Raw genomic sequence first — 72,089 nt, forward strand, 5'->3', positions numbered from 1 at the left:
CTTAGTGCTTAACTGCAGGAGGAGGTGAGAGAACCACGTGCCTCCTTTAGACTATCTTTATGATCACTTGAGCAGAGTTAAGCAAGGGTTAAAAGGCGAAAAATTCCTTATGCAAAGGAGGCATGTGGTTCTCTCGCCTCCTCCTACAGAGGGCATTTTTTTTAGAGGCTTTTTTTAAACAGTTAAGCAGAGTCATCCATTGGAGGCTCTGGCAGCAGCAGCTTTTGCCTTTTCTTTTTACATTTTTTACATTTTCATCATGGCAGACAAGAGGAGAGTTGAAATCCTCTGTGACACAGCTGGAAAAGGTATGTGGGTCCTGGGTCGGAGGGAGGGGGGGAGGAATTCAAAATTATTGTAATTTGTAAGTAATTGTAATTTATAATTTGTATTATTATAAGTTGTGTGTGTGTGTGTGTGTGTGTGTGTGTGTGTGTGTGTGTGTGTGTGTATTTTACCCGCCTCGCCATAGAGCGGGACACGCTGGCTTCTGGCCATACAGCGGGTCCTGCTGTATGGCCAAGGTGCATACACTTTAAAGTGCCGGCACGCCTTCCGGCCATAAAGCGGGACGTGTTGGGACTTCGGGAGGCAGCTGGTGCTGGCAGGCATAGGGTGGCTTTTGCCCACTTGCCTCACCAGCCGTGAACCTCACCGCACGTCACTGGATTGGCTATTGGTACTAGAGTGACTAGAGGCTCCAGTTCTGCTATTGGCAATGTACAGATTTCTTATGATTAGCTTAGCTATAGTTTGGTCAACCAACTTAGGACAGCATGGATGCAATAATGAACAGCAGGACAATAATTGCAAGAGGGTATTGCCCCACACACCAAATAATATTTCCAGCCCATATAAAGCCATTGAGACCATACGTTGGTTGGGGGGGAGGAAGGAAACCAAAATAACGTACTTCAATAGTTAGTATAACAAACTTCAGTATCTCTAAACTGGTTAGCATTAGTTTTTACCCTAAATTAATTTGGTATTGATTTTTAAAATAATTTTTGATGCGTATTTTCAAACAGTTTAGACGCAATTAATAATGTTAATCTATTGATTTTGAAGAAAGGGAGGGAGGGAGGATAATAAACAATGCCAAAATCCAAAGCATTACTAAAATTAGTATCTGGTTTTCATAAACAGAATATAATTATCTAATTATGAATTTAGTCTATAAGTCTAATAGATTAGGATTCAAGAAAATATCAAATGAAATGGATATAGTTTTTGAGTTTAAACGTTTTAAATTGCGTCCTGTCGCATAGTTTAAGAATATGCTTGGTTTTATCATTTTTGTTGTTTTCTTTCTTATGAAATGGTTAGCTTCAGTCTGTGTCTATCATTTCAGATTACAGTTGATGACTGAATGCTCTGCCATACTGACTATGTGAGGAGAAAAGGAATTATTTATAAAGACTGGCCACAGTTAAGCACTTTTAATTTCAGCCAATGTTTATAGAAATTTAGACTTAGAATATCAATTCTTGAATTTCAGTTCTTGAATGCGTGTCAATGCTTATCTTAAAATATGAGACAAGCATTATGGTTACCAAATTATGCTCAGTCCCAGATTTTAAACAGGGAAGGAAGAGAAAATTAGAAAACCACAGGAAAACTTTTTTACAGCTCAATTGGGATCTCTTACAGAAACCCAAATGTTTTAGTGATTTTTGTGGCGGGTTTCCCCCCTCCCCCATTTTCTGTTTGTCACTACTTTGTCTACAAATCACATGAATCTGTGGTGGGATTCAAAAAAAATTACTACTGATTCTGTGTTCGTGGCTTGGCGGGCATGGCATGGCTTGATGGGAGTGGCTTAGTGGGAGTGGCAGGGAAAGGATATTGTAAAATCTCCATTCCCTCTCGACTCCAAGGTTACTGCAAAATCCCCATTTCCTCTCGATCAGGAACTTGGGATTTGGGAGCCAGAGAATAGATGGGGGCGGGGCCATTCAGAGGTGGCATTTAACAGTTCTCCAAAGCAGGGACGTGCAGTCAGGGGAGGCAGGGGAGGCAGGGCCTCACCAGTGTCATGAGGAAAAGAAAAGAAAAATTAAAAGGAAAAAGGCTAAGGTAGTTGTTGCCAAACTCCAGAGTCACAGAGATGACTCTGAGTCTGCTTAGTGCTAACTGCAGGGGGAGGCGAAAGAACTACGGGCCTCCTTTGCATAAGGAATTTTTCGCCTCAGAGTTAAGCAAGGGTTAAAAGGCAAAAAATTCCTTATGCAAAGGAGGCACATGGTTCTCTGCCTCCTGATTTCGCAGCAGCTAATCTTGCCTAAGTTGCCCTTTTCTTTTTACATTTTTTACATTTTCATCATGGTGGGCGGACAAGAGGAGAGTTGAAATCCACAGCTGGAAAAGGTATGTGGATCGGACAGATTGGAAATTCAAAATTATTGTAATTTAATTTGTAACTTTTTATTGTGAGTAATTTGTGTGTGTGTGAGTGTGTGTGTGTGTGTTTCTTTCTTCACTTCACTCAAACAAACTCTCAATTTGAGAGAGAGTTTGTTTGAGAAGAGACGGGCAGCCCTCTCCCCCCACTGGGAGCCCCATCCTGCTCCCCTCTCCCTTTCCTCCTCCTCCTCTCCCCTTTCTTTGCCAGCTGCCGTCTCGCCTCCCCACCTCCTCCATCCCTGCTGCTGTGTCCGACAGGCATCTCACGTTTATGTCTGCCATAAACGCGAGACGCCTGGCCTGTCGGACACAGCGGTGGAGTCGGAGGAGGCAGGGGTCGAGGCAGCGGAGCACGGCAGCGGCAGGGAGGAGAAATTTCCTGACAGTTAGAACAGCTTGCCTGCAGAAGTTGTAAATGCCTGAACACTGGAAGTCTTTAAGATGTTGGATAGCCATTTGTCTGAAGTGGTGTAAGGTTTCCTGCCTAGGCAGCGGGTTGGACTAGACGCCTCCAAGGTCCCTTCCAACTCTGGTATTGTATTACATTATAGGATCCTAAATGGGCTTTTGGCATTGTACTCTGTAGAAAAATCATTACCTTATATTCTTAACTACTCTTTTTTCCCCACCATGCCATTCTTGAAAAAAAAAATCCCACCTTATTTAGTGCCTTCCAGTCATCATTGACTTCAAATCCCTGCAATTTTCTTGGCAAGATTTCAGAATTTGGTTGCCATTGCCTACTTTCTAGGGCAGAGATGGAGTGACTGACCAGTAGACATACTTTGGAGAAAAAAGAGCATTTTGAACCACTTGCCAATATTTGAACCCACCCAAATATTGCACTTGGATTGATTGTTTTTAAATGAGAGCACAGGTTGACATGGATAATGTGTAAGTAGTAATTAATCAAATAAAACCTCATGCTTATTCTAGTTCTGTTCCTCTTTGTTGTCCTGCTCAATGCTAAATTTGGGCAGGCCACTTCAGACAAATTGGTCATTGCTCTAAAAATGATTAGTCAATTCTTCTTTCTTAAATTTGTCTTTAATATCCTTGTCATGTATGTTTCTTATTTATTTCATTAAATTTACTACATTAGATGTTGGTCTAAAATGATCCTTGAAAAGCAGGTGATGGACATTCTTTTAAAAGGTTAAACAAAATAAGCTTAGTCATATGCTTGCATTAAGTTTGAAGTTGGAAAAGAAATCAGAAAGCCTCAACCCATCCTTTTTTCCATTTCTGTAACTGAATCATCACAGTGACTAAAATGTTTGGTGAACTTTTCAGCTTTCCAACTATTTTCTTTTTTAATTTCCATGCTGCCTCCTCACTTCTGCATTCCAGATGCGTCTATAAGGAGAAGTGAGAAAAGATCGTAATAAATGGTCCTCTTGTGGTATTTTAACAGGAAATTCTGGAAACCTCAACAAAAAAAGTTTTTTCCCACAGGTTTACAATGCTGAGAACATACTGTGATTAAATAATGAAAGGGCTTCATATAACAATACATGCCAATGTACTAAGATTTCAACTAAGAATGTTCCAGAAGATAAGAGATACACACAAGCAGTTAAATTTGTGAAGAAAGATTGTGAAAGATGCTTCCTGTTTATCCTGATTTAAAGCTCTCCCTTAAAACCTATTTTCCCTGCACAACCCTGTAAGGTACATTGAGCTGAAAGTAAGTGACTGGTCCAAAGTCCCTGAGCTGGCTTTAATGGTTAATATGGGACTGAAACTTAGTTTCCTTGTTTCTAGCCTGCTGCCTCAACCACTATACCAAACTGGCTCACCAGTTTGACACATGAAAATGGTTGCATGAAGCACTTGTCTATTCAGATGCATTCAGAAAACAGCAAGGAAATGTTTCTTCTTCTTCTTGTGCCATAGCCGTCATCGGACATTGGCGACCATGTTGGCAATTCTATTTTTGTCAACAGCCGCATGAAAAAGTGCTGCTGAGTTTTCTCCAAACCAGTCCCTTGGGTTTTGAAACCATGATGTTCTTCTTATGCCTAGAAAGAAAATGCTTACATCAATTTAATCTAAAGTTAATGCTAAAATTCATACTTGATTTTTGATTGTTGGATGAGAAATGAGCCTCACCATTCAGTCTGATTTAACTGATAGGAGGAGACAAGGCAAAGACTTTAAATAATTCTAATGCATGGGTTTAAACAGACTTTCCTTGTATAAAAATCTGTTAAAGCAGTTTTCATAACCCAATTATGAGTGCTATAGAAAGTCTTCTCCCTGTGACCCATCAACTCTTATTAAAACCAGCATCACTGCACACAATCTTCCATCACTGCTGACAACAGATCCCACATCTTATGACCACTTTTGGACCATAAGTGACATAACTGTCACTTTCTACTCCTCAGAATGCTGGCCTTTCATCAAAGGCATTCCCCACAAATATGTGTGTATATTTTTAAATCTGGTCCTTCATTTAACATTATATGGTTAATTAGAAAAGGGTTTGAAGATCAACTCCAGATGCACACATGGTTTAACTGAATGTGGTTGTAAGCACTTTTATGAAGCTCCTTGAAGTTTCTAAGTGGCTTGATCAAAGATGCAAACTACCCCATCAAGTAGGTACCTTGGGAGAATATTTTGTAAACTGTGGTATCGGGACCACCAGTGATCTGGTTTTTCATTTCACAACAATTCAAGAGTTCCAGTTTTAATTAACTAGATAACTCTAATCAACTTGGATGACTTTAACAATATCCATCTTCCTTACCTCAATCAACAGTAGGAACCATCATCATACTAGCTTATAAAGAAATCTGACTCTTTAGCAGAGTCCTGGGGCCATACAAACTAGTCCTGCATATAATCAGAACCAGGCAGTGGTTGTCATCCTCTATTTTGAAACTAATACATGTTTTATAAAGATAAAGCCTTTTTTGCATTAAGCCCCAGTGATTTTGTATACTTGCCTATATAGTTTTGTTGGCCATGCCAGGGTTATTTTTTAAAAAAAGAACATTCCTCTAATTTCCTAGTGGTGTTTCATCCCTGCAAAAATTTTGAAGATTAGAAAAACAAAATGGATAACAGAAAAAAGTGACCGTTTCTTTTTTGTAACCATAGGGTAAGAGATGCTTTGTAATCATATTTGCTGCAGAGGAAACCTTCTTTCTATTACTCTCTTTTCTTTCTCACTTCAGGTTTTTTTTGTACTATAAAAATGGTATTCAGAAGGACAATGAAGGATCCATTCCTATAAACTTACATTTATTTTTATTTTTACATTGCTTGGAAAAAGTGGTGTCATTTTTCTTCTCTAACTCCAGTTTGAGTAAATCAAACATTGCCTACTTATCCCAAGAATGTTGTTCTTTTTGTTGTTCTTACTATTATTTTCAAAGTTACCTCAAAATTATGATGAGGATGACTTTAGCAGGGACCCAGTTTTCAACATTTGTCAGATTATCTTTGACACGACTTTCCACCTGAATCTATGGAAAAGATGTTTTCATAATACAATCCATTACCGCAAGAGGAGACAATGAGGGCTGAAGACAGCCCTATGTGTAAAGCCCTACTCTGGAGTTAATTTGTTGGTTATGTGAAAAAATGTCACAGTAACCCAGAAATCAGTTTGAAAAATATGGTAATATTACACAATACCATTTTTCCAGTCTAATTTTTTCCCAAGGAACAAAGAGAACACATAGCAGCACTCCTTATTTACAAAGTCAAGAGCTGCCATATTAGAGTATGTATAAAGAGAACCACATTTCTAGATCAAATAGTACTAACAACTATGCATCTTGACATTTTAGACTTAATTTATTAATGAAATAATATTATTTATTAAATTTTTATGCTGTCCATCTCCCCTATGAAATATAACTGCAGACTAAAACGTATGAAGAACTGTTAAAGGAACTGGGCACGGCTAGTCTAGCGAAGAGAAGGACCAGGGGAGACATGATAGCAGTGTTGCAATATTTGAGTGGCTGCCACAGAGAGGAAGGGGTCAAGCTATTTTCCAAGGCACCCGAAGACCAGATAGGGAATGATGAATGGAAACTGATCAAGGAGAGATTCAACCTAGAAATAAGGAGACTTTTTTTTTTGTCAGTGAGAACAATCACCCATTGGAACAGCTTGCCTCTGGAAGTTGTGGGAGCGTCATCACTGGAGGCTTTCAAGAAGAGATTGGATTGCCATTTGTCACAAATGGTGTAGGGTCTCCTGGGTGGGAGGTTGGACTAGATGACCTACAAGGTCCCTTCCAACTCTGTTAATCTGTTAAATCTGAATCTGGGCTGCTCACATGTTATTAAAGGGTAAATAGAAAAGTAAAGTGTTGTCTGAGTTTGTTGCATAAATTCAAATCTAGAAGCACACACAGATAACTGATTCAGCTGGATTCATTAACTTTTTTATATACATAAGAATAGATGGATACTTGGAAGATGGTTCTTCAAAGTAAACACAAGGCAGGAGTTACAGGCAAATGCAAGTAGTTAGTTTCATATTCATAGACAAGCTCAGACAGACTGCTAAGTTACTTCTCAGAGCAGCAGACTGCTAACATCTTAAGTTTCTATTTCAATTCTCTGCACAGGCTCAGATCTGCTATGCCTATTTATTGGCTAACCTTGTTCCCATGTCTCTGACAGTCATGAATATTTTAACAAGTGTTAAAACTATGTAGATTAAAATATCAAAAGTATACCAAAAAGCGGGACTAAAAACAGACAGCAGAGGATTTTTTTTTTACCGTCAGCCACCTACAGTGGTGAGTTTACCAAGTGATTGGCCAGGAGAGGATTCTTGGATGCAACTGTGTTCCAGGATTTTGGCCACTTTCTGATTTTAGGTTGTGATCAAAGCCACTATAGGGCCATTCAACAATGGGCTGATCTCACTGTTTGACTGTTTTTCTGAAGTACTCCGTGCAGAGGACTACTGTATATACTCAAGTATAAGCCTAGTTTTTCAGCCCACTTTTTGAGCTGAAAAAAGCCGCCTCGGCTTATACTCGAGTCAGTGAAAAATTTGCCCGAAATGGAGGAGAAAAGGGGCGGGGCCATGCCGCTGGGTGACACTCGTGAATGGCCCGGTGCCCCTGTGAGTTTCCTCTCCCTCTGTGTCAGTTTGTCGCGCAGCGTGCACCGCACCATCCCCCCTCCTCACGTTCTAATGTAATGCAGGGCTATCTTACGATTCCCCTTCCTCCCCCTCCTGCCGCTCTGCAACGATGTCCCACCTCCTCCTTGTTATGGCAAGCAGCCACATAGCGATGTCCCACCTCCTCTGGTACAGTGATCCAATGATAGGAATCACTGTGCCGTGTGTCATAGGAGGCGGGACATCATCATCACAGCGGGACATCAGCATCATGAGGTGAGTGAAGTATTTCATTGAATACACCGGTATTGTGTGATAATAATTTGTTATGCAGGGCAAATTTTTACAATGGCTACTGTATATTTAATGGGCACAGGCAGGCTGTATATGTTATTCAATGGGCAATGGCATTATTGGTATCTATTTTTATTTTTGAAATTTATCGGTAGCTGCTGCATTTCCCACCCTAGGCTTATACTCGAGTCAATAACTTTTCCAGTTTTTTGTGGTAAAATTAGGTGCCTCGGCTTATATTCGGGTCGGCCTATACTCGAGTATATACGGTAAATAATTTTCTCTGAAAAATGTTGCTTTATATTTAAAATGGGAAAATGTAAAGTTGGTTCTGTTTCATATATAACTGATGGTATGCAACACATTTAGGCAAATTCCAAGTCGAAACAGGAACTCTAGATCAAAGCATAAACAATATAAATTAGCTTCTTCTAGAATTGGATCTATCTATTTTCATGAAGCTCCAATTCCAGTTTTATACTAGTTCCAAAGCAGCAATCTTTGAAAGGTCCCTTTCTCAAACAACTGGTGGATTAGGATGCTAAGATTAATCATGCAAAGAGGATAGGATTCAGAAGATGACTTGCAAATCCAAATGTGCCTTCTGATCAAGTCCAAGCTATCCTGGAATTGCAGAAAACAGGATATATATCCTGCATGGTGAATCTATGGCATGCGTGCCACAGGAAGCATGCAGAGCCCTCTCTGCGGGCACACGAGTTGTCACTCCAGCTGAGCTCCACCATGCATGCACGTGTGCATGCGCCTCCCACTGGCCAGATGGTTTTCAGGTGTCTTCCTTGCATGCATGGGGAAGGGGCACAACCAGGAGATGCATGTACATGCATGGGGGTGCACATGGGGAGGGTTCACGTGCATGCATGGGGGAGGGCACGTGCATGGGGTCGCTCATGCGTGCGCAGGTGAGCGGGTGGATGCGTGCATGCACAGAAGCATGGCATGCAGGGTGGGTTACATGCGCATTATGAATGCACATGCACACACACGCTTTTGGCACTCGGCAACAAAAAGGTTGGCCATCACTGACATATATATATGTGTGTGTTGTATTTGTGCTGATAAATAAAGGGAGACTAGAATAGATCTATTTCAAGCTATTTAGCTCTCATCAGCTAGCCATACCCTTACTGGGATTGGAACCTGTGCTGTATTGCATCTTAGGCAGTTGTGTTAACCATTAAGCCACAGAGTTCCTCTCCTTATCTTCCTGAGCCAGGAAGAAAGGTATACATTTAAAGTCACAACCCCTGGTATGCCCAAATATGGGAGGAAGTTCACTGCTTCCATTCTCTGTCCATCGGCTCGTCATAAGAGACCATCCAGACAGAAACCCAATATTTTTACTGTTGCCTTTTGCTACATTTGTGTTGATAAATAAATAAAGGGAGACTAGTATAGATCTATTTCAAGCTATTTAGCTCTCATCAGCTAGCCATACCCTTACTGGGATTGGAACCTGTGCTGTATTGCATCTTAGGCAGATGTGTTAACCATTAAGCCACAGAGTTCCTCTCCTTATCAGCTGAGCTGATATACCTTTATATATACCCTCCCATAGCTCTTTATATATACCCCCTCTTAGCTCTCATCAGCTAGCCATACCCTTACTGGGATTCGAACCTGGGCTATATTACATATTAGGCAGATGTCTTAGCCATTAAGCCACAGGCTCTGATCCGTTCGAATCCCAGTAAGGGTATGGCTAGCTGATGAGAGCTAAATAGCTTGAAATCGATCTATACTAATCTCCCTTTATTTATTTATCAGCACAAATAAAACACAAATATAACAAAGGCAACAGTAAAAATATTGGGTTTCTGTCGTGATGGACTCTTGTGATGAGCCAATTGACAGAGAATGGAAGCAGTTAACTTCCTCCCATAATTGGGGCATACCAGGGGTTGTGACTTTAGATAGATAGATAGATAGATAGATAGATAGATAGATAGATAGATAGATAGATAGATAGATGATTGATTGATTGATAGATAGATAGATAGATAGATAGATAGATAGATAGATAGATAGATAGATAGATAGATAGATAAAGATATGATTGCTTTGTACATAAGTATTAATTGCCCTTCTTCTGCAACCCACAAGCTTTTGCTTTCGGTTCAGCCAAGTTTTGTAACTCTGTATCATGTTCTCACTCCCGTTCCTAATTCATTCAAAATATTAATTCTATGTCTTGGATTTATGCTGCTTTCTTGTTCATTTTTTCTCAACTTTTTCTATACTGGGAATGGTAGAATTCATGCATTAATTTTCATAAAGAAATCTTTTGACAATTTCAATCTATTTGTATGTGAATTCAATCTCTAAAAATCATTTCCATCACATTAGGATAGGAACAAACCTCCATGGCGACTATGTTTAGCAAATTAGATATAATAGCAAGTACAATAAATAAAAGTGGATTAAAAAACAAATAAAAATTGTAAGACAAAAATTATATAATTTTTGTGAAAATTTGAGTTTTATCATCTCATAAAAACAGATTTCCATTTCATTTATTTTTACTGCTTTTACTCCTTTTAAAATAATGATAAATAACAAATCACAAATGTAATTATGATAAAAATACATACATTGTCAAAAAAAAAGAAAACACTGATAGTGTTTTTTTAACATGTGAAAAAATACAAGGGAAAAAAGAAAAAAGCATAGTGTAATTTCATTTTAACAGAAAACAGTTACATATCTATGTATATATTTATGTATGTATGTATTTATTTATTTATTCAACTTATTTGCCACTCAACTTGCCACAAGGTATTTCTGGGCAGCTTACAAGGTTAAAAGCAATAAAAGTATATATAAAGAGAGATGATAGACATAGATGGTATAGATAAACCAGTAAATATAGATGATATAGATTAGAGATGATGGAAATGAAGGTTCCCTTCATACATATATGATAGTCATGCCTGACTAGGAGGCGGTGCTCATCTCCGTTTCAAAGCTGAAGAGTCAGCCATTCTGAAGACATCTCCGTGATCATGTGGCCGGTATGATTAAACACTGAAGGTGGACAGAATGCTGTTACCTTTCCACCAATGGCTACTTGCATTTTTACATGCTTTCGAACTGCTAGGTTGGCAGAAGCTGGACAAGTAACAGGAGCTCACTTCATTACGCAGCACTAGGGATTCGAACCATCAAACTGATGATCTTTCTGATTGACAAGCTTAGTGTCTTAGCCACTGAGCCACTGGCTAGGTTACGGTAGTATATAAAAGTTCCGTTGTCCATCTTGTTTATTCACTTTATTGTATTTTATTTACCTATTTTATTTTTACCTCATGTTTGTATGCGCCTGGGTCTCTCTGGGTGCATCTGTGTGTATCTGTTGGAGTTGTTTTTGGAGTCAGGTGGCACCAAAACTGAATTGAATAAATAGATCAATAACTTTATAAATGAATGAATCCTATTATTTCCAGCCACATATTTCCCCTTCAGTGCCATCCGAATGTGTACCCTCAGCCTCTTAACAAGGACCTTCTTCATCATATTGAGATGGGAGAGCTTTCTCAGTATGTCCAGAAATTTGCTCATTTCTGGATCTTCAGCCAAGATTGGAACCAAGAGAAAAGGGTGCTGCTTCTTTTAGAAGTTAGAATTAAAATTTGGGTCAGAAAAATGCTTCCAACCATGATGAACTTCCTCCTAGCTCCATTTCCAGTGACCCAGTAGGGTCAAAATTGCAAAATGTATCAAGCTGTTGTTGTTTTTAACAAAACAAGGGGCTCATATACCTGATTTTTCCAAATTAACATGAGGGTCATGTAAACATCTTAGTATGAAAGAAAAGTATTTTTTCTCAGAAAACCCAACCCTGCATCTGATGCCTGTTCTGCCCTCTGCTTCCACTTGCTAGCCTTGCGTAGTACTCACAAGGTATGAATGAATGAAATGTAGCATTCAAATATGTCATTGGAATTATCTCTGCTTCCGTTTGTGCTTCCTGATCTGGATGATGATCCCAAATAGGCAACCCTGCTCTTGTTTACCATCCCATGGCATTGCCACCTCTGAGGAACAGCCCACTGTAGACAAGGCGTAAACCTTTGTTCAGGAGCTATAAGTCTTATTTATTTTGAGTATTTGTTTCTTTCATTTATATGACCGCTTACATTTGAAAACGGTACTGCAACTTTATATGCAGAAACATAAACAAACAAGCGCTGAGGAGCCAGATCAAGCTAAACAAATTATAACCCTCTGATCCCATTTTTGGGAACACAACAGAGAGAAAATCCTATATGCCTATGTATACATGTGTAAACAAATTGCCTTCTCGTTCATTGTATTACTTTCTTTTATTGACTATTTGCCATTATGTGTGCAATTTCAATTATAAGTAATCTATTAAACCAAGAGAAGACACCCTGTGATTCCATGGTTGCTTGTATCCCCCCTTCCTGTGGCCTCTTTTCTAACCACATTACTGTATTTCATGCTCACAATTGCCAGAATTGAAGGCAATGTGGTTTCCTTTGATTTTGAAATGGGTAATTTAAATGCAAGCTCCAAAATAAGCTTAATCTAGTTTTAAAAAGAAAAATATTACTCTCTTTAAAAGGAACTTTTAGAATATGGAAAATCCCGCCTTACCAATGTGTATGGTGTGATAGAGAACTGTGATGGTACAGTGATTAAACTGCAGTAAATGGCAGTATTGCAGGCTAGCTCACGTTTTCTGTGAACCATTTGTTAAGTGGATTGAATCCCAACACTCAGAGGTGGTATTCAGCTGGTCTTCTCCAGTTCGGCCAAACTGGTAGCGGCAGCTGCAGAAGGCTCCATCCATTTGCCCCAACATAATGTGCAACCTTCTGCGCACGTGTTCACATTTGTGAACCAGTAGGGAAGGTAAGTAAATCCCACCACTGCCACCACTGGGTGTAAACCTTTTAGCCACCAGACACAGCAACTATTAATTTTCCACTATGAGGACTTAGGGACTTTTTCTAAAGGATGACTACTCAAACAGATCATTATCTAACAGGATAATCACTGTGTCATTCTAAAAGTACCAAGGGGTCACTTTATGTTTAGCTAGATGTTAATGTATAGAGTTAGTCCTGAATATTGTCAACACATAAAAACATTGCATTGCAAACAATACACATGGCATTTTGAAGATCCTTTATTTTTTATTTCTCTCTCTCTTAAAAAATGAATTCATTTTATTCCCAAACATTAATTTACTTTATTACATACACTGTCTATCACTTATATTTCTAGTTAACTAATAGCAGCATCCAGTGAAATAATTAGTAACAGTGGAAACAGTGGAAATAAATAAAACAGTTAAGAATGATCATAAAAGTTAAAGCAGTTCAGAAAACATGAAAAGACAACCTACTAATTTATTTCTCCTTAACTTCATTTAAGATACAATTTCCCTCATCTTAGTTCTGTAAAGGTCAGATGCAACAACAGGAAAAATCTGATTTTGAATTGTCAGCAGCAGTTTTAGGTAGAGATTCCTAGATGATCTTACTAATGATCCTTGTTAGCTATCATCATTTTTTTGAAAAAAACCAACCAACAAATTCACTTAAGTGATTGAGGCCAATAAGGACTTAAACATATTCATTATTTTCATTATTTCAAATAATAAATGTAACAAAAACATTTCAGGCTGTAGCACTTGGAGAGGATATTGTCTATTCTGGCAGCATCTCACTGAAATCATTTGTTACTACATAGATGTCACAGAAGGCCAAAATACTTTTATTTACCTACCTTTCACCCCAAAATTGTTTTCACTCTCATACTTGTTCAGTCTTCACTTCCACACCAGTGGTGGGATTCAATTTTTTTTACTACTGGTTCTATGGGCGTGGCATCGCAGACATGGCATGGCATGGTGGGTGTAGCTTGGTGGACATGGCAGGGGAAGGATACTGCAAAATCCCCATTCCCTCTCGATCAGATGGAACTTGGGAGGCAGAAAATAGATGGGAGCAGGGTAGTCAGAGATAGTATTTATTGGTTCTCCGAACGACTCAAAATTTCCACTACCAGTTCTTCAGAACTGGTCAGAACTTGCTGAATGCCACTTCTGTTCCACACCGTGTTCTTATGTGTGCACACATGTTTTTTGTGTGTATGGGTGTCTGTGTTCATGATTTATAAAAATGGATTCCTACTTAATACAGTTTTCTAAGCAGCATTTTAAAATCTTCTTGATTTCAGCTGCATTTCCAAATCATAATTTAAAAAAATTCTCTTGCTGAACACAGTGGAAGCTATGTAAATACTTATGACCTTATTAATGTCGTGACAGCTATCAGTGTAAACATGGGGTAGGGCAGAGTAGTCCTGTTCTAATATTTTCTATTTGGTTTGCAGGCACCATCCCAATTCCTCAAATCCAACTAAGGTGGTATAATTTCTTATGGCCCCCTGACAGTATTCCACTGGCATAAATACCATTTCACCACATAGAACAATCTCTACTTAAAAAGCAATATATTCCCTATTTCCTAAGATTCTTTCAATTGGTAGATTTTTGCTCTAAGATCTATGAAGGAGCTGTATAGTGCAAAACCCAATAAATAAACTTTATTTATTCATTATAAGGCAAATATCAGGAAGCGAAGGCAGAGCTTCACCCTATCTTATTCAACTTTCTGCCATTATGGGAATCCTGATGATACAATAATGAACAGGATGTGAATTTTTTTTTTCAAACCTGAAGTAAATGTGTTTCTTTATTCCATCTTACTTATTTCTGCTTATGTGAAAGATGGGCATTTTTTGTGTAGCTGTTTGGACTTGATGAGCTCAGCCGAAACAGCATTTAGCTGAGTTGAGAATTGGATGCTTTGTGATCGCTGTTGACTGTAAAATCTGCAGCATGATTAAAAATCTTTCCCTGCTTAAAAAACAAGCACATATTCAGATGCTTGAAAAAGCTTTCTTAAGCAGTTTTTGTAAATACAGTAAGGTGCCTGCCAATAGTTGGTGTACAGATGTTAATAAAAATATATCTAAGATTACCAAGACCACCATTTCTTCATTAAGCACTTTTTTCCTCCTTTTCCAATCTCTTGAATAGCAAGACTTGGCATTTCTGGGCTTTTGAAGAGAAGTGCAATGCCAGCATTCTCAGGGATACTGAGACTTAGCAATCTTCCTTCGTTCCAGTTTTCTGGTTACGCAAGCTTATGCTACAACTAGTCCCATAAATCTTTAAAGGAAGCCAGGCAAAACTGAGAGATACTTGGTGCCTCTTGCACATCTCGTCATGCCTAAAGGGAAATCTGTATGATTGCATTTCCCACTATGAGTCAAAGTCACCTTTTCCCATTTTGGATTCATATCTACAGAAAGTGTCAAACTCTAATATGGTTGGCATTTGCCTTACTCATTATGCAAACCCACCCTTGACATACGAGGTACAATTGATAAGTTTGGATAACATGCAAAACTGAAAACAAAGCAGTACATACTATTGCAGCATCCAATCTGGGTCAGTAACTGGGACCAGAGGTTTAGTCTTCTGAGCTTTTGGACTTGTGCTGGAGCCCAGGGAAGGAGGGACCCAATTGCATCACCCCTTCAAAAAAAGAACATTTGCATGACAGTGGTGGGATTCATTTACCTTCCCTACCAGTTTGCAAATGTGAGCGCATGCACCACCTTCTGCGCATATGTACCGCCTTCTGCGCATGCGGAGAAGGTCATACATTACATTAGGGGTGGGTGGGTGGAGCCTCCCACAACCACCGCTACCAGTTCACCCGAACCAGAGAGAACTGGCTGAATATCACCTCTGATGCATGGCCAGTCTAGATGAACTCAGTGCCCACTGATTGATACATCTCACTATTACAATTGTATCAAGCCATCTGGTTGGGGAGGTTTGACCTATTTGCAAATCCAAACTGGAAAAAGAATATTCTCCCAACTGAGATTGAGAATCTTTTCCTCTCTCAACCTGTGCTTCAAATGAACCACTTGTCTGAAACCTGTGGTCTGCAAAAGCTAATTTCCTAGTTCTGGAATGGTGTAGGTTTATGTTTTTTTTAGCCACTCTTTGGTTCTTTTAACCTCCACAGCTGATTATACTAAACTGCCATTTTTTTAGGGATAGTGAAATAGAGACTGAGTTATGATTTATTATTGCTCTGCACTATAGCTTAAGGCTATGTTTCATTTTCCAGCAGAATTTCTTATAAAGCCAATGAAAAATACTTCGTTCAGGTAATTGGTAAAATAGAAGCATAACTCAGCCTCCCCACAAACAACAACAGTCTGTTCTCAGCTAAAATCTTCATGTTAACTGAACAACTTGCACCTACATTCTTGGACTACTTTCAGATCTATTATTCCTGAGTAATTAGACAAGGATGGCAGGGTGGGACCAGGGCATCAATGGGCATGTTGAATGGTTATCTTGTTCCTTTTGTACTGGATAAAGAAAATATACATTCTTGCTTCTCCCTGTTCTGTCATGTTAGGGAATGTTGTAGGGAAAAAAGGAATTTTGGAAAAGACTTAGAGCTTATCTCACTATCCAGTTTCTCTGGAGCCAGAAGAGGCCTGAAGTCTAGTCTGAAAAATAGAATTGCGCAACAGGACTCTCTACTCGCGCTCTTCCCATCACAAATGTGAATTTGGTGCAAATTTTCTTCCTATGTTTTTCTTTTTTGTGCCATCTCAAGCATTCTTGACTATTTTGACTGATGTGCTTTGTTTTATTACAGTCAAAGCCCAGGGGTTCAGCTTTCCTCCCTCCCTCCCTCCCTCCATTCCTTCCTTTCTTCCTTCCTTCTTCCCTACCGCCCTTTGTTCCTTCCTTCCTTCTTCCCTCTTCCCCTCTCCTCCTCCTTTTCATTTTTTGAGTTATTATCCCCCAGGGTTTGAAGAAATAAAGTGATATGCCATTTGATATTTTATTTTGAAAAAGGGTAGGGGAGGAAAGTACATCATTCAGGGAAATATATATAAAAGAAAAAGAATTTCTGCTATTTTTTAAACCAGCAACCTACTATTTGAAAACTGAGTTATATTCAGTGTCCTTTACTGGCCACACTGGCAAAAATTGCTCTTGAAGAATTAGAGCTCAACAAAGCAGTAAAAATATACATATATTTTATTTTAAAAATGGTTATTGTGCTTTCATATATAAACATTTTGATGCTTTAGTTCTCTATGCGTAAGTTTAATATTTGTTTGGATCTAGCTAGCTATTGTTTAATCACTAGTAATACCAGCCCCTGGGAAGGGAAGTGATTCAGCAATGATTTTCTGGAATGCCAAGGTGGAAAATAGCAGGAAAATTATTCACCGGGAGGATATGTTAGCCTGCTGTTTGGATTGAGTATTTTGTAAACTGTTGCTAACTGTCTCAGTTGAACTTCTCAGGTTTTTCATAAGTTGAATAAAGCTGGCATGAGTTTATGGGCAAAATGCAGATATGCCGTTAGTAGCTCCCTCCTTAGTTCTATTAATTTTATATCTGATAATATGAAGGGACAATATTTTGACTTAGAGGGACATGCACATAAATTTATATGCTTGAGCACAAGCTACCTTGTTTTCTATCTATTAACCCAAAGGCAAAAGTCTTCTAGATTTTACTGAAACTACAATTCTCAGCAGCCTCAGTCTCTATGTTTTGCAGTAAGAGAGCTTGTAGTAAAATGCTGAGAATTAGTTCAGCAATAGTTGGGAAATTTTAGGGTCCCCATAGTACCATTAGTGCTTGGCACAGTAATGCATGAAGAAGAAACAAGGAGAAGGGGCATCTCTTTCATCAATAGGTTTCCTGATTCAGTTGATTAGTTTCCTTCTGTACTTACATTCATTTTACGAGCAAACCTGTGTCTTCCATGGTCAACTTTACATCAGATTTCATATATACACTGCCTTATCCTGAATGTGTGTGTGTGTGTGTGTGTGTGTGTGTGTGTGTGTGTTAAAGCCAAGTACCACTCACTCATCACAAAATCTCCCGAACTCTAAAGCCTACAAACTTGAAATTTGGCACGTATGTTCCTCTTGGCTTTAGGTGCTCACTAAGAAAAGATTTTTCAAAATGGCCATCAGATCATTAATAATTCTTATACAGTAATTAACACGTTCTGATGCTAAGGATTTCTACTCCCCCTCCCCACCTGAAAAGAACTCTGTTCCAACTGCCAGTTGCCCCAAATTCCATTACCTCATTACCTCAAACAGGCAGTCATTCCACTCCTTCACTGAGGAACGATCTGGGGCTCCTTACAGTACTAAACGTTGATACCTCACCAAAATGTCTATGCCTATGGAATTGTTTCCAGACTCAAGGCAGTGGGAGTGATATTCTCTTATATGTTTCAATCACCGACCACCACTGAGCCAATGGATTGTGGAGCAAATTTCTCCTGCATAGCCCAATCACATAGTTTTCATCACAAAGCACAGGTATCCAGCTAGTATTGTATATGTTTGAAGCAATATAGTCTCTTCAAATATTCAAACTAAATCCTGGATCCTGCTTTCCATCACATTTGTTACTGTAACAAAGTATACCACAAAAATCATTTCTGCAGCAATAAATTGGAGGTGGGGTGGGGGAAGGGAAGAGAAAGGACCTGAAGAGGGTGGAAAGATTATCCACATTTTCCAGTATCCAGAATGTAGAAAGAACCTGGAAACAGGGCATTACTTCACAGCACAGAGAATAGATAAAGAAGAAGTGAGTGGCAAGATGTGAAATAGGTGAACAAAATCATTAGAAAGAAGCAATTAAAAAAAATTGTTGGCATAAACTCACAAAAGTTTAGGACTAGAGAACCTATCATGGTAGAATAGCATGAACATACTTGGTTTAAAATTGAACTTTTGTTGTGCATGTAGCATCATGACAGAAAGGTGCCCAAATTGACCTTTAGGAGGGAATGCTGCATGTGGCACAAGAATGTCTAAGATCAGTAACCTAGTTTATAACTTAATAAATCTAGAAAAAAATTGCTAAACCTAGTCCATAATCTTACTAAAGAGAATGATGAGGAAAAACTTGATTGGCCAAGGCTATGATGGACAGTGGTAGTAAGTATCTATGAGCCCATCTTGTGATGACTGTGGCTAATAGAAAATTTCAAATTGGAGTGCAAGAGGAGAAAATACACATAAAATAACTAAGGAAAATGGAAAAAAGAAATAAAAATTAATAACAGATTTATGAAAATGAGTAAAAAGCAAACCACATAATAGATTTGAAAGAACACAGTGTGGCCTAATGGAATAAAGCTGATTAATATATGCAAGGAAACAAATAAAACATTTAATTATGAAAGCGGGGTCCAAAATGTACATCAGAACGTACATTATATAACTTAATTTTAATTTATTTATTTCTTCAGTCATTCATTCAACCTAGAAAGTGACCCCCTCTCCCACAATGTGATAGTGCTGTCATGAGTGTATATGAAAGCAGAATTCCATAGAACCAATTAATGATGATGATGGAAGAACTAGAAGTGAGTTTGGGAGAAACTATATAACATTCTAAGTGAATTCAGTCTAGGGGAAAAATATGACAAGAACACATAAATAGGAATGAGATCAGAGAGTATTGAAAAAGTGACAGGAACATTTGCAACTTCAGAATGAATGGAAACGGTGAAACTTTGAGGAATTCATGTTTGTGTGTGTATCTAAAAACATAAATGATATGATTATTTATGATAGAAGATCGAGAGACTTAGTGAAAGATACAAAAATGAGATTTCTGAATGTGTGGCATGATTTCTTTATAGTGTCAAGAAAGGACCCTGGGAAAGGGTTGATGTGAGAGAAAAAGAAAGTGAAGGAAACTAGAGACTGTAAAAGTAGAATGACTGCAGGAAGAAAAAGTATGAATAGTTTTTCTATTGGAAAACATATTAGTTAATCTCCCAACATACTGAATGGAAAGTGCATGGAACAAATTGAAAAGTATCATGTCACAGAATGTAAGAAAAGTGTACAGAACTATGTTCATGGGAAATATTAAAAGAATTCTTGATGAATAATGGTATGAAAGAGATTGTAAATTATAAAAAAAACCACCACAGTATAGAAAAGAATGATCATTGCAAAAAAAAAATAGAATAATAAAAATATAATACATATTGGGTACAGAGAACAAAGAGTGTATTGAAGTAGGGGAAGCAAGGATGATTTGCAAAGATAGAAAATCATGGATAGCTTATAATGAATGGTGCTGGTGTAGACTAGACTTTACCCAAGTTTCTGCTCCTTCAATTATTTCATGCCTTTAATTTCTTGGCTTAACCCTTACTTGTTTTGTACAACATTGCTTATTCCAAAAGGGGAGGCAAGAAGGCATGTATAAAATTAAATAAATACAATAATGAACACTTTTTTTTCTGTCACATTAATAGTTACAACTGGGTTAATAGCTTTTGCAGGCACCCCGGGAAGATCATTCATGGCCCTGGGACTCTCTTTCTAAATTGAATTCTCAGGCATCAAAAGAACAACTGGAAAGAATATCCAATTTACATTGGCAGGGTTTTTTTTTCACAGTCCTGTCCACACACTGATAGTGAAATTCCCTGAAGCTTTACACAAAAATTGACAGGATTTTTGAAAAGGCTCCAGAATGCTTATGATCACGCTATGGCCTTGCCTTATTCATGAAATTATACAAGGAGTAAAGTCAATGAAGTTTCAAACATTCCCATATTTTTTTCCATTTCTGCTTTCTTTTTCTTTCCAAAGAACATTTGCTAAAAGGGGAAGGCAGAAATACCAGACAATGCCTCTGGAATTTTAATATTAGGAGTTTTCATTTGGCGAGATACTTTGTGTCATTAGAAGCAGTTTTCTCTGCAGACATCCAAGGGTTCTTATCGTTACCCTTATGATTATGAAAAGCAACTTTACTTTTAATTAGTATAGTCTTTATTGTCATTGTACAAAATAAATACAACAAAATTGGTTATCAAACTGATGTTAAGAGTAGAAAAAATATTGGGTGAAAAGATGCAGACTAGCATTTAAGCTTCTATCACCTATCCCTGCCCATCTGCCCCCAGACAATTAAGTAACATCTGCTTACTCTATATAGAGAGAAAAAATGTATTTAAATAAAGTATTTGCTTGTATTATGCAGCCTTTGACCCTGAAACGTCAGGGTCAAATCTTATTCAAATGTTATTATTTTGAACCGATGCCTCCAAGAAAAAAAGAACATGCCATCCTCAAAAAAATTCAGGAATTGTTTTGCCAGTGTATTAAAGAGAGTTTATCTGAATAACTCAGTCAACAAAATGTACACTGGGCACAAGTATTCTGATAGTTTTTCCAGTTAACTAGGAATCAGAATGTAGTTTTAAAATTATTTCATGTGTTGGGGGAGGGAGTCTGAACTAATAATTGCAATAATTGTACAAAGGATCTGTTGGTAATTGGGAGGAAAATACTTAGATAATTTGTTCCTCATGAAGGACAATGTTTACCTTAGTCCATTGAAACCCCAATGGGAATCTTTTCACAGGCTACTGAGCATTTATTCCATATAACACCCCATTTTTCCATTAGTCACAACATCCTACAATTCTTACATATTTTGTGCCTCAATATAATTTCAGGAATACATTCAATGTTTATTCTTTGGATAACTTTCTCCATGGTGATGCAAAGTGAATGGAAAAGTTTAACCATACATCCTTTTACCAACTCTCTTCTGTATCAACTGTGCTTCTTCACACTAAGACCACAGCCAACTTATACCACTGTATCTATAGTGGGTCACTGGCATTCAGTTTATTTGCTCTGGGTTTACAGCCCTGGCTTCAGAAGGTTCAACAAAATTGAAAAATGAGATGGAAAGTAACATCCCATTGAATTTATATAGAGTTATGTTAGCCATAATTTATACAGTATATTTTGGCATTACTGTTTCTTTTTTAAGCAATACAGCAATCTAATTTTTCAGTGGTTAATAAGTAAGAGGCCAAGCATGAGAAAGTAGAATGCATATAACAGTTATATTTAAAAAAATAGTTATTGCTTCTACATTTTTATCCTATCATTCCTCCACAGATTTCAACACAATAAATCTTATCCTCATAATAACCTGGTAAGTTAGCTAGGCTAAGAGATGAAAAACCCTGTATTACATTATATTTAGGACTCTCAGGACTAAACCTAATATTTTTTCCCCCTCTGGAAGAAGATATATACATATATGGAAAAGGTTTGTAATGCAATAGAAGACAATCTTTTGGTAACTATATAGACCACTTCAATTCAAAATATTATTACGATGGGTGTTATAGCACATGTATTGTTTCCTTGATGTATTTACTACATCCCAAGCACTAAAGGGCCAGATACAACAGTTGTCCTTAATTTGGCTTCTACCAACCCTGGTATCCATTGCCATGTCAATTGTTACATTTTATATGTGGATAGGTTCCTCTATCTTCTCCTGCCTAAATCCTCTGTGAGAATTTAAGTTTCCCATTTGGTGAAAATAGCATCAACACAGAAGACAGATTTTGAACCATATTAAAAGAGTGGATTAAATTATAGTTTTACGCATGTTCTGCATTAGGAATCTTTCTAATGGTAAGGGATTTAAAGCAGAGAAAGTATTCATTTACTATCTTGGATAAACTACCCTTTATTGGAAATATCCAATGTCTAGGATACTAGACATTGTATCCTAGTTGCATCCTGCATTGCAAGACTTACCTGAACAAATAGCTGGGCTCAAGGACTTCTACAGTTGTAGCTTTGGGTCTGAATTTGAACTTTGGTATGGAAGATACAATTTAAAGTTGAGTCTGATTCAGATCAAATTCTGCAGGTTTTTTAATATTCACTAAAACTAACAAGTTATAAGAAAATCCATTTAGTAAACAGAAATGAAAAATGCATGGAATGTAAATCAGAATGGAAAATCATAATGTTGAAAGTTGCACTACACATGACACTATGCAGGAGATGGAACAGAAACTGCAAGAAAAGTAAATGGAAAAGGTAGAAGATGCCAAGTGGAAAATGAGATGTTTGCTTCTTTTATGCTCTTATATTTTCCATGTCTATGCACACAAACACAAACATGGTATTTTTCTTTCCATCCTTTAGAAGGACTCATTGCTTTAGTTCAAAAACAACTAAAATAAAATAAAAAGAAATTTGAGAAATGTTCTGAAAACAACATAGGTGAAGTTCCAATATGAGAGAGAGAGAGAAATGAGAATTAACTTAATGGCTGCGAAGGCCTGATATGTTCTTAAAATGAGTTAGAGCAGGGGTGTCAAACTCGCATTGTTATGGTAGTGTCACATGATGTATCAGGACTTTTCCCCCCTCGCTAAACTGGGTGTGGGTGTGGCCAGTGTGTGACGCATCTTGCCTGCAGGCCGCGAGTTTGACAGTCCTGAGTTAAGAGCTTCAACACATCAGGTGTCTTAATTCATGTACAACACACTAACCAGAATATAATATGGCAAACATAGTATATAACCTACCTACTGTATTTATTGAACTGGGATCACGTAGAACAAGGTGAATCACTAACTCGTTGGCTAAAAGCTATTCAAAAACTCAGAAATAGGTTATTTAGAATCAGAAAAGATGCCACTTTCTAATAAGGTCACTTAGTTATTAAAAAGTATAACAAGCTAACAGATTGATTTTGCTCATTTTCTGGAGCAAACCAAAAAGAACTGTGACAATGCATTGTTGTCTAGCCTCTTTTTACATGAGACAGTTATTGTCCCTCACCTGTGTTCCTTCAAACATGTCAGCCTGCAAGTGGGCAAAGACATAATTTCCATTAACATATTAATCAGAAAAAAGAAAAAAGTGAAAGAAGAAAGTTTTTTTCCCCCTTTTCTACTGATGTTCTATGCAGGTTCTCCACTTTCAGCTTCTTTTCTAACAATGGTGAACAAGACATAGCAGTAGGATATAATTCACTCAGAAGCATTTATTTAGTCCAACTATGTTTCAACTCCCAACCACAGCTTCTTATTTTCAATTTAAAGAAAAATATATTCCAACTGACTGCATTTACGAATGCCTGGTTTGTAACATCTGTGATCTATAGATGATCATTGGTCAACATTAAAATGGGGGTGAGATGAAGGACTAATTAGATTGCTAGTTGATGGCAGGCATGATTCTTTTTTTTTTTTTGTCATGTTTTTCCTGTCTGCTGTAAAATGATGAATGAGATAACAGGAGAGGGACTCTTTAGGATAGAATTCCTCTCCTCACTCAAAGTTTGTCTATCATCTTCCACTTCTGATAAAAATGTGGTTTCTCTCTTTTAGTGGAAAATATATACAGGCACACACACACCTAAATAAAGAACCTTTTGCAGAACTTTTTGTTGATTTGTTTATGAAATGTGAAAAACTGGGATTAAATGGTACACAGATATTTAGAATATCTTCAGACTAGTAAATAATCATATAGTAAATAGTCTGAAGATAAATACATAATATAGAAGGATTAATACAGAAAATAATAGCCTAATATCTTTGGGCATGCTTCAAATAAATACTTTTTTTAGCCATCTAGGGACAGAGGAAGTTTTTGTTGGTCAGTTCAAACAAGGCAGCTTTGATGTGGGCCATAGGCCTTTTTATAGGGGATAGTTGGGTTGCAAATGTCATTTCAATAGCTAGTGGGCACAACTTCAAAAGAACACTCAAACTATGCTTCCCCAAAGAATTAAGCAAGAAGAGTGAAGAACAGTTCCCAGTGGACTAAATGAACCAAAAATGTTAGATGGAGAATCTGATTAATCCCAGCATAACTGGTCTTGTACAGAATAAAATAACACAATAATAAGCTTTATTCAAAAAGTACAAGTCACACTAATTGGCTTTATTACAGTGGGAAGGTTTATTTCATCCTGCTGTTGCACATGAGAACATTTTGTGTGTGTTGATTTTGTTCCTATAAAACAAAAGCTATTGTACAAGGTAGACTAAAGTTGCTTATAAACTGTTGAAAATATGCTTGGCTGGTATATTGTGTCCCTGTATGTGTTTTCATCCAGCTTAAACAGATATTTCACTATCCAACAAACCTGGATAATGAATGAATTTTACACTGCACATATTTACTAAGTAAAATCAATGTATATAAATGAAAAATGTCTCAGTACAGTAGTGGCATGCTAATACTTTTCAGAGGTCCGATATTGTTCTATGTACAATCCTTGTTTTATTGATTGCATGTAATATTCTAATTTTCTGAGATTGTGGATTTGGGGTTTTCATGAGCTGTAAGCCATAATCATCACAATTATGACAAATCACAGCTTGAACTATCTTGCTTTGCATGTAATGAGTCTATCTCATATATTAGTTTCACCTTTTAAGTTGCATTACTGAAATAAATGAAATTTTGCATGATGTTCTAATTTTTTGAGTTTCCCGTGTGTGTGTGTGTGTGTGTGTGTGTGTGTGTGTGTGTGTGTATCTGTAACCCAATAAATCATATTAACATTACACCAGTGTGAACATGTTGCACGTTGTGCCAGCCCTGCAAGTCCATCGTACTACTTAGTTATGATGTTACTTCGCATTCAAGTGTCTGACAGCCCACGGATAAAAAATGTTCTTCAGCCTGTTTGTGTGGCTGGCTATGCTTCTATATCTCTTTCCCGATGGTAGGAGGGTAAAGAAGTGCTGACCAGGGTGTTAGTCATCCCTGAGGATTTTCCTCACTCTTCTAAGGCAATGAGCCCTAGCAATCTTATCTAGTGGTGGTAAGGGGCAGCCCACAATGTTTTGTGCTGTGCTCACCACCCTCTATAATGTTTTTCTACCCATGGCTGTCAAACCAGCATGCCATACCATGATGCAATAAGTGAGGACACTTTCTATTGTGGACCAGTAAAAGGAGGTCATCAGTTGTTGTTCCACCTTTCTTTTTATGCAAGACCCTAAGAAAATGGAGTTTCTGTTGGGCCTTCCTGGCTACCTGGATCATGTTATTTTTCAGGGTGAGGTCTTTGCTGAGATGGACTCCCAGGGATTTAAAGGAGGATACTCTCTCTAAACAGCCTCCCTCAATGTAAAGTGGGGCAGTGACTCTCTCTTCCTCTGGAAGTCCAATACCATCTCCTTGCTCTTGCTGATGTTCAGGTGCAGGTTGTTTTTTAAGTACCATGTGGATAATTTTTGAACCTTCCTGATATTATTTCCTGATATTTTGCAAAAATAATAATTTTAAAATAAGGCAGTAAACATTTGGTCCGTTTAGCAGCCTGACCATATATTTGTAATGAGCTCATCACTGGGCTATGGCAAAATAAACAAGATCAAACTACAGATATTATAGCTGGGTATGCATTCAAAGAGCCAGGCAAAACAGGAGTTATTATGTGTTACCAACTTTGGAAGCTTTTTTTGCTCTGGATGAGAAGGAAGGCAGGAAGAAATAAGTACTGCCTTCGAACTACTGCACCACCATATATTAGCACAGTGAATGATTCCACAGAGGATAAATTTGTATAGTCCGAAGTCTATAAATCCTAGCCTACCAACCCAATACTTTGGACATATTACATATTACATTACATCTTGGCTGAAGGTTATCAGTCTTTTCTGACATTCATGATACAGAATAGGTTCTAGACAGGACTTGAAAAAATGGGTCTACCTAGGTACTCTATTTCTTGGTGGTTTTGATATTTGTTCCATCCCTAGGGCTACAAGTGGAAGTGAAGATGGGACAGAGTTGATTGGAGCATGGTAGGTCTCTCTTTAACCTGTCTATGGTGGTGCAAATCCTGATCATATGACTGTGGAAGGAAGGATCATATGACTTTCTGGAGGGAGAACTCCAGAAAGTAAAAAGTAGAAAATAAAAAGTAGAATAGTCTCTGGTGAGACAAATGAAATGTCTCAAATATGGTCTCTGGATAACCAACTTATTTATCCCTGATTATGTGCTTGCCAGCACACAATGGAAAATGAATTGACTGGAAAGGAGGACCACTGGATTGGATATCCCTTTTGAGCATACCAGTAATTCAATGCTATGCACAGTATTTGATGTATTAAGGAGAAAGGATGCTTTCTTCTTTCAGATATTGATCATCATAACCATACAATTCCAGATATAGACTGTGGTTTACAAGCTTTCAAACAGTCATGAATTTTCTGGTGAATCTTCAAATTGCTCATTTGGATCATCACATGATTATCCGTACACTGGAAAATTGGCCACATGTTTACATGATGACTGGAACACATCAGAATGTGTACACAATTTTGTTTGTGATTCAGTGAAAATGTCAATATTGTTTTTGGAATAAAAAAATAGTTTTATCGGAATATAATATGATTCATTCATACTGTAGATTCTTTCAGCAAAGTGCATTTGAGAATGTGTTCAAAAAGATCATTGACCTTTAGTCTCTGGCCTTTAAGTCAAATGGATTTAACACATGCTAATTGTAAATTGCTTTGTTCTACCTTTATGCATTGCCTGCTTTTACTCAGCAACTACCTGTCGTGCTAAGGATTTTGAAAGAGGATGGTTTAATAAATTGATCACAACCATTCCCTAATAGAATTTAATAATTTAATTTCACAGGAAATGCAGTTATTTTCCTTATAATAAGACTGGTACTTTCAATCACTCCCATTCTACATGGTTATATTAATAGGCACACAAAATTGAAATATATTTAATTTGTAGGCAACTGAATCCTATAATATATGTAGAAGTTAATGTGTCTCTGATACCTTCTTCAAAAGAAATAAAATAGGAAGAGGTTCCCCCCCCCCGAAAGCATAAGTACCAGAAAACAGTTCTGCAGCTACTGAAATGTATAGCCATAATAGTATAAATTTGTCTGTATAATCAGTGCATCTAAATGTCCAGATAACTGCATAGTAACTATTGCTCTGATCTTCTGAAAGTTCTTGTACACCTCCTATTCTTCCCTTACATTAAAAAAAACATGCTATTCAGTAAGTTTCACAGCTACAACAAAAGATGATTCCTAATTACAAAATAAACAGAACAGAACAGGTTGGTGGATCAAGATGGGCCAAGCAAAGAACTAGTTGGCTTGATACCATTAAAGCTGATACAAAGATAAACATTCATGATAGAAGTTGTGCTTGACATGATAGCATGGAGGGCACTTGCCTATAAAGTCACCCAAAGTCGAACATGACTGAATGGTTAAAAACTAACTAACGTGCCATATGGATAGTGGGTTTGCTTATCAGCAATTGTTATAACTATGATTTCATGGTAATTAGGTTAACTAGAACTTGGAAAGAATAAGTGGGCATTTGTTCCTCTACTGTTCCAGGTTAAAGCATGTATGTCTAAAACTGGAACGTATCCTAGCTAAAATCCCAGGCTATGCTTTAGATTAGGCACTGGTGTGAGTTAATGCATTTTGGAAGAGCGGGATCTTCTTACTAAAGCCACTGTTCAATAATTCCAATTTTATTTACATGTCATTATTGGATTTTATTCATTCTAAAAAAGCATTTTAAGGACTGTTTACATATTTTACCAAGAGTTATTAAAGTAGCTTTGTATAGTTTTATGGAATCAAAAAATTATTAAACTGGAGGTAACATTAGAGATCACTTAGTCCAATACCCTGCCCATTGCAGGAATCCACTACAATACTGTTCCTTTCAGATACTCATCTATCTTCTGTTTAAACAACTCCAGAAAAGGAGACCAAACTCCTGAGAGTAATCTTTGCCTGTTTTCTGTAACACCATTATCTTCTACATGACTACCATTCAAATATTCAGAGAGATTTCATGTCCACCTGCAGTCTTCTCTTTACTAAAAGATTGTCACTAAAAGCATTTTAATAGTGATGGGTAAACAATCTTGCTTCAGTAGTTATGGGTTCTCCTAAGTATGAAATTCATGTATGAAAGTAATCATCATGGTACTAAAAATAATTTGCCATCTGCTTTTTAATAACAAAGAATGCTTTGCTAAACCAATAAGACTTATGACTTTTTGACTGTCATCTCTACATTTTATTGTGGTGCAGGGTCACTGCAGGATATCTAAAAATATTTTTGACTCACACTATGGAGAAAATTTGAATCATGTGTTTAAGTATATATAATTAGTGCTTTGTAAGCTGCTGCTTTATTTCATAGGATTCCAGAAACTTTTTTTTCCTTTTAAAAAAGTGTGCCTAATTTATTAGCATTCACTGAAAAGATAATTTTGAAAACCTTTGAATGTAGAGAGAATGGGGGGGAGACAAATAAATAATTTCTTGTTCTTTTATATAAATATCTGTTTACATTTTAATAGTGAAAAATGGTAAGTAAAATTGATCTTAAGGTTGTCACCAAATTAGAACAGAACAAAAATATGCAACTGAATTAAAACTGTGATAAGTTTTATCACATGTGTGTGTGTTTGTGTGTGTATGTATGCATGCATGTATACATACATACATACACATATATACACACACACACACACACATACATATATACACACACACACATGTCATTCATTGACATCTTTGATCTACATGAATTAGTGTTCCATTCATGTAACTGAATGTATCAATTTGAACTATTGGAGAGTTAAATCACAAGGCTTGTTTATTAAAAATTAAGGGTCCACCATTATCAAGTCTATGGCTCAATTCTGGTTTGAACCAATGCAATCTGAAATCATAAATGGCACAACCTGCAGGCAGTTGCATTCAAATGCTAGCAACCAAAATATTGAGTGACTTAAGCAGAGTTTTCCCAGAATGCTAAATGCCCAATAAAAGTTCTGGTTTCAATTTGACCTTGGGGCTTAAGAACAGAGGTACTCTTCAAATCAACCTTGGGGCTTAACTACATGGCTGTAGTTAGAATAAAGTACACATTGTGGAGTACATGATGGCTTCAAATCTGCCATCACATATAGATAAAACATGATTGTGATAGTTCACACATTTTGAAATTTTATTTTAGTTCATTTAATTTATAGATGCCCAACTCCCAAATAACCTTGGAGAGTTTGCAACTCAAGATCAACATATTAAAAGGAAAATACTACAGATCAGTAGAGTAAAATAAAAAAACAAAAGCAAGATCAAAAGCAAGATTCTACCATTGCTTTATCCTCAACCAAACTGGGAGAACAACAAAATTCATCCGAACAATTTCTTTCATGACATAAGAATGGCAGCCACACATATCTTTTCGGGAATACATTCCAGAGGGCAGGAATTTCAACAGAATAGGTGAGTTTTTAGATTCTGAAAGATGACTTTACTTAATTGATGGGACCTAGAGCACACCCACCCTGCTGGACCAAATATAAATCTGAATGCCTTAGTGTGGTAAACCTTACATTTTTAATTATGAAAGGATTATCTAATTGAACTGATCTTAACAGTCAAGTAGAAGTTGTGGCATACTCTTGGTTCAATGTTTCACTGCACAAATTATAAAGTTTGAGTTTTATTTATGTGTCCTATGCATATTGTTTATTAGGTTATAATAGTATATAGAATGGTATACAAACTTTGGGGTACTCCTAAATTCCAGAATTCAGTTAAGGAAGATGGAAAACCTTTTGTCACATACTAAAATCAGATTTTGGAGGAATTTTCAGATTCTTCTCCAGTGCTGCAGTATTTTGAGGTTAGGATAGCTAATCCCAACTGATGAGATGAACAACAAAAATGGCTTGGAAAAAGGGGGCGAAATATGTCAAGTTCTTGTTAAAATCTTACTTGCTGTTATGCTTTTCAAAGAGCACTTGTCACTTTCTCTATGTCCTTTTCACCTCTGCAATAATCCTAGCTGAAGTTGTTCATAAACTATTGAAAGCAACCCTGTAATCTCTTTTGAGAGTATTGATAGCAAGTATGACCTTTTCGTCTTCATCATGTAGCTTGGTGTAAGAGTGAAACATCATGTCTCATACCAAAAATATAAAAAAGAGCATGTCATCTTTAGAAATGAAAACAAGTCCATGCTTCATTGCTTTCTCTTGTTTAAAATGTGGTTGCCAATCTATTATAAATTTTATAACTAATTAACAACAAGGCTATTGCAATTATCCCTCTGTTCATATTGAACATGATCTATGGATGTTTTCAAGATCAGTGTGTTAATCTTTTGTTAGTTCTGTAGAAATACCACTGAATCAAAATAATAAAATGTTTTATGTAACTTTCAAAACAATATAATAAAATATCGCTATTAAAATTCATTGATTTCAATAGGAGTTGAAGAATTTTACCTTCCCCAGTAATACTTTATATTTCTCAAATGCTAATGAATAATTTTCTTATATCCATTCATTCTTTTGGAGGGACAATAACAACACTTCAAATGCCAAGTAAAACAACCAGATATTAATTGCTTCATGAAAAACTAACAGGGTCAATGCCCAACTGATATTGAGAGGAATCTTACTTCAAAGATAGGAACCTTTAACTGAGAAGGCCCAATTTTACCAATCTCAGCAAATAGCGTTTTGAACGATCAGGACTCGGAGAGTACCATCTGTTTTAGATTTTAAAAAAAAGATGGGCAGAAATCACCAGAAGAACATACTCCTGCAGGCATCCACATCCTAAACAACAAAGACTTTTGAAGGTAGCAACCAATACCTTGAATTTACCCCAGGACCAAACTGTTAACCAGTTCAGCTGCTGAAACAGTAATGTTGGATGAGCAAACCAGCTACTTGTGACTGCTTGAGCTGCTACGTTCTGGACCAACTGAAGTTTCAAGTTTCAAGATGGTCTTCAAAGGCTTTTAAAGTAATTCAAGAAATTACATTTTTTTAATGTTTTTTTTTAAAAATTATTTTTATTTTTTATTACACAGACACCAATGGGAAAGGGAGAGGATGGAAAAAAAGAAAAGAAAAGAAAAAAGGGGGGGGAGGGAAAACCCATCTTCACATATAATATGTCGTTTAATCACAGGTGCATCCCTACTAAGTTTATACATCCCGTATCTCTCTATTGTATATTTGATAACCACCACAATAAGCTAGGGTTTAAGAAACAAAAAACAACAAAATAAAACAAGGGAGAGAGAGAAGAAAAAAAAAGGAAAAAAGGGGTAGGGGGAGGAGGGGGAGGCCAAAAAGGGCAAAAAAAAGTCCAAAAAGGAATGGAAAAGAAAAAAGGAAAAAAAAAACCATCATCACATGCAACATGTCGTTTGATTACGGTTGTTTTAACATCTACATCTTCAAATAATGTTTACCATCTCAGATATTTCCTCTAATGTAACTAAAGGTCTCATTTTCCTTCTACAATATATATTCAGTTAACATTAGCATTATTTTCCCCCAGAGAATATACTTCTATTCATTGTTAATCTTGCATTTCATACCTTCAAACAGAGATCTTATTCCTTCATTATTCAACAAGGCATCGCTGCCTATATATACCAGTTTTCATTTGTTCCCCTATTAGAATTGCCTTATCAGCAGCGAAATATCATTATAGTAAGTTCTTAACCTTATACATTATATCACCAGACCTTATATTAGTACTTCCTTATATCATTATTGAATTATTTCACAGCATAATTATATCATCATTTACTTTTTCCAATTAAGACATAAGTGTTTCATTTTTCATTTCCAAAATTTTGTTTTTTTTCCCTTAGCCATTGATAAAACAAGTCCCATATCTTATAAAATTGTTCATCCTCTTGCTCTCTAATTTCAAATGTCAATTTACTCATTTCGGCACAGTCCATTATTTTTCGAATGATTTCTTCCTCTTTTGGTATTGTTTCATTTTTCCAGTTTTTTGCAAATACAATTCTGGCTGCTGTTAACACATTTACAATCAAATATTTTAAGTCTTTGTTGTAGATTTCTGGTAAGATTCCCAATAAAAAGACCTCTGGTTTAAAGTCTATTTGTTTATGTATCATTTTCTCCAACCACATGTGGATTTTAGTCCAGTATCTTTTGGCTTCAGTGCAAGTCCACCACATGTGGTAGTATGAGCCAGGTATCTGGTGACATTTCCAACATTTTTCTGATTTATTCTTGAACATTCTTGCGATTCTGGTCGGGGGTAGGTGCCACCTGTAAAACATCTTATACAAGTTTTCTCTATATGCAGTAGACATTGTCATTTTGTAATTTTGAGACCACAATTTCTGCCAATTCTCTAAATCAATCCCATACTTAAAATTTTTCCCCCAAGCAATCATAGTTTCTTTAACTTGTTCTTCATGCAATTTAAACTCCAATAAATATCCATATAGTTTTTTAATTACTTTTTCATCGGTACCTGTTAGAATTTTGTCTAGCTCAGTCATTTTATTATAGAGACCTTTAGTTTTTCTATCTTCATTATATCTAGATTGTATCTGTACATATGAATACCAGTTCATTTCCATCCCTTCTTGCTTCAACTCTTGACTAGATTTGAGCTCACCCTCTGTATTCAGTAATTCTATATATCTAACTGTTTGTTCCTTTTTATGTATTATCGGATACGAGAATGCTTCAATTGTTGATGTCCAGACTGGAATTTTTAAATAATGTAATTTTTTAATCTTTTCCCAATTTAACAACAACGCCTCCCTTATATAATGTCTTCTAAAATAACCATGTGGTTTAGTTCCCTTATACCATAAGAAAGCATGCCATCCCAACAGCAAATCGTGACCTTCTACGTTCAATAATCTAGAGTTTTTTAATGATATCCACTCCTTAATCCACATCAGGTTTGCTGCCTGATAGTATAGCTCCCAATCGGGTAAGCCAAAACCTCCTCTTGATCTAACATCTTGTAGTAATTTAAGCTTTATTCTAGCTTTTTTCCCTTGCCAAATAAATTTCAAAACTATTTTATTTAAGTCTAGAAAAAAATCCTTACCCAGTCTAATTGGGATTGTCTGAAACAGATATAGAATTCTAGGTAAAATGTTCATTTTAATTGTGGAAATTCTTCCCATCATTGATAAATGCAAGTTTTCCTATTTCTCCAAATCGATTGCTATTTGTCGTTTTAATCTGGTATAATTATCCTCTTTAAGAGTGCTACATCTAGGTGATAAATGTATCCCCAAATATTTAATCTTACTTGTGTTTTGAATCTGCAACATTTCTGACAACTGTTCCTTTTGTGTAGCTGGGATATTCTTTGTCATGATCTTTGTTTTGTCTTTGTTTATTTTCAAGCCTGCTACTTCTCCATATTCCTCTATTCTTTCTAACAATTTGGGTGCGGTTTCTAATGGATCTTCAAGAATGAAAACTAAGTCGTCTGCGAACGCTTGCAGTTTATACTCTTCTCTCTTAATTTTCATTCCTCTTATTTCTTCTTCTTCTCTAATCTTTCTATTTAAGACCTCTAGTGTTAGGACAAAAAGTAGCGGTGATAGTGGGCAGCCTTGTCTTGTACCTCTCTTTATTTCAATCGGTTCTGTTAGTTCTCCATTTACCATTATCTTTGCTGCTTGTTTCTGGTATATCGTTCGTATACTTTGAGTGAATTTCTTGCCAAAGTTCATCTGCTCCAGTTGCAAAAACATAAACTGCCAATTCACATTATCAAAGGCCTTCTGCGCATCGAGGAACATCAATGCCAATTGTTTTTCTGGGTGGGCCTCATAGTATTCCAAAGTATTCAAAATTATTCTCATATTGTCTTTGATTTGTCTTTTAGGTAAAAAGCCATTTTGATCTGAATGAATGAAGCCATTTAAGTATTTTTTAAGTCTCTCAGCTAGTATCGATGCAAATAGCTTGTAGTCTGAGTTTAATAAAGAAATTGGTCTATAATTCTTGATTTGTGTTGAATCAGTCTCTTCCTTGGGTAGTAATGTGATATACGCTTCTGACCATGACTTCGGTATTTGGTTCTCAGTCATCACTTCATTCATGACTTGTAAGAGTGGGAGGGTCAATATTTCTTCAAATGTTCTGTAGAATTCCACGGGTAGGCCATCTGGTCCTGGGGCTTTCCCATTGTTTTGTTTTTTAAGTGCCTCTGTTAGTTCCATCATTGTTATTTTTCTTTCTAACATTGTTCTAGTTTCATCTGGTACCTGGGGGAGATTGGCATCTTGTAGATACTTTTTGACTCGTCCCTCCTCCACCTTCTCTTGTTCATAGAGTTTAACGTAGTAGTCATGTATAATATATTTTTTTCGGTATTCCCATATTGAATTTCTCCTTGTTTATCTCTTAGTTGAAGTATTTTCTTTGTTTCTCTCTCTTTTTTCATCTTATATGCTAACCACCTGCCTGGTTTGTTCGCATTTTCAAAATAATTCTGTTTGGCACCTCTAATTTTTTGTGCCAGTTCTTCCTTTTCTAATAGGTCCATTTTGTGTTTAATTATGTCCATTTTTATTTTAACATCTTTTTTTTGTGGTGTTCTCTGTAGGTCTCTTTCAAGTATTTTATAGTCATTGTCTAAAGCTTTGTGCATTTGTCTTTTTTTTGAGTTTCTCTTCCTTGTGTAGTCTATTGTCAAACCTCTGATAACAGCCTTCATTGTGTCCCAGAGATTCTGCAACGACGTATCTTCTTTCCTATTTTCTTTTAAAAAAAGGACTAGCTCTTTTTCCATTTTTTGTACAAACTCTTTTTCTTTCAATATAGTGTTATTTAGTGTCCATCTAGATCTTGCCCTTTGGCCTTTCCATTTAATTAAAATTGGATTGTGGTCCACCCAGGTACTTGCTTCAATCTCAATTTCTTTTATGTTGGAGCTCAACTCCGCTGAGACCCATATCATATCTATTCTAGAGAATGAAGAATGTCTATTTGAGTAGAAGGTATATTGTTCTTTTTTAACGTTTCTTTCTCTCCATATATCTTTTAAATTTAGTTCATCTGTCATCCTAAAAAAAGATTTCGGCAGAGGCTTCCTATTTAATTTTTTTGTTTTATGTGTTTTATAGTCCATATTTTGATTCACAATGCCATTAAAGTCTCCCATCATACAAATATCAGCATAGTCTAGTTCCAAAACTTTTTTGTGTCGTTTTTTGTAGAATTCATCTTGTTTTTCATTGGGGGCGTAGATTCCAATTAGGAGTGTCTTTTTGGTATCCATAATTTCCACCATCAAAATTCTTCCCTCTTCCTCTGCGTATACTACTTTTGTTGGGATGTTGCCTTTAATATAGAAGACCACTCCTCTTTTCTTACAATTTGCCAATGATGAAAACATTTTCCCAAGCTTTGGTTGAGTCAGTAAATGTTCATATTTCTTTTGAATATGTACTTCTTGCAGACAGATTATGTCAAGTTGTAATTTCTCTAATTTATGGAATACTTTCTTCCTTTTAGTTATCAAATTGAGTCCATTAATGTTAATTGTAATCATTTTTCTTTCTTCCATGTTTATACTTTATATACAGGGTTTATCACTCTAGTGGATCTAGGTTCTCGTTTTTCTTTGCGGCTCCCATTCCCTGTCTCCCCTTCTTTCTCACTTCCACCTACTGCTCCTTCTATTTTTTCGGTCGCGGTTACAGGTGGTTCCAGTATTTGTATCACTGCATCGTCTTTCCCAGCTTTCTCCGCCGTTTCTCTAAAGTATTCTTCGTAGAAAGCTTCTGCCTTCTCAGTTGTATCTATCCTGTGTCTTTGTCCTTGCCAAGTACATAATAAACCTTCCGGTATGAGCCATCTGTAGTTAACACCTTTTTTTATCAATACTTTGGTCAGAAATTGATATTCTCTTCTCCTCTCTCTCACCTCTCTTGGAATTTGTTTGAGTACTACAATCTCCTTTCCTTTATATTCTAATTTTCTAACTCTCATTTTCTGTAGGATTTGTGATTTAATTGTTTTCTTAGTGAATCTTACATGCACTTCCCTTGGAAGAGCATTTCTCATTGCATACCTTGTATATACTCTAAAAGTCTCATCGATTGTTTCTTTTATTTGGTCCTGGGACATCCCCAGAACATCTATCAAAATATTTGAAATTATCTGAACTAAGTCCTCTCCTTTTTCTTCTTCTATGTTTTGAAATCTTAAAAAAAATTCAGACCTGTCCATCTCCCATCTTAATATTCCACTGCTCTCTCTTTCTACATCACTTAGTCTGATCTCTAGCTTTTCAGTTTTCTTCTCTCCTTCTTGAATCTTATTTTCAATTTTTTGAATCCTATTTTCATATTTCAGCATCCAGTTGTGTATACTTTCTACTTTTCCTTCCATATTATCAACTTTTTGCACTATGCTTTGGTTTTGTTGTTCCATTGCCTCCATTTTTTTTACAAGGGTATCGTTTCCTGCTTGCATTTTCTGCATCATTTGTATAAGTGTTTCAAAGTTGGCTTCCTTCTCTTTTTCCTGATGGGACATCGTCTGTGTTGTCCTCTGGCCTCCCGCAGGTGAGGGGGCAGGGGTTGATATAAAGCCAGAGGCAGCTGCTTTTCTGCTCATAGCCAATTAGTATTAGAGGGTGGAGGGTTATAAGTATAGTGGATTAAGTACGTAAAGTACACAGAGGAGAGGGGGGGAGATAAGAAAGGGGGGAAAAGAGAAAGGGAAGGAAAAGAGAGAAGTGAGAGAAAAGGTAAGAAAGAAGAGGAAACTTTTTTTTTCCAAAGATGAAATGCAGTAGAATACAATAATATATATATATATATAAATAAGAGAGTATGAAATAGTAAAAAAAAAAAAAAGGAAGACACCCCCCCTCCAAAAAGGGGAGGAGGGGTGCTTCAGTTACAAGTGAGAAAAGAAATTACATTTTGAGTAACCATCAGTAAAGCTTCAAAAGCAGAAAAATCCAATTGAAACAGAAAATAGATTCATAAACATCACCTTACTCCTGACACAGAGAAGGTGATGAGAAAGAAACTCAACATTATCATGCCTTGATTCTCTTTGCTATAAGAGAGAGCAGAGAGAAATTATATTGGGCTTTCAAGTTTTTGTTATTATCCCTTACAAAAACAGAGTTCCGGCAATTCTGACAGTTCTATTTCTTGACCTTAAAGGGCTGACAGCCAATCAAAAAGGACTTCCAGATTGTGAACCAGCTCTAGATGGGGAGGTGTGATTCTGGAGCCAAAGACGGAATATTTCTGAAAATCAGAGAACTTCTGTATGTAGAATCACTCTAATTTGCTGTTCATACCCATCCCGATGCTCATAGTTGCACTGCATTGCACTGCACAGTTACCGGCATTGAGACAGAACCATGATCATAGCTCCTCTTCAGCCAAGGATAAAGGATAAAGATATAAACTGTTGATGATGCTTAATTATGTTGAACTCCATGGCAGTTGCCCAAACCTGCCACAAAAATTTCATATAGTTTTTAAATAATGTAGGGAAAATGACAATTCCTGTGATACCCCCATAACAGTGTCCCTATGAGTCAGCTTCTCACTACACACTACCACCAATTGAAGCCTTTAGGCCATATATTTTCTTTCATCCCAGCATAATCTCTAACAAGGAAGTTCTATCTTACTTCATCTGTTGTTATGTGTCAACTGTGATCTAAATACTACTGATTGAGACACTCTAAGCTTGATCATGTCCATCAATGAGTAAAAGCTGTGCCTCAAGTGGTTAGAAGGAAGTGGGCTTCTTAAATATGTTTTAACTTATATTATTAGTTGGAAATCTGGGTTGGCTCAGTTAAGAATAGATCTTTTAAAATTTGAGTTTTTTATTTTAAAAGAAAAAAAGTCTTCTTGCTCAAATTACTGAACTTCATTGCTTCAGTCATACCATACTTGGAATGATTAAGACATTCTGAAAAAGTATCCTCATTTAGGCTATGAGTGTGGTAGGTAACGTAAAGAGATGTCAAGGGGTAATTATTTCTTTATCATGAGGCAGTAAAAATTCTGTACCAAGAATAAACAGTTTTCTTAAGGTTAAGCATTTCTGACTACAGAGCATAGTGGCTCACAAGGTTAGGACACTGAGCTGTGATTGACAAGCTTGCATTTGAGACCCACTTGGTGACACGGGACAGGGTGAGATCCTTTCACACGTTCCAGCCAGTGGTGGGTTATGATCGGTACACCCTGGCATGGGAGAACTAGTGCCTGCCAGGAATACAAGGTACCATTCCGGTACGATGCTCTGGAGGACCCGCCCGTGCTCCTTACCAGTATTTGAAGTTTTTGGGGCTTCTGCACACATGCACAAAGTGTACAGCGCCTGTGTGATGCTCCACCAAACAGCTGGAGCATCACGGGCAGTAAGTACACATGCATTCAATGCACGTGTTCATGTGGTGGGTGCCTGGCCTCGTTACACCGTACTGGTTGCAACAGGATCTGGCTCCAGCTCTTGCCAATCCAACAGGAGTGGGTGACCATGAGTAGATAAAGGGGTACCTCTTCAGTGAGAAACTTAATGGGAACATGAAAGGAGCCCCAACGAGGCATCCCCCAGGTAATGGTGATGTCACTGTTCAATCCTTTCAACCCATAAGCACTTCAGTGCTCCTGTCACAACAGTAGTAGTAGTAATAATAGTAGCAGCAGCAGCAGCATTGCTGACACTGTTTATACACATTAAAATGTAATTTTAAATATATTTAACACATTCTAGAAGTTAATGTCCCACTGGCAGTGAAGAAACTGAAACTTAAAAAGTGGTTAGATATTTCAGCAAGGCAACGATCCAAAACAAACCTCTATGTCAACTCTAAAGTGCTTACAAGGTAGCTAATGTTTTCAAAATGGTCTTGTTAGTTCCCAGGGAGTCTCAACACACAGTGCACACAAAGAGAAGTGTGGTGTTGAAGGACTGGGAAGACCCCCTGTTTGAGTGTTCCTTCAGCTGTGGAAGCTTTCCTAGTGACTTTCACAATCACAGCCTTTCAGTGCAAAAATGGTAGAGGAGATGCTATTGTGCAGTCTTTATGAAATGCGGAATAACAACCATAATAGTATTTGGTTATTAGGATTTATTTACACAATGGTTACCTTTGCCTTAGCAAAGCTACCATGAACTAATTCATGGTACCTTTTCTGAAGCAGAGCAAGTAAAGCTCAAACTTTATATTTTAAAAGATCTTATTTCCTATGGTCAATTCCTTCCCTCCTTATATATGAATAATGAATATTATGGAATACTACAGAGTTGAAAAACACTTATTAAGGCCTGTTTCATCAAATTCCCCACTGGAAAACAGGATCATTTCTCCCAGCTCCAGCTGCTGCTTCTCCTCCTTTTTTAAACTGATTCTGACTCATTGAAAGGCCCACTCTCTTATCTCATTACTACCGTATTTTCACCCATATAACCCGCGGGTTATATGCGTTTTTTACATGCACAGCGCCCCCCTGCGGGGTATAAAAGTGGGCGGGGTATACGTAAAATATTTTACACAGATTAACTAAAGGGAGAGCTTGGGTCCACCACTTTCCTCGCGGCAGTGGGCTGGCTCGGCGGCTCGGGCTCCTTTTCTCCCTTTTCCTGCTTGGGTTTCGGGACGCCTTCGTGAAAACCCCACCCCTGGCAATGGGCGAAGCGACCAGGAAGAAGCAGGAGGTGAGAGGAAGCCCGGATTCTGCAGCCCCTCGCCTTCTCTGGGCTTGGAAGTCCGGCAGGAAGGGGAGCAGGCGGCGGCGCGGCTGTGGCTCCGTTTTCACACACACACACACACCCCTCCCTTCTTCTGCTTTGCTCTGTGAAAGGGCTTCACTGCCGAAGCATTTTGGTTTAAAAAAAAAAACACCGTCCCTTTTTCTCTCCAGTTAACAGGGCCAACCCAAGTGGTGCATTTTATCTGGGAGACGCCACGCAACGAGGGAATCTCCTTTTGGGGGGGGGGGTGAGACGCTGACAGAAAAAGGGCAAGCAGTGGCCGTGTGAGGCGGCCTTGAGAGCTCCAAACAACCTACCGTACTGGCTGGCGAGGTTAGTTCTCTAAAGGCCGTTGAAAGCTCCGGGGAAACCCCTTTTTCCGCCCTCGGAGCCCCCGGTGCTTCCTCAACCCCCCCACACTTTTTCCTCTTTGGTTCACCCCACCCCCGCCCTCAAGGGCCCGGGACTCTGGGAAAGTGTGCAGCTGGGGGGCTGGGGAGGAGAGAGCATCTACCGTTCCTCACGGGAGGCACTTCGAGCCCCACCGTATCTGAGAGGCTCTTAGTCGTCGGTGTGGGAGAGGAGAGAAAGGTTAAAATGTTTTTGAAACATAAAAAGAATCCTTTGTGGGCAAACTTAAAGCTGCTGGGCTGCACGGGCTTGCTGTAAATTGAGGGCATGTTTTGCCTTTATTTATTTTGCCGCCTCCCCTTCCCTTCCTCGGAGGGGAACGCTCGGAGCAAAAGGGACCCCCGCCTCGTTAAAGCCGCATCCGACGCTTCACCTACAAACGATCCCGATTCTCCCGCGTCCTTCCTTCCTTCCCTCCCTTCAATGTACCGTACTCTTCCTATAAAGAGAAGGGAAGCGTGAACAAACTCCGGGCAGGAGATGGGCTCGCGTAGAGGTACCAGAAGTTTAACCGTTTCACCTAAGCCACAGCTCGTCCTCTCTTGGGACAGCCTTCCGCCGACATTAAAACGATGCGTGAACTTGCGAAAAACTGTGGCAGGCACGGAGGGGAGGGAGGGAGCGAAAAAAGAAGCGAGAAACGGATATTTTCTCCCTCTTGTGAAGGGGGGAGGATCTGGTGCTTTCCGGCTCGGGCTCCTTTTCTCCCTTTTCCTGCTTGGGTTTCGGGACGCCTTCGTGAAAACCCCACCCCTGGCTATGGGCGAAGCGACCAGGAAGAAGCAGGAGGTGGGAGGAAGCCCGGATTCTGCAGCCCCTCGCCTTCTCTGGGCTTGGAAGTCCGGCAGGAAGGGAAGGGGAGCAGGCGGCGGCGCGGCGGTGGCTCCGTTTTCACACACACACACACCCCTCCCTTCTTCTGCTTTGTTCTGTGAAAGGGCTTCACTGCCGAAGCATTTTGGTTTAAAAAAAAAAAACACCGTCCCTTTCTCTCTCCAGTTAACAGGGCCAACCCAAGTGGTGCATTTTATCTGGGAGACGACACACACACACACACACACACACAAGACACGTGCGGCAGGAGGAGCGGCGTCCTCCGTGCTCTCGGCTGCCACAAACGCCACGCAACGAGGGAATCACCTTTTGGGGGGGGGTGAGGCGCTGACAGAAAAAGGGCAAGCAGTGGCCGTGTGAGGCGGCCTTGAGAGCTCCAAACGACCTACCGTACTCCGTTTTCACACACACACACACCCCTCCCTTCTTCTGCTTTGCTCTGTGAAAGGGCTTCACTGCCGAAGCATTTTGGTTTAAAAAAAAAAAACACCGTCCCTTTCTCTCTCCAGTTAACAGGGCCAACCCAATCCCGCGTCCTTCCTTCCCTCCCTTCAGAGCGAGGAAGCGGCAGCTCGTCCTCTCTTGGGACAACTTGCGAAAAACTGGAGGGAGGGGGCGAAAAAAGAAACGAGAAACGGATATTTTCTCCCTCTCGTGAAGGGGGGGGGGATCTGGTGCTTTCTCCGCTCGGCGACTAAGAGCCTCTCAGATACGGCGGGGCTCGAAGTGCCTCCCGTGAGGAACGGTAGATGCTCTCTCGCCTGCCAGAAGGGAGCAAAAAAATAACAAAGGAGCGGAGAAAGCACCAGATCCTCCCCCCTTCACGAGAGGGAGAAATCCGTTTCTGGCTTCTTTTTTTGCTCCCTTCTGGCAGGCACGGAGGGGAGGGAGGGAGCAAAAAAAGAAACGAGAAACGGATATTTTCTCCCTCTCGTGAAGGGGGGGGGAATCTGGTGCTTTCTCCGCTCGGCGACTAAGAGCCTCTCAGATACGGCGGGGCTCGAAGTGCCTCCCGTGAGGAACAGTAGATGCTCTCTCGCCTGCCAGAAGGGAGCAAAAAAATAACAAAGGAGCGGAGAAAGCACCAGATCCTCCCTCCTTCACGAGAGGGAGAAATCCGTTTCTGGCTTCTTTTTTTGCTCCCTTCTGGCAGGCACGGAGGGAGGGAGCAAAAAAAGAAGCCAGAAACGGATTTCTCCCTCTCGTGAAGGGGGGAGGATCTGGTGCTTTCTCCGCTCCTTTGTTATTTTTTTGCTCCCTTCTGGCAGGCGAGAGAGCATCTACCGTTCCTCACGGGAGGCACTTCGAGCCCCGCCGTATCTGAGAGGCTCTTAGTCACCGAGCGGAGAAAGCACCAGATCCCCCCCTTCACGAGAGGGAGAAAATATCCGTTTCTCGTTTCTTTTTTCGCTCCCTCCCTCCAGTTTTTCGCAAGTTGTCCCAAGAGAGGACGAGCTGCCGCTTCCTCGCTCTGAAGGGAGGGAAGGAAGGACGCGGGATTGGGTTGGCCCTGTTAACTGGAGAGAGAAAGGGACGGTGTTTTTTTTTTAAACCAAAATGCTTCGGCAGTGAAGCCCTTTCACAGAGCAAAGCAGAAGAAGGGAGGTGTGTGTGTGTGTGTGTGTGTGTGAAAACGGAGTACGGTAGGTCGTTTGGAGCTCTCAAGGCCGCCTCACACGGCCACTGCTTGCCCTTTTTCTGTCAGCGCCTCACCCCCCCCCCAAAAGGAGATTCCCTCGTTGCGTGGCATTTGTGGCAGCCGAGAGCACGGAGGACGCCGCTCCTCCTGCCGCACGTGTCGTGTGTGTGTGTGTGTGTGTGTCGTCTCCCAGATAAAATGCACCACTTGGGTTGGCCCTGTTAACTGGAGAGAGAAAGGGACGGTGTTTTTTTTTTTTAAACCAAAATGCTTCGGCAGTGAAGCCCTTTCACAGAACAAAGCAGAAGAAGGGAGGGGTGTGTGTGTGTGTGAAAACGGAGCCACAGCCGCGCCGCCGCCTGCTCCCCTTCCCTTCCTGCCGGACTTCCAAGCCCAGAGAAGGCGAGGGGCTGCAGAATCCGGGCTTCCTCCCACCTCCTGCTTCTTCCTGGTCGCTTTGCCCATAGCCAGGGGTGGGGTTTTCACGAAGGCGTCCCGAAACCCAAGCAGGAAAAGGGAGAAAAGGAGCCCGAGCCGGAAAGCACCAGATCCTCCCCCCTTCACGAGAGGGAGAAAATATCCGTTTCTCGCTTCTTTTTTCGCTCCCTCCCTCCCCTCCGTGCCTGCCACAGTTTTTCGCAAGTTCACGCATCGTTTTAATGTCGGCGGAAGGCTGTCCCAAGAGAGGACGAGCTGTGGCTTAGGTGAAACGGTTAAACTTCTGGTACCTCTACGCGAGCCCATCTCCTGCCCGAAGTTTGTTCACGCTTCCCTTCTCTTTATAGGAAGAGTACGGTACATTGAAGGGAGGGAAGGAAGGAAGGACGCGGGAGAATCGGGATCGTTTGTAGGTGAAGCGTCGGATGCGGCTTTAACGAGGCGGGGGTCCCTTTTGCTCCGAGCGTTCCCCTCCGAGGAAGGGAAGGCGGCAAAATAAATAAAGGCAAAACATGCCCTCAATTTACAGCAAGCCCGTGCAGCCCAGCAGCTTTAAGTTTGCCCACAAAGGATTCTTTTTATGTTTCAAAAACATTTTAACCTTTCTCTCCTCTCCCACACCGACGACTAAGAGCCTCTCAGATACGGCGGGGCTCGAAGTGCCTCCCGTGAGGAACGGTAGATGCTCTCTCCTCCCCAGCCCCCCAGCTGCACACTTTCCCAGAGTCCCGGGCCCTTGAGGGCGGGGGTGGGGTGAACCAAAGAGGAAAAAGTGTGGGGGGGTTGAGGAAGCACCGGGGGCTCCGAGGGCGGAAAAAGGGGTTTCCCCGGAGCTTTCAACGGCCTTTAGAGAACTAACCTCGCCAGCCAGTACGGTAGGTTGTTTGGAGCTCTCAAGGCCGCCTCACACGGCCACTGCTTGCCCTTTTTCTGTCAGCGTCTCACCCCCCCCCCCAAAAGGAGATTCCCTCGTTGCGTGGCGTCTCCCAGATAAAATGCACCACTTGGGTTGGCCCTGTTAACTGGAGAGAGAAAGGGACGGTGTTTTTTTTTTTTAAACCAAAATGCTTCGGCAGTGAAGCCCTTTCACAGAGCAAAGCAGAAGAAGGGAGGTGTGTGTGTGTGTGTGTGAAAACAGAGCCACAGCCGCGCCGCCACCTCCTCCCCTTCCCTTCCTGCCGGACTTCCAAGCCCAGAGAAGGCTTCCTCTCACCTCCTGCTTCTTCCTGGTCACTTCGCCCATAGCCAGGGGTGGGGTTTTCACGAAGGCGTCCCGAAACCCAAGCATTTTTTTTTCTATTGAATTTCAAGATCTCTCCCTTGAGTTGAGTTCCTCCAACCCCTCCCCAGCTCGCCCAGGCTTTCTCCTCCGATTGGTTTTAATGGGTAGGTCCGATGGAATAGCGCTTATGTAATGTTTGCCGATGGCTTACTCATTGCGGGTTATATAAGTGGGCGGGGTATACGGGAAACATTTTACACGATCTTGAAAATCTGCAGGTTATTCGCGTGGGCGGGTTATTTGCGTGGGCGGGTTATATGGGTGAAAATACGGTACTTTGTTTTCATAAGCACCTTTATTGCATACTTAATCTGTTGGCTTGTCAACTCATATCTCAGAAGATTTTCCCAACTCAGCTTCAGAGAGACTGTAAAATTCTCTGGACAGAGACTGAATCCTATTAGTTATATGGTTTACACAGTACGTAGCACAAGAGCAAGGTTCATGGCTTGAGTGCAAAACATTAATAAAGATAACAGGTGAAGAAGGCCTGTGAATCTCCTTCAGACTTTGTTTTGGACAAGGATACAGACATTTAAATGGCCAAGTGGGATGTTGAAGCTGAAGTTGACCTCATTTTAAAAGGGCTTTTTTTTTCCTCCTCAGCACAGAAGAGAAAAGTATTTATTGAGGCCAGCTATCTGTCATCATTACCCAGAGAGGGTAAAAAATAGCTTGTAGTGGCTGTTCCAGCTGGAACTTTGTGGTTCTTCCTCATTGTAGAGGTTTAAGGTTAAGTTGCCTCCATCCACTATTTCAAAGCTATTTGCTTCTCCTGCATTTTTTTCTCCATATGTATTCTATTGAAAGAAATATGAAAGGAGCTTTTCAAAATAGAAAAGGATATAATACAGGACAGAAAGCCTGAGGGTGGAATAAAAGAAATATATTGATACTTTATTTAATCTGAATTGGAGAAAATTAAAGAGATCAATTAAAATTATGTTGAAGTTTTCTACAGAAAACCTTCAGCCTCTGGCATATTAATTTTTTTAAGGTCTCTGGAGCTCCACAGTATTTATGGGGCTAGAAGGTTTAAAAATATATATTGAACAGAACTCTGAAACTGATTAGAAGTCAGAACAATTGCTTTATATCTGGTGTGACATTCCATAGATCCAATAAGTAACACCTCTGTATTTTCAGCAGCATCTGTATTTTCTTCAGAATTTATGACTTACTCAGACAAACCATTTACCAGGCTTAAATTGAGATTGGGCAAGCCCTTTGCCCTCTTCTTTTGAGGTAGTAGAAATAGGGTTATCAAGGCCTTCTGGACTACTGTAGAAAACTAAGAACCTGTTTTTGGATTGAATAATACACTATGTAAAAATTGCATTGTCAATTTGTATTAAAGAAAAGAGCTAAAATCCCATGAGCTGTGGTGAGAATACAGTATGGCAGATTCCTGCTGCAGTTAACAGATTTAGTGTATCAGGTTAGGTCTATAGTCTCTCATTTCTGAAATAATAAAAAGTGCCATTTTATCTTTTTCTTGTCCCCTTTCCTCCTATTGCTTTTTTCCATACCCCAGCCTGTACCTCTCTTAACTGTCTTCTTTGTCTTCCTCAAAACCAGTTCCAATTATTACCTGAACCAGTGCTACAGATGAAGCCTAGCAAAATATCCACAAGAATTTAAATTTATGGTTCAGTTAATCAAAATAGCCTCTCTTTTTTTTGCATTGCTAACATGCATTGCTGTTCCATATGCAATTTATACATTCCTAAGATATCTTCCAAATGTGTTCCTGCCAAGTCAAGTATTACTCAATTTTTGCCTCTCAGTTTTCAGTTGCACCCTTTAAAAGATGATGGGAGTACCAGCTTGACCACTTGCTAAAGGGAATTCAGAAAAGCTCTAGTAGTATTTATGAAGCTTAAGATATTTTGGTAGTTACCTTGACGATTTCCTTTCATTTACACACCTGCATTAGTAGTTTTATTTTCATAGACAGGATTGCCATGTGTTATGGAACTACACATGGCCAGCCTATCTTTTAAAATTTGCCTCTTATGGGAAAAGTAACATTTACAAGAAGAAAAAATGAAATAGTAAAAATAGAATCTTTCTTTCTGAGATATGATTAATTACTGACAAGAACTTTTTATCTAGGGAAATTAGAGCAGTGATACTACTTTTTCAGTTGCAAACTCACTGCACCTTCTTTTTGCAATGAATGTAGATCACAATAATTTAGGAAGAGCTGCAAATATACACATGCTTATTCCAGAGGCATTCTAGAGAACATGCCTACCTTCTACACCCTATATAATCAATTCAAGTAACTTTGGCTTTGTAAGGACTCCTGGATAAATACCCAGTAATATCCTCTATCCTGATGCATAAAATCTTACTTTCAAAACCTGCTTTTAATCCATGTCTAGGTGCATAGTTTTCTATGTCAGAGACTCTTTCAGTTTGCTCCCTGTGCACTCAGAGATGTCAAATAAACTACTGCTGAAAGGGAAGGCTTTTGTGAAAATCTGTTCCCACATGACAAGATACTGCAATAGAAACTCAAAATTATGATATCATTACCTGTCACTTCAAGGCATTTGCATTGGAAAATTTCCTAAAGTGAGAACAACAGTATATGCATTGTTAGAGCATTCATTTGGTTAATAGGATTCCATCATGTGACCCCATATTCATAGATTCAGTCATGTTTTGTATCAACTGTCGTATTATTTCCAAAGATATGGGAGTGGTTTTAAAATTTCTTCTATCTGCTTCCAAAGCAACCAGTTCAGAGCATGTCAAAAATAAATTTCATTTTTTATTGATACTAATAGACTAAAACAGAAGCATATGAGAAGAAAACCACCATTCACTATAATAGGTTTTACATTATTGTTTTTCTGCAGATCAAAACTTCTGTCCCTGCACCAAATCTAATGCAAGTGTATAAAGCCGAAAAATGGAAATGGCAGTAGAGCAGCTAATATGCTGATTATATCCACAATGTTTTCGCTCTTCTGAGGTTCATCACTTCATGTAAGATGGTAATAGGAAAAGATTACTGTGGGTGTAAGGGAGAAATCAGCAAAAAAAATATGATAGACTTTAGCCATTTGGAAGTTTGAATTTTTAATGTTGCTTTGGTATCATGCCAAATACTTCTGCCCATCACACATATGTCATAAACCCATTGGTTGATGTCACACTTTTTAAGTGGCAAGAGTTGGCCCTGCAGATCCTGCAAACTTCAGTATAAGTTTGGTGTTGGATATTGCCTTCAGAATAACATTAATCAATATTTCCTGTGGATACCAAACATATGTTTTTAAATAATCAGTCTTAATCAATCATATTAAAAGCCCATCCTTCGAATCGTGAAATTAAGTTATCAGACATCAGATTCAAGGTATGTTTTTAGCACACCCTTAATTCCATGCAGAGTACTTGAGGGAAATTTAGCCTTAACAGATAAGATTAGTCATGATAGTTGGGCATCAAACCTACAGCATGAATAGGGAGTCACCCTGTTACAAGCTGCTGGGACACAGGAAGAGGAGGAAGGTGTGTATAGTTTTGCACACATAGTTTGCTTGGAAGCTTCTCAGAAGCAAGAGATTGGTGTCACTGGAATATGAAGCAAGGCAGGACTTTGGTGTCATCCAGCAAGGCTCTTATGATGTTGTAAATCAACTGGTTTAATGTGTCATATTATTAAAAAGCAACTGCTACATTCCAACTGTTTTTAACACTTATTTTACATCAAAGCTGCCATCCCATTTATTAGAAGATAATGATCACAGTATTTTAATAGCATACAGGTTGAATGAATCTGTTCCCATTGCATAACCCCAAATTATTGCAATTATGTGCAGATCAAAGATGTAAATATCTGTGAATAATTAAAGTTTATATTTAGTATAGCATCCTTGTTAAATCAAAGTCAGCAAAAGAAGAGGCATTAGGGGAAGAACAGGCAGACATGAGTTGTATCTTGTGAAGTATTATACTTCATAAGGTATATATTCTATTGTCTTCATAGGAATTTTGTTCTGTGCCCACAAACCTGTTATAAGACCCATTTAATTTAATCATACTTAAAAGATAAAGGTTCCCCTTGTACATATGTGCTAGTTGTTCCCAACTGTGGTGCTCATCTCTGTTTCAAAGCCGAAGAACCAGCGCTATCTGAAGACATCTCATGGTCATGTAGCTGGCATGAGTCAACACTGAAGGTGCATGGAATGCTGTTATCTTTCCACCAAAGTGGTCCCCATTTTTCTACTTGCATTTTTATGTGCTTTCAAACTGCTAGGTTGGCAGAAGCTAGAACAAGTAATGGGAGCTCACTCTGTTACACAGCACTAGGATTCAAACTGCCAAACTGCTGACCTTTCTGACCAACAAGCTCAGCGTCTTAGCCACTGAGCCACCACGTTCCTTATTAATCATACTTAATGGACAATATAGTATTGCTCTTTGAATGAAGCACACCAGTGAAGAGGCAGACAACTGTTAGTGGGGGAAACTTCTACAGTACTGGAGCTATCTGACCCTGGTAAATCCAGATAAACCTTTTATTGGAGTGGCATGCACAAAAAGTCTTTATCCAAATACCTCAATTTTCCAGGAGAAAAGTACTCAAGGTTTTGGTATTTATGGATTTGCATGTAATGACCAGTACTTTGAATTTTATTTGAAATTTTACTGGGGGACAATGAGCTTAGCCACCACAGTTATCATACTATTTGCTGGGACACAAAAGTCTTTCAAAGAAAGCTGATAGCTGGTGACTTTTTAGCAGATAACAAAAAATGTGCTCCTTAACTTGCAAGAGACAAACAAGTGTCAAACCAAACTGGTGCAGATCTTTTATTTGGCTCTTCTACTTCAGTGGGAAAATATTTCTCTCTAGAGCAGAATTCTTTTCAAAAGTTTGAGATAACTCCAAACTCTCTAATTTATCTGGATTCACTTTTAATCACTTCATGAAGTCTGAAATCTGGAGCCAATCAATAAAACCAACTACCTGATGATATTGAAAAGAAGAAGTAAATCCAAGTGACATCTGCATGAATGTAAAACTCAGCTCTGCTATCCATGATGATCTCTCCTAATGGTGCCTTACAGATGTGAAATAACATGTGGAACAGAATAAAGCCTTCCACAGTATAAAAGGCACAGATGGAACAATAATCCCCCACTTTGAAGGAATCTACCTTCAAAACAGATGTAGAAACATCAGTAATCCAAACTCAAACCCCACAACTTCCTAAGGGAATCCAGAAGGACACCATAGTTGATTATATCAAAAGCTACAGATATTTCTAGGAGCACGAGCAGCAGCTACTTATTCCATCCCATTCTCTCAATAATTCATTCAGTCAATCAATGCTATCTCCATGTCATAACCTGCCTAAAAACAAATTAAAACAGATCCAGGGAATTAGTTTTATTCAGGAATGCTTAAAGGTCTGTCACTATCCAATTATTGGCCTTGGCAGGAATAACAAAATTCAATAGCAAAATTGAATAGCTATTGAGAGGTAGGGATCTAATTATAGATTTTTCAAAACTATTACCATGCTCCTCCCTGTTTGGCCAATCAAAGGCTGGAGCAATTAGTCATTCCAATAATTCATCGAGGCTCCAGGCAAATATTTTGAGACAATAGCAAACCTCACTCCAAGTGAATTCTGATATTCAATTGGATCTTATAAGATGCCATGGATGGTTCCTCAAAAGCAGCTTGGTGCCCCTGCAGGGAAGGTTCAGTACCATCTATTGTAACCTGATCAGACCACCATGTAACATTATTCATGTTACTAAGTATAATCTTTATTGTTATTGTACTTAAATACAACAAAATTGGTTACAATGCAAAACAAGAGAAGCACCCTAAAAACAAATAAAGAATTAAACCTGCGTCATACGTGATATTGCTTTGAGTCAGATTCATGTCAACCATGAACTCTAGAGCTGTACTAGAATGACTGTACTTGGTATGAATGTTAAAAAACCCAAGTGCCAAAAGCTTTGATGTCATCAAGTCCACTTCTGAGTTCAGCCAACCAAGCATTGAGGCAAGTTGTCTTTGTTTTTGGCTTGGTGCAAGTTGAGTTTCGGTCAGTGGGGAAAAAAACAGTTTGTTTAGGATAAATAATCAGAAGTTTAAAATACAGTTCATTTTCTTGTTATAACTCTGATAAAGAGTGCTATGTGAATGGGCATAAGTATTGTATGGCTTCTCTGCTTCTCTGATTGTGTGCCTCATAAAGCTTCTAACAATCCACAGATATGGAAGACAAACTGTAGTTAGAAGGGTAAATTCCAAAGAATAGCCAAACAAGCTGTGACTCATCTGAAAAACGAATTCTGGCTTGTTAGCATAATGCAAGAATACTGCCAATGGGTTAGTAATTGTGAATAAATATGTAGCATTCCACATCCATATATTCATTCCTCTCAAACTGTCATCTAAAAAAAGAATACCATATAAAAGGCAACTAGTCACGTGCAAAGTGCTAATGCTTTGTTCTTAATAGAGAAGTATATTACACAATTTAGACAGGTATAGTAATGATCTGGCATATCCACCTATTCCTGACAAAATTAATTTTTGCATTAGTAGGACCCACAGCATAGGACTGCCTTCCTGGAAATATCTGCTTGACCTTTTCTCTTATTCTTTGGTTGACAAGTCAAGGTATTGCTACTTACCTATACAGGTATCACCAGAACCTTGTGAATTGTTTTAAATGTTTGCATTTTTCTCAATATTTTCATTTGCATTGCTGGTGATTTTATGCTTTTATTAATTATTAATTATTGGTTTATATTTTGATTTCTCTTTATTTTGTGTTGCTACTGATATCATGCATAATAGCTGTTTATATATAATATATATTTTACAATATTCCATACTACTTCAAAATTTTCATCTTTTCCTACCTTAAAAAGGGGCACACAAAATGGCGTCCATCATAAAAATCGTAGCACAAATAAAAACAATACAGAAAATGGCATCTTAAATATATATTAATACCAGATGCAAATAGCAGAACTTTTGATTGATTGATTAATTGATTATTGCTATGCTAGCCATTATATTCTGAGGAATCATCTCCAAAGTTCAGTAATGTCAATACTATTTATATCTAGTTCATAAGGTCCAACCTCCACCTTTATTTAGTGCTACAGGGAATACCATAGCTTACAGGATTCTGATGTTTGTAGGTATAGACATATCACAGCATATAAATATCTATTCCAAAGACTTCATAGCTGTCCTACCATATACTAGTCCGCACTGTATTTCTTGATTGCTTGTTCCTTTACTCTTGATGATTAATCCTAAAAGGCAGAAGCTATCTACCACTATGATATATTCATTTCCAATTCTAAAGCTGGTTGTTTTATCTATTGTCATTAGTTTGGTCTTCTTAATATTTAATTGTAGTCCCATTTTCTTTCTTTGTTCCTTAATATTTATTAGGGGAGTTTGCAGATCCTTTGCACATTAAGGGGTATTTGAGATGGATTTCATATTCTTGAGACAAAGAAAGATATTGTTATTCCTTTTCAAACACCCTTGAACAATTGAATAAATAGAATCAATAATTCTTCAGATACCCTTGTCTCATTAAATATTGTGTCCAAATATTTGAAAGGGCACAAAAATGTAGAAAGGTTCAAAATATTGCAGCTGCTATTTAAGGTGTTGAACCCCACAAAAATGTATGATGATTATCCAAATATAATGTACCTAAGGTATATGGGGCCAGGGTAAAAAGCATTTTTAGTACCAAAGCACTGGATTATTTGGCATCATTACCAAAATATAGATAGAATCTTGCTAGGTTCCAGTTTTTACAACTGAGGGCAAAATTTAAATTGCATAGAATACTAGCCTTGAATAAAGTTCTAAAATTCAGTAAATTTGAGGATGTCTGTTTTTTCTATAGGTACACAGAACATAAATATTGGAAGAGAACATGGATATTATCCAGGCAATGCTCAGATCAGTTCAAAAATCCAGTCTGACACGACCCCAGGAACTAACTTTCCAACTTCGGTTTAAAGACTTCCAGCAGAAAAAAGGTCACCTCGCAAGGAATCTTTTCCAATGTTCACAAGTAGGAAATTCCAACATGCATACTCGTAATATCAACTCATGTTTCTTGTCTTTAGATCTGATGCTAAACAAATCTGCAGATTTGTTTAGTATCAGATCTAAAGACAAGAAACATGTTTCATCATGACATCCTTTCAGATATTAAAATCATGTCTCTCCACAGTTTAAACATAGCCAATTCAACCATTTCACACGGCATTTCTTTCCAGCCCCTTGGTTCACTCATCTGAACATGTTTCAGTTAGTCAATATCTTTTGTGAAATGTGGTATTCACAGCAGGATATAATATTCCAAGTGTGTTCTACCCAGTCAATTTGCTTTTTTGGAACTTTATTATCCTTCTGCCTTATATTGTGTTTGTGAATCACTAAGAAGACACCCAGATTTTTTTTCCTGATTTCTGCATGTTGTCCCTGTAAACTAAGCCATGTGTCTCTAACCTGGTGCCCTTAACAGACAGTGTCAAACCAAAGAAGGATCTTGACAAGGGAAATAATATGCAGAAATTAGATCTGATTTCTGTCTATAATTTTACCTTGTCAAGAGCATTCTTGGTCTTGATATTTTCCTCTAAGGGCACCAAATTGGAGATACCTGGCTTAGATAGGGAAAGTTAAAGGTTCCCTTCGCACATATGTACAAGTCATTCCTGATTCTAGGGGGCAGTGCTCATCTCCGTTTCAAAGCTGAAGAGCCAATGCTGTCCAAAGATGTTTTTGTGGTCATGTGGCCAGAATGACTAAACATCGAAGGCACACAGAACACTGTTACCTTTCCACCAAAGGTGATTCCTATTTTTCTACTTTCATTTTTACATGTTTTTGAACTGCCAGGATGGCAGAAGCTGGGACAAATAATGGCAGCTCACTAGGGATTCGAACCACCGAACTGCCAACCATTCTGATAGACAAGCTCAGCGTCTTAATCACTGAGCCACTGCATCCCTCGCTTAGATAAATAAAGGCAAATTATGTAAGCATATACAAATTATGTATATGGTTCATGGATTTAATGAACTAATTATTATCAATAAATGAAATCAACAAATAAACATTATGATTAAGAAGCAGTTGTTTCTCCGCTTCCATTTATATGCCAGTAGATGATAACAAACAACTGAAAAAATTATTTATAACTGCTCCAATCTATCAAGATAAATGAATAAATAGGCAATGGGTGCAGTGCTAGTATAATCTAATAATAGTATATTTGATGACTGGAGGAGTTTTGGTATACTTGCCTGTCATCACGAGTCCAATCTTCACAGCTATTTGTGGCAATAAACTCCACAATCTAATCAAGCTAAGCATCAAATGTGGACTTTAGCTCACCCTCTTTCTATTTTACTAAGCAGTTTTGTGTGATGTCCCAAATTTCCAGAAATTTGAAATAATTTGTTGCAATTTGAATTTTTTTTCCAACCCGGAAAAGAGAAAGAGAACTGTCTTAGACATTTAACTATATTTCAAGGATGTGGGATTAAAAGGATGATTGGAAATAATGGATATGGTTAGCCTGAAGAAGCGAGAACTGCAAGGAGACACGATAGCTGGATTTAATATATAAAAGGTGATTTTCAGTTCAGTAGTCTACATGAGCACATTCATTCTTTATTACATTTTATGGTAGTCTTCTTCCTAAAACATGAAATACAATGCATTTTGTCTGAATAGCTAGAAATCTTGCTAGTGTTCTTTGTAAATGTTGCTTGTCAGAAATTGTGTTGGGTAAAAGAGGCTTTTGTCAATTATGACAGGGTGTTATCAGAATCCATGCCCTTTTGATGGCAAGTATTATCCACCCCAAATGCTTGACTTCAATATTTGATCTGTCTAGATCAGGGGTAGTCAACCTTTTTATACCTACCACCCACTTTTGTATTTCTGTTAGTAGTAAAATTTTCTAACTGCCCACCGATTCCACAGTAATGGTGATTTATAAAGTAGGGAAGTAACTTTACTTTATAAAATTTATAAAGAAGAGTTGCAGCAAATCCCTACCACCCATCATGAAAGCTGGAACGCCCACTAGTGGGCAGTAGGGACCAGGTTGACTACCACTGGTCTAGATCAATGTTTCTATAACTGTGGCAACTTAAAGAAGTTGTGTGGACTTCAACTCTATTCTGGAGTTGAAGTCCACACAACTTCTTTAAGTTGCCACAGTTATAGAAACATTGATCTAGACCAGTGGTAGTCAACCTGGTCCCTACTGCCCACTAGTGGGCGTTCCAGCTTTCATGATGGGTGGTAGGGATTTCTGGAGTTTAGATAACTGAAGGTAACTGAAACCCTTAATGCAGTGTTTCTCAACCTTGGTAACTTGAAGATGTCTGGACTTCAACTCCCAGAGTCCAGACATCTTCAAGTTGCCAAGGTTGAGAAACACTGCCTTAATGCTTTATATCTTGCTTGACTTCTTTTTCACAATTTAAGGTAGAAATTCAAATGAGCTCTCATCTCATTTGAAGGCACCCATGATTCTGCACTAAGAACTTGCTACCCAGTGAGGAACATGAAATACAAGTAGTCCTGTTTGTTTAGCAAGTGCTCAAAGTTACAAGGGCACTTTAAATGGTGACTTACGGCTGTTTTTCCCCCTTATGACTGTTGCAGCGTTCCCGTGATTATGTGATCACATTTTGGGTGCTTGGCAACTGGCTGCAGTTGCAGTCCCCCAGGGTCACGTGATCACTGCTTGAGACCCACTGACAAGTCAGTGAGAAGCCAGATTCACTTAATAACCGTGTTACTAAGTTAACAACTGCAGCAATTCACTTAATATCTGTGGCAATAACAATCATAAAATGGGGCAAAACTCACTTAATAACTGTTTCACTTAGCAAAATAAATGTTAGGCTCAATTGTGGTCATAAGTTGAGGACTATCTATAATTTCACAAATTTAGCCTTGGAAATTTTCACTGTGGCTGGTTGACCGGTCTAGTTGCAGTTAAAACAGCTCGGAAGCTCCTATAAATATTTGCTATAATGCCATTATTTGTTCTTCCCAAATATCTGATCTTTTGAATATAATAATTAAGCATATAAAGGATCACACTTTTTTATATTTATCACATCTGTCAGGCATACTTATGTTAGGCCTCTGGACAGAAAAAAATATGCTATCTTATTATACTTTATATTTATAGAATAAAATATAGTCCTCCTATAATGCAAGAGTCCTAAAGATGATTAACCGAACAGTAACCAAAATTGTACATGCATTCATTATGAAACCTAGCTATTGTCTGTCTGTCTGTCTGTCTGTCTGCCTGCCTGCCTGCCTGCCTACCTACCTACCTACCTACCTACCTACCTACCTACCTACCCATTTTGGGAATAGAATTCCCATATAATGGCTGCTTGTTTTATTTTGTTAATGTGTAAGTCGGGCAGAAGCCATTCCTAAATACTTTTTACACAAACCAACGTCTGAATAAAATCTTAACATTTATACTAGTCACATCAGGTGTTTTTGTCTGTCTGTTTGTTTGTTTGTTTTAGGAGTCCTTGAGTCCTTTTGTTATATTTCAAAGCTGCAGAATACAAAGGGGAAGGGATTGGTGCAAATTTTGAGATACACCCCCAACTTAGGAGAAGAGAGGCACATTACACCGTGTGAGACATGACCTCATGCTGATTGTATGACTTTACCTAATTTGCACATTGTTATGGTATGTGCAACATTATCATAGCTTCTTACAGATGGCTCTTGATTTTAAAAAATCTTAATAAACCCAAAATATGTCTATCAGTAGTAGCATTGCTTTTATGAATGTGCTTTCTCTTATTAAAGCTCAAGGTTGGCCATTCAAAAAAGTGGACTTGTATTGAATGCAATAGGAGTAAAACATGTGGATATATTCAAAATCCTTTCAGGATTGAAAAGGAGCCAATGCTAGTAGGTACAATAAGGAAGCATATCAGTTACCTACCTGTTTCCTTGCTTCTTTATTTGTGTCATCTTCCCGGGCAACCTGGCAATAAGACAAAGCAAAGTGCCAATGAAATACTTAAAGTAAAGGTAGAGCTGATGTACACTTTATAAATGATGCCAGATGACTCTACACATAGAACAAGCATTTTTCACTTCACAAGTACAGCTCTTACAACAACTGATTTCAAAATGTTGTAGTCGCATTGGGATTACTATTATGTCATGTAATAGATTGCTGGTTATTACTCACATTAGACACTAACACTGATCCACATACTATATGTATTTTTATTCAATCCTACTAACATTATGGAGGACTGTGATTTTCTTTAATAAATTCAATAATATCACCTGTTTATTATGATCCCATAACAGTGGCCCAGAGTTACCAAACCTGCAACCCTAGAGATATCAAGATGACACTGCTAAATTTTAGTGTTGTGATGAATTTTCATTGAAAAGTATTCCACATTTGGAAGTTACTACTGAAAAGACCTGACAATTTCATATTACATATGATGACAAGAACAACTGAAGAACAGCTTCCATTAGGTTGTCATGATCACCTTGATAATGTCTGCAATCTCTTTCTGTACATTAAAACTAAGCATTGTGACTATGAGAACTAAATACATTTTTTAAAAATGATTCTGTCCTATATCTGTTTTGGGGAAAAGTAGCAGAAATACCAAAAAAGACAGCAGAGCAGCCTATAAAAGCCTATAGAGAAGCTGGCTGAAAACAAATGCAGTTCCAGTTTTAAAATACAAATACAAACTTTCAAAAACTTTAAACCCTTTCCACTTTCCTTTTGCCTTGTCAATCTTAGCACAGTGACAAAGAACATCTACTGGTTTTCCTTTGTGGGGTGGGAAGGGGTCAGGGGTGGGATTCAGCCAGTTCGGACTGATTTGGAAAAATCAGTAGCTCCGATAATCAGCTGAGAGCGAACTGGTTCACTCCGACAATCAGGTGAGCCTGCCTGCCTGCCCCTGCATTATACTATAATATATGTATGTATGTATGTATGTATGTATGCATGCATGTAGGTAGGTAGGTAGGTAGGATGGTATGTATATATATATATACACACATACACACATACACACACACACACATACATACATACATTCATACATACATATTTCCTTTGTTTGAAGCCCAGCTGACAGGCATGCCAGAGTGGATTGCCACGCCTCAGCTGTTTTACTCACCAGAGCTGAAGTAGAATGTAAGTTTTTGAGCTGTTTTCAAATCCACTGTGCACGCACAGAGTGCACATTTGGTGAACCAGTTGTTACACAGTTGAATCCCAAGACTGGATGGGATGTTTTAAATAGCATAGCAGTTAGACTTATATACCGCTTCATAGGGCTTTCAGCCCTCTCTAAGCGGTTTACAGAGTTAGCCTATTGCCCCCAACAACAATCCGGGTCCTCATTTTACCCACCTCGGAAGGATGGAAGGCTGAGTCAACCCTGAGCTGATGAGATTTGAACCGCCGAACTGCAGAACTGCAGTCAGCTGAAGTAGCCTGCAGTACTGCATTTAACCACTGCGCCACCTCGGCTCTTTTGAGGTCTCTTATCACTTTTTTTCTTGCCAAGCAAGGTTAGTTCTATTACGTGCCTTGTAAGACCAAGTGGTTAGTAATGGCTTACTAACAGCATACTTAGTTATCAGAAGGAGGCAGGCAGTGTAAGAGAGCAGGCCAAGAGGAAAGTGGGTCATTAAGAAAGAGGCTGTCACACAACAAGTGGCACTTGTAGCCTTGCCACCAACTGTTCTTAAAGATGAAAAATGTTCTGGACAGCATCTATAATCATTAGCTAGCACTGATGTATGTACGTACGCATGGATGTATGTTCAGGACACTTAAATCTGCATACTGGTCTTCAGGGCATATTCAGAGTGCTGAGAATTGACTCAGAACGCCAATTGTGTTGGCTGGACAAGCACAGAAGTGTACCATTCCATTAGCCCAAAGGAGAGAAAACTGTTATTCACATAAAAACAAGCTGAGTCTTGAGAAAGTAAAGGATGATGAAAATAATGTTCATCTAGCCACCTTACAAGGCGCCCACCTGCTCATATCTGCCACCACATCACTCTGCTCTCATTGTACTCTTCACATAGAACTGAATTTGCAAAATCATATGATGGCAGTGCCAATTCTAAAAATTGTGGGTGGTACATGGGGGAGCTAGAATTTTCCAGACTGGGAATGTTGAATGTGTTGAGTCTCAATAGCCTGCTGCTGTCTAATACCAAGCACAGGAAGCGCAAAGCTGCACTTTTGTTGATCTGTGGGAAAGGCTGGAAAAAGAAAGGTTGATTTAAAGGAAGAGGGCATAGGAAGGGGGAACCTCCTTTCTGCTTTGGGGCAGTCAGCTGGTTGTTGTTGGTTTTCAACCAGCTTCTGCCTTTGAGCAGAAACTGTGTTGTGCTAAGTCTGGGAAATTTCAGCCACTTCTGTTCAAGCCACTGATAGAAATGCTCGCAAAGCCATGGAATGCGTGAGCCTTTCAAACCCACTCATTTCATTTGCTACTTTGAAGCAAGTTGGGGAATCTGCTTTTGATCAAGTTCTATCAAAGCCTTGTCAAGCCAAAGCATTCCCCTCAGAGTTTTGCACAGCTGTCAAACATTTTTACAATGCAGAGGTTTTTTTAATGGTATAATTACCTGCAGTTCCTATATTAAATTAGTCTCTCTTACTAATTATACATTTTAAGGGGTTTTAACAGCAATTTATGTACCTCCTCAAATTCCCAGTCCTGGACTAATAGCCTTGTATCAAGTTCAGATAAAACTAGGGCAGATTTCCACTCATTTGAATTTCTAGCAAAGACACTTCACCATTAAAGTATAACAATCTTTCCCATTTAGTGGGCTTCAATTAATTCAGTAAATTAATTTTTGTGTAATTGTTATCTACAGTCAATGCAGAAGAGCTCCAGGGCCACATTAGAGGGTGCCTATCCAGGGCCTGCCATCCAAAGGTGTTCCCAAATAATTCTTATAAAGCAGAGAAGTACATCCTCTAAAGAGCAAGTTTAGTTAACCAGTGAAAGCTGAAACAGCTGCACCATCTGCCATTTTCAATAAACAGTTTTCCAAAAGGAATAATAACAGGCAACGGAAAGACTGATATGCCACCTTTGGAAATGTGGTGCTAAGGAAGTGTTGTGGCCCATCAGTGGTGGCAGACTCAGACAGTGAGGAGGTTGGGGAGGAATAAGAGCCAGTCCTGGAGTCTGGGGAAGACTCTGATGAGTGCTCTGTGTTGGAGGCAGAGAGGGGGCTAGTGCCATCTGATAGTTATCAGCTGCCTTTGGAGTCGGATATCAGCGGGGCAGAAGAACAGTTGGAGCCTGTTCCCGATGTGTGCACGCACAGAACTGCCAGGAGAAGGGAACAAGGGCTGACTCAGGAGTAAAAACACAGGTGGATGATGAATGCCCCCTCCCTATACGGAATAAAGAAGAATCAAAGGGGAGGGGAGTTTGCAGGAGACAATTCATTCAATTCATTAAGGTAAAGATCTGTTCCTGACTTCTTGCCAAGTAATCGCTGCTACAGCATGGTGTTTGGAAGATATCGGCCTGGCAACTCTCCAAACCTGATAAAGGCCTATAGTTGTGAAATCTCATGAAAGACTGTTTGCTGGGACTTTGCTGGAGAGGAATTCCCTTTAACCTAAATAAAAGAAGTTTTATCAGGACGAAGAGTCTGTTTCATGATCTTGGGAAACCTAGGTCAGAACAGGAAGGCATTGTAATGGTGATGGGCGATCCAGCTGCCTGCCACTCATTGCTTGTAAAATTATGTTTAGTAAGTTGCAGGCTACAGTTGCTCCAGCCCTGAGCTGCTGGTTGGCTGCCTAGCATGCCTGGCTTGTAAATGGAAGAAAAGGTGGTTGTGAAACTTTAGCTCTTGTTGTAGATAAGAACAGGGCCGTGACACAGTATTGTGGGAAGGTTGAAATGCTGTTTCCTATAAATGTTTCATGTATTTCCCATGAAGAAGCTCTGTTGCAATAGGATAATTAGAGTTTTCATGCTGCCAATATTGCTTTAAACTATTGGTGACGGATGGATTGCAATGCAAGAATGTGTTTAGACTCTGGTTGCATAATTTTTCCAAGGGGGGAGAGAAATTATTAGTAGGTAAAGCACCTTGTGAAGGCTACAAGGCTTGACTATAGTGCTGGAGGGTGTGATTATGTGTACAAAGCCACACCTTCAACATTGTAGGAAAGATGAAGTGAGGAGAGGCAGGGTAGAGACCAATTCCTGAAAGACTTTTCCCGATCTTATTTCCTAACTTTTTACAGCACAGTCTTAAAGAGGCACACTACAGAAAATGCTGGGGGTTGGGAATGGCTTGTAATAAATCTACCACTGGTAAAAGCTGTCAGCTCAACAACACCCCTCAGGGAATCAAATCTTTCATTTGATCTAGCGGACAGGTAGAGCACAGGAAATTGTGGTGCAAATTTTCCCTTGCATGTTCAGCTGCCAAAATATTTCAACCCAGCCCTGAAAAGAACATTTCAGTGATTTAGAAATAAGGAGCATCCCACACCCAGTAGAGAGAAATAGAAATGTACAAACAATATAAAACTGCAGATGAAAGGCAGACCCGACCGCTAAACCACAAAAGGTTTGGAAAGAATTACAGTCATCAACAAGGTATTTGTCCCTCCCTCCCCCCCCATGCCCCCATAGCCTTTTTTCCAAAAGGGATTGCCACTAGCTACTTTCAGGGTTGGCTATCCTCAATGGAATATAATTTGTATCAGATACAGTAAAAACTATTTATATTACTGTAAAAGAAAAATAATTAGGAACTCTTGCTTGTCACTTAACAAGATAAACAAAATCAATTTGGCTGAGAGTTATAATAGCTGCAACTGCTAATTGTCATCATCATCATCTACTTTTTCAACGTTCTAATTGTTTCTGAAAATCATTATGAAATCCAGATTTTGAGAAGCCCTAATTTCCCTTTAGCGCAGAGGTGTCCAACCTTGGTCAACCTGGGGTCTACTTATTCTCCAAAGCACTTGAAGGGAGGACAAGAAGCAATGGATGAAAACTGAAAAAGGAGAGAAGCAGTGGTGGGCTGCTGCATGGTTGTGCAGGTTCGGGCAAACCCTTAGCTTTGATCACTGGCTGGGCCTGCCCACCCTTGTACTAAGTTATCCATCTATAACTAATTTTCCGGTTCGTTCCCTCCGCCCTTGCTGCCCAGCTGAGTTTTGCACCGCCCCTGTCCTACTCACTGGAGCTGCCTGAGTTGATTACCTGCTGCTTTGAAGATCTGTTTCGCTCCCAAAGAGGTGCAGGCGAGCACACATGCACGCTCACAACCAATGAACCACTTATGAACGTATGTGCAGCCTCACCTCTGGAGAGAACCAATCTAGAACTAAGGATATATTTTCTAACAGTTAGAATAATTAATCAATGGAATGACAATTCCAGAAGTTGTGGGTACTCCAACTCTTGAGGTTTCTAAAAAGAGATTGGACAGCCTTTTGTCTGAAATGGTATAGGGGGGTTTCCTGCTTGAGCAGGGGGTTGGACTAGAAATTCTCCAAAGTCCCTTCTAACTCTATTATTCTGTTCTGTTCTGAAAACTTTAAGATCGGTGGACTTCAACTTCTCCATGTTGGCTAAGAAATTCTGGGAGATAAAGTCCACAGGTCTTAAAGTTGTTAAGGTTGGACATCCCTGCCTACAGTGATTATACCTACAGTATAATCTGTGGGAGATGTAAAAGGGCCTCCTATTGGAAACATAAGTCATATTTTGCTACATGTCTGCATGTATGCATTGTGCTTTGCTCTGATGTGGTTTGTAAAGTACCTCTCTTTGAAGCATCAAAATAGCCGCATATTTTGTAAGGCAGGCGTGGTTGCTTGGTAAACACCTGCTATCTCTTTGTGCATGTGCATGAGCCTGCACAAGTCACATTTGCGCCAACTTTGAAATTCCCAGTTAATATCTCAGTCAATCCGTAGCCAAGTACAACACTTCTGAGCTTTCAAGATCATCCAAAATTGGGTAGGACAAATGTTTGGGCAACAACTACCAGAATCCATTTAAACCAGATCGCAACTGATATCGCTTGAGCAGACACCATTCAAGTTAAGAATTCATAAAGTAGGGGTTGAAAAGAGCAACATGCAAGGACATGAAAAAGAACTTACTGCCCTGTAAAAAAGCATAGAAACACACACGCACACATTTAGAAGACACTATCAACAGTTGATGAGTAAAAAAAGATGACCTTTTGCTCCATAAAAAAAGTAATTTTTTTTTAATTTCAAAAGTCAGATGGTACAAGAAGTCAAATAGATACCAAAGTAAGTGACCATGGTCATGTTAATGTAGGTTGCTTACCCCAATTTAACACAGAGAGCCAACTAGGTGCTTATTAAAATGCTACACAGGTAATTCTTGACTTACACTTGATAAGTCAAGAATTAACTTAGTGACTGCTCAAAGTTACACCTGATACTAAAAAAAAAAGGCACTTACAATCCAGATTCCAATCAGGCTCCCTGTGCAAGTCATATGTCTCAACTTCAGGTGCTTGACAACATGGCCACATTTACAGCTGTATGACTATCCAGTCATCATGATCATCATGACATGATCATTGTTTACTATGGTTTTGCCAAAAAATGGTACTTACCCATTGGTTTGCTTAACAACTGTGGCATACATTTTGTTTTAATGTATGTGGATTCACTTAACATGCACTGCAAATATAAGGGTCATTAAATTGGTGACTGATGGCTGTTGCAACATCCAAATGAATTTTATGGCTGTTACAACATCCAAATGTAAGGAGCAGTCTTCATTTTGGTCACATTGCAAGGACTATCTGTAGTGATATAATGGGGGGAAAGGCATCTATTAGACCTACCGGTATATTAAATATTTGGCTTTACTTTGACAAAGTGCTTCATGCCACATGTTTATATGATGCTCCATTTTGAGACAAAGCCATTTATTTGACCAAATACTTTGTGACTACTAGTTTAGCCTTGAATATGAATATCCTGCAATCTTTGAATTCATACTAATAATGCTAACGTTGCTAACTGATCAATATTCTGAAACATGCAACCATCATTAATTAGGATAAGAATCAGAAGTAAGAACTCCTGTGTGTGTGTGTGTGTGTGTGTGTGTATGTGTGTGTGTGTGTAGTGTCTTGGTTTTCACCTCCAATCTGACATCCTCCCGCAAAAATACAGGAAAAGAAGGCACTGGATTTGAACTAACAGATAGTACAAACTTCATATCCATTGCAAACGGCTCAAAGACAGCAAAGGCTGACATTACTGTTTGCTGATACAAGCCCTAGCATGTTGATCAAATTTCTGAGAAAGTTTTCTACATATTTTGTGCCAGCCTTGGGAAGCTTCACAGATTAATTTTGGTGCTTCCAAATTAGTGGACTCTTTTCAATTCTGGGTGGAATCATGTTGTATGCCACAAGACCCAAGGGCATGAGCTGAGGCTCCAGGACTGCCTATACCTCACAAAAATCTTAGGTGTGCCCCAACTCCAGAGGGCTCTGAAAGTTGTTACTGTGCTGTAAGACTTGTTGTGGCATAAAGGGGAAATTATTAATTACTGGTGTGTAATCATATTAACTGAATTTAATGGTATTAAATTTAAATGCAATATACATCACATTTAGTTTTTTCCCTTTCTTTCTTTCTTTCTTTCCTTCCTTCCTTCTTTCTTTCTTTCTTTTTTTGTATCGAATTCAGGAGTGTGAATCCCCGCATGCTCCTGAAAGTCCAGCTGCAAAATTTTATTATGGAGTCTGTAGTTAACTGGTCATTTTATTACTGTCAATCTCCTTTTCCCAGAGAATCGGGGGAAGATACTGTTCAGATGTTTTGAAGTTAAGACCCAGAACAGGAACAGCTAAGACTGTTACTCTACTTTTACTTACCAGGATAAGTTTGCACAATTAGACTCTAATCCACTGATAGGTCAGTTATTTTTTCTGAAGCCTAGTCAAGAAGGCATGGCACTTTTACACCCAATGAATAGAAACACAAACCCACAAATTTGTCACTATTTAGTGATGGAAAATGTAACAAGAAACTGCAACTTTGCAGCCTCCTTTCTGATGGTTCTATTATGCTTTACTTTTTGCTTTCTGCTTTGATGTTAGGCAGCTTCTATCAAATTAGGCAGCCTGGTTTTTGTTCTTCTGAGTTGCCACTTCCACCTCAACACAAATCAATATAATATCTATGCAAAATGCCATTTCTCCAAATGTGTTTGTGCACAGCAACTGTAGCTGAAGCTTCTCCCCCACTTCCCCACCCACCCACTCTGAGCTCTTGCTTTTATTTTTGTTGTTTTATTGCCTAATACAGAATATATTTGACTTGTTTAATGGGCTTCTCACCTTTCATGCAACCTGAAAACATTTTTATAAAATGAATTAATAATGGCCAACAACCTCTAAACAGTAGCTTCCAATCTTGGAGACCGAAAGGTGCTTTAAAGAGACAAAGAAAAAAATATATGATCACCTGGGGACACAAACAGTTATCCTCTTTGCTTCTTTGGAGAGTGCCCTGGCAGGTAATTAAGCTCTCCCCCTTGTTTTTGGCCAAAGATGCTTCCCTGACAGTCTGTCAAAGTTCTTTTGTTTGCAAAATACAGTATCTGAATTCCAGATGAACCTATAAATTGCCACTTGAGACCAGAATAATATTTCCCTCCCATAGCAACTGAAATCCCAGACCCATGATCATTTGTCAAATATTAATGAATTCACACTCTCTTTGGAAACAATACAGCATCATAAGCCTTAGGTTCACCTAAACTGCAGGAGAGAAAAACAACTTAACATTGAAGGACACCCAATGTGAACAGGAGCAGTCAAAAGAGGTATCCTGTTTCCTATCTCCTAAAACTGATTTAACAACCAGTTCTAGATAGGATGGCTTACAGAGAAGGATGGATAGTTTCAGCATATTGCGTATTTAAAAAAAAAACCCAAAAATTTTAAGCTTTTACCACAACTTTGCTTTGTATGAAGGAGACACAAATGTAACTGAGAACTTTTTTTTTGGCTATTGTTTTTAACTGAAGATATATTTGGCTCAACATCATGTAAGTAGTTCCAGCATGGCCATGAATTTGCTAGACAACTAGATTTATTATAACTTTATCTACAAAGTGGGAGTAATATCATCTACTTTCTTACTGCAAAATGTTTAGGGAGCATGTGACTAGATAGAGAGCAGCAGTTTCCACAAGTAAAATTCAATATGTTAAAATAATAGTTCCAACCAGGAATGGAAACATTAGATTGTCTTGCTGCATGTAAGACACTCAATCTCCAGATAAAGTTTTAACAATAGTTTTGGAGGTGGGAAAATCTCCAATGTGTCCAATTATCTAAAGCAAACTGGTGTTCTACAACAGCTTCCACAGTTAGGCTTTGGCCATGTTTATACTGGTTGCCAAAGTTATAATGGAAGAGAATGCCAGGGAGCAAAAGCAATGATGACATCTGCTGGCATAACAGGAAGTTTTGTGTACCAACAACAAAATTGAGTGAGGGCAAGAATCTCTTGGCATTACAGCTCTTTTTGTTTACTCTCAACATATTCTGAAGAATAAAGAAATGATCAGATACCTAGGAAATTCTTCCCCCTTCTTTTTTCACTAATTAATGGAGTTCCTACTTTATGCAAGCTGGTCATATGATCCCTTTTTAGATTCCAAGTGTAATGGTTCTAAAACTCAATTTGATTTAGTGGTTGAACTTATTGATTTAATCTATCATTGCCTTAGAATGCTACCCTCCATAGACTACTAATAGTTTACAATATTATCTTTTAAAAAATGCAACTGGGTCATCAAATCAGATAAATCCTGAATTGTTGCAGGCTGACTTTGTTGGGAAATTAAAATAAATGAATAAGTAAATGCCCTACAAAATAGCTTCCTTCAACATCTTCCTAAATAATGCCTCCTATGCCATGAGAAGAAATAGCTATAGTTATAGCTCAGTTATAGCTAACTGAGCTTAATTCATTGTAATCATGTATAGGGTTATAGTTTTGCCTCACATGTTTGTCATGAGATTTTTATTAGCAATTTATTTGTTCTGTGCAACTGTGTTAATCATAGCAAGTATGACTGGATAGCAGTACTGATCTATGACAGCAAAATGATAGGTATGCAATGACACTGTGAAAATGCCATTATTATGTATTGATACCCTAGAATCTGATACAAGTTTATAAGTCATGATATTTGTAAAATGACGTGACATCACCCATGTGTTGTCATTTGTTGTCCTTGCTGACACCTGTGAATTAGAAAAAATAGTAATACACATTTTCTACAAACTATGGGTTCTGCTTGGAATGGGGTCAGAAAGGAATATGATTTCAGAAGTTTCCATTAAAAAGCCCTACATTTAAAAATGTGTTATTTGTGATTTAAGAGGCTGCACTGTAATAGAGTAAATGAATCAGAGTTTGATGTTTTATTTTATGTATTAATCACTGCAGGTATAGAAAGGGTTTTGCTTGGCTCAAATGGGATAAGCTGTGTCCTTCTGTTCATTTCTGGAAGAATACATTTCTCTTTTGCTGTTACATTCTTGTCTACATTTTTGCACGTAATAGGCATATTACTTTGCGAAAAGAAAAGGAAGAAAAGGAAGAGAAAGCAAATACAAGAAAAGTATATTAAGGCTGAAAAAAGGTTATGAGATAAGGCTGAAAACAGATTGCTTTGAACAATTAACAATGACCAAATTGGACCATTTTGTGCTTATGTGCTTAAATTACTTTCATTTTAATAAAACACTCTTCCATTTTTAATAAATAAAATGTACAAATGCTTACTTTGGTTTGGATAATTCTCATTTTACGGCACAAAATAGGAATAACACTGTATGAGTAGTCATCTTTTGAGAATACATGGTGCTGATTAAGATAAATTGCTCAAAATGGATATTCCCAAGCCTTCCTTCCTCATCCTTTTAACTGAACCTTCTCTCTTTTAAAGTAGAATTAATACAAAAGCAAGGAAACTGTGAGAAGCTAGGGAATGGAGCCTTATCTTTTATTGTCCACACTATCAGCAATGTATCTTTTGCCATATAAACTGCAGTTTCAGGCATAATCCAGGAAGAGCAATTGCTGTAGCTGTAGTTGGTGTTTTTTTTTTTTTTAATTCACACCATCCACAGCCTTCGAGCTCCTGCTTTCTCTTCGGCACATGATCTAGTATCTAGTTTGTCATGGAATGCAGGCTGTGCTGTAACCTTTGGCCAGGATGCTGGCCAATTCATTGTCACTATATAGGGCAGAGGGAGACTTATTTAGTCTTGCCCTGCAGGCCATGTCCCCCAGAGTTCACCACATCACTAATCTTATTTTAACTTTTGGACAGCAGTCAGCTTTGAGGGCAAAGGCTTTTTTAAGCATCTGGAACTAGCAAGCAAGGTGATGTAACTCATTTTCTTGACAAACTTCCATAGCCACGATGATTAATCACTGGTCCTTTTTCTTTCTAGTGGAAGATTTATAGAAATTAAATTAGTAAATTCTTCCAACTTATAATGAGACATTTTACATTTTACTACAGAATCAGGAGTGAGTTAAGTTGAGCCTGGCATCTATCGGTCTCTGGAAAATATTTGATCTCATCAATTAAGAATACTAAAGCAGAGCATGATCACAATATGCCCTTGGTATGTGCAAAGCTCCCTGGCTCCCCAACAGATATTGTTAAAAGATTAGGGAATGGCCTGACAATTTCATATTAAAAATATTTTAAATTGATCTTTGCAGTCACTTTTCTGATTCATGTCTCTTAACATTTTTAGAGCACCGTTGTCATATTTAAATCTTAAGTTGAGTTAGCTTAAAAATGCTTTACTTTGCACATACGATCTCATTACAGTGGTGCCTCAGTACTCAATGTTAATTGGTTTTGAGAGGCACAATGAGTACCAAAAATGATGAGTATCAGACAAATTTTTCCCATAAGGGAAAATTCACAAGGCAGTCTCGACTGACACATTCTACCTTGTGCATTGAGTACCAAACAAACAATGAATTCCACAACAAAATATTCATGTCAAAATGCATTGAGTACCAAATTCGATGAGTTTCAAGTCAGCTGAGTATCAAGGTACCACTCTAAACCTTTGTAAGAACCCCTTAAAATGGGCCAAGATTATTATTGGAGGTAAACCTGATAAATATACAATTGCTCATATTATTGTAGTGGCAGAGTGGTTAAAGTATAGTATTGCAGGCTACTTTTGCTCACTACTAATCTCACCAGGCTCAAAGTTGACTCAGCTTTCCATCCTTCCGAGGTGGGTAAAATGAGAAGCCAAACTGTTGGGGGAAATATGCTGACTCTATAAACTGCTTAAGAGAGAGCTAAAGTACTATGAAGCAGTGTATAAATCTAAGTGCTATTGCTATTGGTTTCATTTTGGTTGGTTTGTTTAAATCTTGTATTTAGATAGACCTTGGGCAAGGGATTTTGATCATGGCTTAGGAATAAAAAATTAGAAGTGTCTTTGATTTGGTTTAACTAACAGTGAGAATAAACAACCAGTGGAACAGCTTGGCTTCATAAGTTGTAGGTGTTTCATCACTTGATGTTTGTTTGTTTTTTTAAAAAAAAGACTGGATAACCACCTATCTGAAATGATATAAGATCTCCAGTTTGCTGGGAATTGGACTAGAAGACCTCCAAGGTCCCTTCCAGGTCTGTTCTGAGGCTGATTTGGTGTTGTTGTTGGATTTTAAGTGAGTTGTTAGTTTCATTGAGAAGAAATTTCTTTATATTTTGCCTAGAGGAAGTTATTCATGGGGAAGGGATGATCAATTAGTAACTTTTAGGTTAAGAGGATGTTCAGTATGACTGTATCTATCTTGCAAGAGAGAGGCAATGAATCAGTCTCATCTAGTTATTAGTCAAAGGGAGCCACAGAGGCTAATCAACAATCCCCTTATTCCTTCTCTTCTCATCAGCTCAGTGATGAACAAAACCAAGTTCTTGGGTTATTTGATTGAAGATAAGAAGGCTGGGCTAATTGGGGGAATTCTATGACATTTGCTGTATTATATTTTTAGATTTGATTGTTATGACTAGATTTCATAATACCCTGTTGCAGGCTTGTCTCACTAGGACACCTTGTGTAAACTTGTCTTTTTGTAACTTTCAGTGTTTCATTTACAGACTATTATGGGAATTCAGATGATAATGCCTGGTATTTGTAGCTCTCCAAAGTTTTTCTATAGCTGAATTATTTTAAATAAAAACTTGCATATATTAAATCAGTTATGGAGGGGAGTAGTGAAACAATTAGAAGAGGTGGGATCCAATCCAAGGAATATTATCAGCCGGGAACTAGTGTACAAAACTAGCTACTGTCAGTCAAATTACAAAATCCTGTCTGGACAAATCTTAGGAGTTTTTATGGTGAATTATTTGTAGATATTTTGGAATTCTAGATCTTCATTTAACTGTAGCAGCTTGATGGATGTATGGGGAGGACAACACTGTGGCATGTCTTAATTAGAGGAATGTGATGCATGAGAAAATAGAACTCTTAATAGCAAAATAAAGATGGGAAATATGCAGGTCCAGCATCAGGATCAAAAACTGTATTTGCTTTTATGTACCACTCAGAGCCCTTTCCAGAGAAAAAGCAATATGAAAATAAACAGGGAAACAGAAACAGCCATTCTGGTTTTGATATCTACTATCACCCAGCTAACCAAGATGAAGACAAGGATGATGCCTTCCAAAAGCAAACTGCATTACAAAATGATGTGTGCAGTTATAGTTGTTAGGAATATAATTCTAACAGTTGGGTTGGCAATATATAAATCATTTAAAAATGCTATACCTGTTTCTTTAAATCATACTGTAAAATGTGATTGGTTGCTGTTTTCCTCAACCGGCCATAAGAGGGAGCCAGAATGACTGTTACTCCCTCTGTTCGTTAGATGCTGGGCTGATCTGATCTGAGTGCCGTGAGCTATTGTAAGTTTTGCAACTGCTAGAAAACTTTGAGTACTGAACTGATTATATGATACTGGACTATGTTATTTGGATTATCACTTAACTGAAAAACATTGATGACGGACTGTCTTATCCGTGACTTGGACTGTTTGATGGACTCTGATACCTCTATTTCCATGAAAGTAAAAGCCTATTTAAACTGCAGTATCTCTGAATGCTGGTTTGTGTGTTCTCCAACACAACTCTCACAACTCTTCACTGTATGTACTCGCTCTCCCAACGGGGAGCTTACCTAACAGTAGTGATGAAAGACTTTAATTATCGGGACTTCTGTTTGGAAACTCATGTCCAAACATGAGTCACGCCATTCCAGGTAATGTTTGATTTGTCTTGCTGACAACATTCTCCTTCAGAAGGTGAACAAAGGCAAACAAAGGATCATTTGTACTTGACTTATTAGTAATCAGCCAGGGAGACCTAGTTAAGAAAGATGGAAACAGCAGGAATTATGCTACAGTTTTCCTTTTTAAGGAAAACCAAAATTCAATGTAATTGTGCGAGTATGTGTGTATGGGTGTCAGTATACATTAAATGTATGTATGACTTTTAAAAAGCAAATTGTAGTGTTGTGTATCCATTGCCATTGATGAAGACCTCGACACCATTAGTCCCATTAAAACTAAATGTGGCCCATCCAAAGATGATTGGTCAGGCCAGTTCTGGCAGGGATTGTCCTGGCCAATGTTGGGCAATCATGTGTAGATACTGTAGTTGTTACACTAACTAATGGCTCTAGACTTGCACAGGTTGTCCTTTTGTTGTTCTTTTGCACTTTGTCTTACTTCATAAGCTTGATGGCCTTATGAATTGGGCCATGGAATGATTTTCTCAGTCATCCTAGATAATTGATTTTCTCAGCGATGTCTAGATAAAGTGATTTCATGTATCTTTGTAACATTTCTTCTGTCGTCCATGAGAATGTTTTCTGGCACAGCGTTCTCCAAAAAGGAGCTTCTTGGGTATGCACTCATCTGACATATGGACACCATGACCTGCACATCAGGTCTATGCTTC

The sequence above is a fragment of the Thamnophis elegans genome, chromosome 1 (genome assembly GCF_009769535.1).
Source record: "Thamnophis elegans isolate rThaEle1 chromosome 1, rThaEle1.pri, whole genome shotgun sequence".
NCBI classification, from domain to species: Eukaryota; Metazoa; Chordata; class Lepidosauria; order Squamata; family Colubridae; genus Thamnophis; species Thamnophis elegans.